This window comes from Helicoverpa armigera, chromosome 2 (assembly GCF_030705265.1).
Source record: "Helicoverpa armigera isolate CAAS_96S chromosome 2, ASM3070526v1, whole genome shotgun sequence".
Taxonomy (NCBI): domain Eukaryota; kingdom Metazoa; phylum Arthropoda; class Insecta; order Lepidoptera; family Noctuidae; genus Helicoverpa; species Helicoverpa armigera.
Window position 1 is genome coordinate 12,445,491 of NC_087121.1, and position 61,002 is coordinate 12,506,492.

General features: G+C 37.2%; 4 protein-coding genes and 1 long non-coding RNA gene across 8 annotated transcripts; 2 read left to right on the forward strand and 3 right to left on the reverse strand.

Moving 5' to 3' along the window:
- Nucleotides 1–3,479: 3,479 nt before the first annotated feature.
- On the forward strand, nt 3,480–24,479 carry LOC110378109 (suppressor of cytokine signaling 2). 2 transcript variants are annotated; one of them, XM_021337230.3, is made up of 4 exons: nt 3,480–4,130; nt 20,793–21,088; nt 21,755–21,900; nt 22,643–24,479. In XM_021337230.3, the coding sequence occupies exons 1-4, from the start codon at nt 4,112–4,114 to the stop codon at nt 22,968–22,970; spliced, it is 789 nt and encodes a 262-aa protein (XP_021192905.1). In that variant the 5' UTR covers nt 3,480–4,111; the 3' UTR covers nt 22,971–24,479. The 2 variants fall into 2 exon arrangements, with proteins under 2 accessions (XP_021192905.1, XP_021192896.1); XM_021337221.3 differs by lacking the exon at nt 3,480–4,130 and adding an exon at nt 19,031–19,637.
- A 700-nt stretch (nt 24,480–25,179) lies between these two features.
- On the forward strand, nt 25,180–26,849 carry LOC110378507 (uncharacterized). The gene has a single exon (XM_021337796.3). It carries the CDS (start codon nt 25,370–25,372, stop codon nt 26,699–26,701), a length of 1,332 nt encoding a protein of 443 aa, XP_021193471.2. The 5' UTR covers nt 25,180–25,369; the 3' UTR covers nt 26,702–26,849.
- Nucleotides 26,850–28,350: 1,501 nt separating this feature from the next.
- Nucleotides 28,351–52,363, reverse strand: LOC110379148 (uncharacterized). Of its 3 annotated transcripts, XM_049843548.2 has the most exons (17): nt 52,305–52,363; nt 52,138–52,227; nt 51,932–52,052; nt 51,226–51,355; nt 50,679–50,990; nt 40,190–40,331; nt 39,619–39,760; nt 36,786–36,917; nt 36,004–36,104; nt 35,387–35,475; nt 34,582–34,694; nt 33,569–33,680; nt 32,788–32,931; nt 31,792–31,898; nt 31,379–31,483; nt 30,211–30,419; nt 28,351–29,654 (listed from the first exon to the last, which is right to left on the reverse strand). In XM_049843548.2, coding segments are annotated over exons 2-17 (2,112 nt in total). In that variant the 5' UTR covers nt 52,140–52,227; nt 52,305–52,363; the 3' UTR covers nt 28,351–29,503. The 3 variants fall into 3 exon arrangements, with proteins under 3 accessions (XP_049699505.2, XP_049699507.2, XP_049699504.2); XM_049843550.2 differs by lacking the exon at nt 52,305–52,363 and having other exon boundaries at nt 34,582–34,691; nt 52,138–52,296; XM_049843547.2 differs by lacking the exon at nt 52,305–52,363 and having other exon boundaries at nt 52,138–52,296.
- Nucleotides 38,364–39,359, reverse strand: LOC135118408 (uncharacterized). Its single transcript, XR_010277571.1, has 2 exons — nt 38,811–39,359; nt 38,364–38,654 (listed from the first exon to the last, which is right to left on the reverse strand). It is a non-coding gene; the product is annotated as an uncharacterized LOC135118408 (long non-coding RNA).
- Nucleotides 42,143–44,699, reverse strand: LOC135118664 (uncharacterized). Its single transcript, XM_064041246.1, has one exon. It carries the CDS (start codon nt 43,685–43,687, stop codon nt 42,143–42,145), a length of 1,545 nt encoding a protein of 514 aa, XP_063897316.1. The 5' UTR covers nt 43,688–44,699.
- Nucleotides 52,364–61,002: the final 8,639 nt, after the last annotated feature.

The window sequence follows — 61,002 nt, forward strand, 5'->3', positions numbered from 1 at the left end:
TTGGATAAAATTATGGCAAACAGGACAATTATGTAACAATTAATAAATTCGAAGTTTTCCCTCTGGAATTAAATATCTTTCAGATTGAAATATTTTCAATTCTCATTCTAAAAGAGTCAGTAGTTTTACAGTGAAGAAGTAACTAGTAGAAAGAATAGAACAGAAAAGAAGTTTTCTTCCCACATTTTTTTAAGTTTTTTGCAGGTCCACAAATCAACAGGAAAACATTGGCACATATCACATCTTATTTTTTTAGAAATCGCCATTTATCCAGCTACGCAAAAGGTGTGCTAAATTGTTGTAATAAAGTAGTCAAGTTTTTCAGATGTAAATAAAATGAAGTCTAAAACCGGGTTATTATTGTAGCCGCCACAGAAATTCTAAGAACAATTACTGTCGACAGTCTAAAATGTAGATACTTTCGTCCTTCTTTCTCGCGATCACGAAGATAAAATTAGCGAATGGGCTGCCTCAAAGAAAACATGGTTTTCCCGCTATTTTTTTGCTATTAACGTGATGAAAGTGAACTGTGTTTAGACAGCCCAAATAGAAATATTCTTTGAATGGATTTTTTTAACAAAATGTTTTGGGGTTGCTACAAAAATGTATCCCAATATAAATGTCGCTAGGTAGGCAGTATGGCCTTACGATTTCCGCATCAAAATATTTTGTGTAGATGTTCGATTGATACATTATCCTTCTTTCCTGTTTGATGGGTCAGGACCTCTGAGAAAAAATAACCCTTATTACGTTGTTGGAAAACTATCCAACTACAATTGATATAAGCTAATAAGTTTTCTTACGGAAAGTTAAGTTTCTTCCTCAATACAGTTTATCTTCTTCAGAAAATAGTTTTCTACACTGAATATTTTTAGTTGATACCGATCCGAGCGCTATTTTTAAATTTATCTGATAAAACTTAAACGCCTACTCAAAACATTGGAAGAAAAATATTTTTTTTTTGAACTTACATCAAAGTAAATAGTAGGTAAGTAGGTACCTACTAAAGAGAGCTTACTATGCCAAACGGCGCTAAATAACATGACTCTTGACAGCAAATACTCAAACTCTTAACTTTATGATGCGAGCTATTTATTGACGAAATATGGACTCGTTCGGTACCCCGGTACAGTCACACACGTGCTCAACATCTGTCGCTGACGTACACTCAACGACAAAAGTCCAATTAGTGATGTGGGTCATTCAAATGCCGTATAAAACGATGAATGAGTTATGTAGCCCAATAAAAAGATAAGCTCAATTACATTCGTTCCCATTGTTACATGCTATCAATAGAATTGGAGTTGTTTTAATCCATTATCCATTTGCAATATTGGTAGCTTTTTCGATGTGAAATACAAATGATATACTTCTGTGAAAGTAATTGTTTTTATTACACCAATTGTATTGTAATATAGTAAAACTGATTCTTCCTTATAGTAAGGAGTAACTTCTGTAGGTTTATCGTAAAATAGATAACTTCATGAAAATTGGAAATACATTCGACCGCATCGCTGGCAGACAGTAATACTTTTATGGTCGCCCATTAAAACTAACAGTAAAAAAACAAGTTGCAGCAAAATATTTTTCTATAAAATACATGAACAGTTTTGTAACCGGCTGTACATACCGTGAAGAGCACTCATTCGTAGAAGTGTGGCGCATGTCACACGCATCGCCTTTCGAGGAATACTCGATTATCTCCAGCATTATTGATTACTTGCCCTACTCGGGGACCAAATCACCCATTGTTATTAAACGTCTCAATACGAACACAATATTTCATATTAATCATATTCCCAAAAGATGTCTATCGAAAATAGCAGATGTTACAGATGTTCTTTTTGACTTCGACTTACACATAAATCACATCACAGCCACAAAAAATGTTCACACAGTCACACACGCACTATAGATACGAGACTCGTAAAATATAGTAGCTTAATGATAGATGAGGTATAATTATTTGGCCGCATCATTATATAGAAAGCTTTCACGGTATTGAAACTATAATTTCCCGATAAAAGCAATGCATGTTATTTTGATATTCAATATTCTATATTTGGTGTATCATTACCTTACTTAGAATGAGGAACATGAGCTGAAGTTATGAGGTAGTTTCATAATTACAATACTTATTTTTTTCAAGTCTATAAACTAGTGTTTTCTATACAACGAATCGTCGCTAGTCCTTCGATCAAATCTCTTCTTGATTGAGAAAAACTACCACATGTTTACCACTTTTTGTTTGTAACAACTCCGCACATTACGCGATCCGCACGCAATGAAGTTTACATTTTAGATTCAAGTTTCAGGCAGTACCTAATGACTCTTTTCTGCAATTTTGTGTTGCACGTCGCTGTCATTAACCGTATTTAGAAATAAATTCGCATGGGACAACGGACGGTGTGGTACAGTTATTAATGTTACTATTCTAGGCCTTCAAAGACAGATATCAGTCTATCACTGCATGCTGCTAACTTAGGTATCAAACTTCATATTATTAAACACACTGTAGTAAGTATGATTGGCCCTTATTCTTAGAGGTATTTCAGCAATACTGGAACTTTCAAAGACAAAGTTTCATCTATAAGATTCTAATATCACTAGGAATAATAATTCCTGGGGCAGAATTTCTGTTGTAAACCCATTTATTGTATAGGACAAAAACCTGCGGTAAGCGTTTGAGCTATCAATGGACCGTTCGGGTCGGGTGCTTTAATAGTAAAGTTTGCTGTTACGGTTAATTACGTTATAATTATAGTGTCGACTAACAGCCAAATGATACAGCTTACAATAATGTAATTATAGTAATATATTATCGCCAGTAACATCAATTTCTATAGCTTCATATTGAGGAGTAGTCCTTTTCGTGGCAAAATTCGAGTCCTAGTAAAGTTAGTTTTAAAAATGCTTTAAAGTACTTACCCGAATAATGCATAATTAAAAGTTAGATAAGAATGACATTTTAAGTTTACCTGATACCAAGTTTGATAAAACGAAAGGTGAAACAGCTTTACTACCGACTTTTATTGTTTCCAATCAAACACTTTCACTTTATCTACTAGTCGAGTGACACCTTTCAGGACATGAGCCTGTCGTGTGAAAGTTGTCCTTTAATTCTCCATTCATTTTATAGTCGTTTTATTAACCTGTCGTAACAGTTCCCAAAGAGGTTGATAACACTTCAATTCATTCAAAATCTACCTGTATCTGTAACGTAGTAGGAGCATGGGTGTGTTTAACGACAAAAAATAGAACAAGAAGTGAATGAACTTTCCAACGTTTATTACCACTAGTCTGTTGGAGGCAGGGGCCGCGCTCGCACTTTGATTGATGGATAGATAGATACCACAAGTTACCTAATTTACCGTCGTGCCCCGGTCATCGGGGTCAACGTAAGGTGCATGAGCTAACGTTAGTCACAAGCTTGTGGAGCGGACCCAGCCGGTGCCGTGCTCGCAAGCCTTGGACGGAAGACCATAAGTTTTATAAATTAGTGACAATGCCTTGAGTTATTTCGTGGAAGTGCCAAGGTTGGTAGTTCTGGGAAGTGGCGGCTCGTCGGCAAGTATGTTCAGAGCGCGCGGCGAACGCGACGAGCGGGCTCGGTCTCGGTCGCACATTCACATGCCGCCGGTCCCCCCCGGAGCCGCGCGCACACCGCCACGCGTGTTTACCTCACTCGCTTCGCCCTTCGGTGCGCGCCGCGTGCCGGCTCCGCCGCTCGCTCGCTCAGTACGCTTTTGTACACGAAAGAGGATTGTCACGCCGAGGCGACCCACCTCGCCGAACTTTCACCTCCCGCCGCGATATCGTTATCTGTGATAAACACCGACCGTTGAGTGAAATTGAATGTGCGCGTACTTAGAAAGCGTTTCTGTTGAGGCACGCGGACGGATTGCCGTCGGCGACGTCGATTTCTGCAAATTAATTTCTCCAGTGCAGTCGGTTTCTACGAAACTGCTTATAAAGAGTTTTACCGAGAAACGAAACGGCAGTAAAGTGGATTTGAGGAAATATAAGTAATTATAAGTGGGCCTTTGTGTTTCCGTGTTTGTTGTTATCTAAGGCGTTTACATTGGATCCCAACCGACCACGCACACCTCCAATGGTGGTCAAACTACCAGGTGAGAAACTGAAAAGTTTGAAACTGTTCATCTGATAGATCATTCAAGCATGTTTTCATTTAGTTCTTCGTGTAATCTTCATGTAGCACACGTCACTGTAAAAGTAAACTTGTTTATGACTTGCGAAACACATGTACAGAATCACAGACCACACGAAAATATCAAAAGGCGCCAGCTGTTATCATTATCACATAGACTTCGGGGTCAATGCGTTCTAAATGATAAAGCGTAGATTATATTAATGAATGACGTAATCCTGTAACATTTAAAAACAAATGTGCGGTTATTAAGAACTTTTATGTCATAAATATATTTTTTTTGCAATTTGCAATGTCATCAACATACAACAATCTCTTAACTAAGGAAGTATTGCCCTATGAGAGGTTTTTTAAAAGAGTCCTATGGGACTCGGTTGCATCTTAAGGGATGCTTGTTTTAAGTAATTTCAATTGACTGGTTAATTAAACGAGTAATACTAAAACAAATATTTCTAATTCAACATCTATATCTGTTGGTATTCCTTTGTTAGGTCAAAAACTAAAATACCCACATAATTTGTTCGTATCCGTAACTAGGTTAGGAATTCAGTCTATCTTAATTGCAGCGATGTAATACCCACGTAACGTTATGCAGTAGGAAATGATATAAATAAAATGATGTTTATGCACAAGCGTGCTGACTGTGTTAATGACACCTCGCTTGGCGGCGAATCACTTCATTTGAAAACAATTATCGTGCTAGCACGCTACGATGTAACGTTTCCTTAGAATATTGAACGATCAACTCATAAATTGATCGAGAAAATTACAGATTTTGCATAGACAATAACAACGTTGGTACTATCCGGATATTTAAACCAAACGATATTTTTCATTTTTGTTTTTGCTATACCATTTTACGACTTAATCTGACAGCACCAAATTACTATCAATCAGCATTAACATGGAGTCAAATTAATTCTTAGAACGAATGTTTTTTCGTAACTACAGCCAAATTGACTTCTAAGAATCCCATTAGGAAACCAACATGAACGATAAGATTAGCAGTAGTTAACAGTTGAATTAGGCCAAACACTTTCTACGTTAGCCTATATCCTGACGCACGTAGCAACCACTTCACCATTCACCCACTCGGTAGCGGCCTCGTGAGTCGCAAGACTGTTGACAGCACTTAGTTCAAATCAATGTTATTGTTAACAATCCCATTGTCCACGTTTTACCGGGAACATCACGCTGTTAAATCGTTTACAGGGAATCGTCGTGGCCTTTGTTTATCCTCAAAGGGAGACAATGTATTTTTTGTTGCCATTCTAAAGCTAAAAGGAGCCGAGTCTATTGTTACCGGTTAATGTACTATGACGATGATATAATTCGTAGAAACCTTGTAGAAACACTTCAATTGGCATTGATAGACATGGATAAAAATAATTATTGATTACGACTGTTTTCGAAGTAGACCTTGGTATCGTTTCAATTGTACGGAGAGCCTGGCATCTAAATTATTCACAGACAAACTTCGGGTGCACTTACAAGTCCTCTGTAGCCCAGAGTTTGACGGCAGTCTGCTGTTTCTGGAAAATTACAAGAATTAGACTTCTACACGAAATTATGAGGAAAAGAGTAATGTATATCTATAGTTCAGAACGATAGTAAAGACTAATCACCAAAGTAGACCCGTGATAATAATCAAATCTACAAAATAGTAACCTCTACACCATCTTTATGATTTGAAGATGTTGAAATGAGTGAAAACTAAGAAAAAAAAAATCTCCAGAAAACCAAAGGACGTTAACGATGACATAACCTGGAAGACACCTTTTACTGGAAGCAGTGCAACATAAGCACCGTAATCATGACAAAAACCAACTTACTGGATCCGGAATAACCTACCTATAGAATTATATTAATATATCTTCGTAGTCTCATTATTTCCCTCAAATATTATTTACATTCCCTCTTTCCGTTTCTTCGTAAACGGATTTATATTAACACAATTAATCAAAAATTCCAGAAACTAAAACCAAAATATAACCTTGTTGAGAGATTTCACTTAGCAACTAACTACTTTAGTATTCGTATTAAACATTACTTCCGTGGATACGCTACGAATGCATTTTCTTGAACCAGCCGTCGAACTCGTACATTGTTAGTTTCCCAGAACTTATCAATATTAAATGCCGTACTTAAATCTGATTTCTGAAATATGATAAGTACGATCGTAATTCTAGCTTCATCAATGCTTGGAAATCGCATCGTATTTACATAATAATATGCAATTTAAAGCTAGGTATAAAAATAAAAAGTTATGCATCTAAACCGACACTATTGCTTACCGAGCACAAAGAGGTAACGGCCCACGTCAGCGCCTTCACTAGCTCGCTATTTGTCTTATTATATAAGCAAGTGTTCTTAAACAAATATGTAAACAGTCGTTTCCCGCTTACGTGTATTGGGAGTAGCTAGCTACAGTTTACATGATATGAAAAAGAGAAAATGTTGTTTTACTTGGGACAGTAACTACTAGGAAAATGTGAGTTCTCTCGAATCGGCGGGCGGACGGAACAAGGTGGGATGGCTGCGCGGGCGCAGGTATGCGTGTTCTCAGAACGCGCCGCGTCCGTTTTTGCTCCTTTTTCGATTCGAGTTTACCGAGAATCGAATGGCCCGGTGGCGGCCCTACTCGGAACTCGTAATTAATCCTTGGAAGCCTCCGACCCAAGGGTTGTTATGAGAAATCGCCAGCATTATGACTTCATTTTTTATTTATTTTTTGCATTGTCTCATTTTGAAAATTGTATACGGGTTGTTGTTCGCCGAAGGACCGACAATGCCATACACAGCATTATGCACGGCTATTAAATTTAATGCAGTGTTCGCCTCTGACCTCAGCCTCTTAGGAAACTTCAAAGTTATTGATGCGCTTCCAAGAAATATATTTATTCATAATGCATACATGACTATCAAGACTGCATAAAAATTAAGTATCCACTATTAAGAAATACTGTTGAGAAGTCGGCTAAAGAGAATCTGATGTAAGTACTGTTATCAAAAACCGTTTCAGAAATACGAACTGGCAATATCACTTCAACGCAGTATTTGTAACTATGTTATTAACCAACAGCTCAGAATAGTGGACAATAAACAAAACAAAAATATTTTTGGACCACCAGGATTCAAGAACGTTAAATCCATATCCAATTTGCTTCGCACTGTGGGCATCGCATGTTTTGTTGGGCTAGGACGAACTGACTAAAGCAAAACGAAGGAAAAATATATAGTCGCTTGCATCCCTTTCCCAGAAGAGCGGCTAGTTTAAATTTCAATGGCGGACTACTGCGAACCCGCTCGACAGTTTCGTCTAACGAACTGATTGAAATACTGCTTTGATCTGTACCTCGGCCACACAATATCAGCCTCTATATTGTGAATATTTAAAGTGCTATGTCGAATCCACGGTAGCGAGCGGTTTAATTTGCCGTTGCGCCTTTGAGATGAATTCGTTCGTCCTTGTGGACGCTTTTTAAAATGAGGTGAATTGAATATTGAAAAACCAAGCAACTCCTTTTTTGCATTAGTGAAAGAGTTTATTTTTATATCTGTATAAAGCAGATTTACTAATTGGCTTAGCTTTGGCCTGGTAGCAACTGATATGTCGATAAACTTCTGTAAATAAGGTGAAGGCAAACGATTAGGTCACCTCTGCGGCTACTACTGCTTATTATAGTTTATCGTTGTACATGCCGAAAATCGATCTCAGTGGCGTGCACTTGGAGAGGCCTATGTCCAGCAGTGGACTGCGATAGGCTGATGATGATGATGATGATGATGATGTTGTACATGCATCGTTGCGAATATGTATAACTTTTATCTACATTGATTATGTTTGGCTCATCAAGAATATCAGGCCAAAAAATCAACATTCAGTTCAAATGAAATGAAACGTCGAAGGAGGAAAGTTCGTAACTCCTAAACCTGTTTTACAAGTTCACCGTAGGAAATCCCTTTCACTCGGAAACGGGTCTGGTCTCGGGATAAAAATAGATACTCTCATTTACAGATTACACAACGTCTAATTGACTGCCCATAAATCGGAGCTCGTATAGGATCACGTATAACGGAACGCATCTATTTTAAAAATCGAAACTACCACGGGTCGACGTTCCGGGAACCGCGGCGCAACGTCGAACCGACCGGTCGGCGAAGTTCTCGGAACACGCGAAGGTTGCTCAGCTAAACTCTTACATTGAATCCGAATGGTTATTGCCAAAGTCTTTTATGTGATGTCGGGCGAGCGTCAGTGATGCATTAGAGCTTTATAGCACGCAATCAATTGCGCGATTGAGGTCAATATGCATAACCATCGAGGCTTACAAGCACTAAAAGCCAGGGAAAAAAAATCTTGATGCACGTTTTGAGTTTATCTCGAGTCGTGAGCAGACTTTCTTCATAGGGTCATTAAGGAATTCCTCGAGTGTTGGTCGACGGAGCCGTAAGTGCCGATGGAGATCAGCTGCTGGCCGTGCGCTCGTTGGCGCCGCGCCGCTCTCTTGCTTCAATGTCAAAGGCCAGAAGCACAAAAAATTGCCTTATTGTACCTACGTAGAATTTGACATTTTAAATTCTTAATTTAGGCATGGGTCGAAAAAGGAAACTACATTCGTAAATCACGCATACTTAAACCTTTTTCATACACATTTTGAATACTTTGGGCTGACGTCCCACTTTTCCTTTCACACGTCGATCTTTATAGCCAGTTTTGTTTATCTCAGTAAAATGTGAAAGATGAGCGTCCATATGTCTCTCGTCAGAGCGCACTTCAAACCGTACGTTTTCAATATCAGCTGTTACCAAAAATATGTATAATGTTTGAGCGTTATTTATAGCCGCCTGAAGTTTCTGAGAACTTTGTGTGTGAACACAGTTGATATAACGAGCTACTGGTAAACTATTATTTAATATAAATCATTCGAATACATGAGCCACGGGCATTCATGGAATAAAATCTCAATTACTAAAATACTTCATGAAGTACATTCCGTGTAATGGGTCTAGCCGTAACAGTCTCGTAACCGTAAAATTCGCCTGAATAATGGAAAATCGCCGGAACACTGCAAACAGCGAGCAAAATCCCATATTTCCGACCTAGCAATTCTTTGTGCCAAAAGTTCGAGCTTCGTATGTTTTGGAAACAGAAATTATTCAGCATGAAATTGGAAAAGTGCTGTTTTGAAATGGTCATAAAACAAGGTAAATTCACATTCCTCCGCTTAGTTACTTAAAAACTACTCATGAACAAGGTGAAGATAAGAAGAAATAAACAGTAGAATATTGTTTCTAATCTAAGACAAATTAAAGAGATACGAACACAATATCGAAAACACTTGTCAATTAAGGAGAACAAGTGGATTGATTAAATTCTGTTACGCTTAATTGTCTCGTTATAGAAATGAATTAAACATTTATTGGTACATTGATGGCAAAGGCGGTCTCCTTTCATCCACTTTAGTCACAGCAGTTTTCAAATTCAAATTACTTGGGACACCTGCATATTCTATAGCCAATTTTTATGTTGAATACCTCCCATCCTGACGTCGTAAAAACCAGGCAGGTCTAATTTTAATAATAATAGATGAATAGAGAAATATGAGGGTAATAAATAACAGACATAACAGTACTAGTTACCGTTACAGCTATTGAAATATAAACTAGAAGCGGTCATTTTACAGAGTCAATTAGCAGTAAATAATGTTTGTAAGCGTCTTACCTAGGCACCGGAGCCTCGAACAAGATCTTCAAGTTATTCTGTTACTGAAGATAAGAAAGTTTATGAACGTTGTTTGAAACTTGAAATGTGTCGCACGAAAGAACTCTATATTTATCAGCAACAAGTTCATGTCTCGGTATTTTCAAAATAATTTTGCTGGAGCTTGAAGTTATCTTAAAACCTGGTTTACGAAATGAGAAGATAATCGAATGAAGAATGACAATAATGAAGAAAAGAAAAAGTACCTAATGTAAGCAGAAAGGTACAGTACAGACACACGATTAAGTCAATTTCAAAACATTTTAATACTTCTCAAGAAGAATGCACTAATGGAGATGGAAATAAACATACCTCTCAAGTCTTTATACTAAGAAGTTGTTTTTCGATAATTGCATCTTGAAGTTCTACTTGAAGTGCTTACTTCAATGGAGAGGCCAGCACGAACACGGGTATTGGCTCATTATCTAAGTGGGCAAATTTATTAGGAAATACGAATGAAAACCCTCCTTGATAAATAAAGCATTTCAATCTGGAAAGTGTCATCCATTAAACTATAAAACAAAATAACTGCAACTGCTGTGCGAGTTTATCGGCCATTTTTGTCAGTTTCATACATATTACTTTGTGTGTCCACTTTACTACGTGGCTTTTAGTTGGAGAGCTTAATTACTGGCGCTATTCATATCACACTTAATTTGCAAACAAAATACTCATAAAATGCAGATTCGTTTATTTATAGTATCTTGTCAGCAGTTCTTGTCGCGTCGCGTCACAGTTTTCAGTCTGTTGGAATTATAATAATTACATATAAACATGCCCCTGCATGATTCCATCGTGTTCTGAGAAAGTATTTATACTTTATATTACAAGGTCGAAGTATAAATAAAATGAAGACCACTCGCGCGCCAACCTTACCCCCGCGATGACTCAGTTTTACCTGTGTATGGACGAGGGCTAGGTTATTTCTAGAGAACTGACGATAATTTTAACGTCATGACACACCCGTTCCTAGTATTGTTACCCGAAATGCCAACGATTTCGTTGTGGATTTTAAATAACATACTACAAGTGTTCTGTAAAGAGATTGCGATGATGATGTAAATCTCCCGGCGATATGAATGTGATTGTTGGCAAAATTAAGGAATTTAAAAAGAGAACGAGCTGCGAACACAATTAGCGCCTCCGATGCGACGTCGACAGGAAGTTACAGTTTCACACCAGTCTTTGTCACTTCATCGCGCTGTGACAATATTATATTTTTACACATTCCAACTTCGCCTCTTGATGCACAATGAATTTATCATGCTTCCTCTGCTATATTTATTCTATCTTTTATTTACAAAACAACTCGGGAAGCCTGACGCAGCGTCTATTATTAACTTATCTCTATATTTACTGTAAAACAGAACTTGGAACAGTTTTATTATCATTTGTAATTAATCATGTTTCTTCCTCTGTAGTATGATCATACACATAATACGGTAAACGAACTCATAAATTATCCACTAGTAAGTTATGAGGCTAAAGTAAAAGTGTGTCGGGCGGTATACATCTATTCATTGTCGTTTATTACGAACCGGCTATTTCCGGATTGCAGCAATATTCCAGAATCGAATACCGCGCAACGTTTTGCTCGCTATCTTTAGAAATACCCAGGCAGCAGAAACCATTTAATACAAAATGATTTTCCTTACAATCTGCAATTGAAAATAATATTGCAAGTACTAGTAACCTCTTTATCACGACTTCATTCATGACATGTACACTGTATAGTTTAATTAAATTAATTGTGTCAGTCTGATAGCGCTACGTAATTTCCTTCACTGACCAATCAGGATTTTTGTCGTCTGCGTACAACACGTGTGCCTATTAATGAAGTTTATGTTGACAGAACATAATACCTACATACCAACACATTCGTAATTGTGTTTGTTTCGAATACGTCATAGCTCGTTGAATCAAATACGTAGTAAGAAGAGGCCGGGAATGTGACTGATGAGCCGTTGAAAATTATGATGAATGATGATGAAACCATGCTCGCTGTTGTCTATCAAGAATGCGTCAAGAAACTGTTGCTATGTCCCTTTACTGACTGTGTCGAAAACGATTTGATGTTTCCTTTAGAACCTCCATAGAACTCTTAGGATTATTTTCACGAAATCATCTATATAAAAATGAAGCACTTTTGTCCTGTTCATCGAGGAGGTTCTTATGACATAAGAACATAAAGAGTATGCTTTCAGTATCCAAACATAATGCTGCCAGCTTTTCTCACTAAGAAATAATATTATTTAGAAATCCTATTAAAACAACAATTCTCAGAGAAGAGAATCAACATTGAACAGAATTTCAGTTATTGTCGATGCCATTTCGTTGAACGGAAAATCTAATTTTCTCAGAAGCCATATTTTGAACCTGACAATCAAATTAAGTCTTTGATTTCCTTTTTCAATTACAGACCTTTTGTTAAGTGGGAGCTCAAAGTGGGTATTCATTATTTTGTTGTTTTATCGTCTGTTGAATTTGTTTTAAGTAATTTGACTTGATATTTTACCGGGATTGTTTATGCCACTATTTTATTCCATTCTACTCGAGTTTTATGTGTAGGCAGTACTAAGAAAATGTGATTTAGTAATACTTTAAGTGAACAATTATCACCCCCTTTGTTTCGAATGTCTAAACCTCAATACTTAGAAGTGTTGTTAGTACCATAGTGTCTTACAAAGCATTTCTGACTAGCTGAAACTTTAGCATATTCTCAAGAAACTTAGGTACAATATCTTGGTACATTTGCATGTATACATAATAATAGCTTACAAGTTGCGCTTATGTTTCAATGCAATTAGGAATAACTAAAACTTTATTAGCTATAGCGTACATATTAGTATTAAAATCTCTTACTTTAATATTTCGTGGAAGTTTGGATGATAGCTACGCAAACCGGTGGGCTTACAATACAATTTGGCACATAGCTTACATTCTGAATTGATAAATTATTATGCTAGTCACAAATAGAAGCCGATATACAACAAATATCATTTAATTATTAATTAAATTTGTATCCACAGTCCGTTCTATTCTTTCCAAATGAACGTGGGCTACTTAATATTCTAGAGGATCTATAGGGTCACACGGGAAATAAGGATTACTGCGCAACGCGTTACCATCGACTAACATAATAAAACTGACGTATGTCATCATAACCCACGTCTATACCTCAACAATTGATTGTACTATATGTATAACTTTAAATATTATGATGCTTTATTTGAATGAAAATTAGTAACGTAAAATTATGGTTAAATCAAGCTATTCACAATAAACGCAATTAGGGGGCATCGTACAAATGAATCATCTAAGTTACGCTTATAAAATTAATCATAGCGTTTCAACGTAACAACAGATAAAGAAAATTATGATATTACTTTACACATACGTACTACACACCTACATTGCCTGCATATGTACATAGATACTGCAAACAGCGCTTCTTAGAAAGGCACCGTCACACAACTGAGAATTGCAAGAAATCCTCTTAGTAACAATACAAAGTAAAGAAAGGTTGCAAGAACTGGGTACCAAAGTACGGGACGGCCTTTATGCTTTGGATAACTAGAAATAAGTGAGTCTATAAGGAGCTATTCGAATGTGGGCGTAGTGCAAATGAAAGAAAGACAAAACATTTCTGGGAGGCCATGAAAAGAAAAAACATTCATAATGACTTCTAAAACTTTCTTATAAATTCCAATGAAAATTTTACAAGTTTTCGACGAAATAAGTACTTTTCCACTAAGGTTTTCATTACGATCGAGTTCTGAGAAGAAAAGTTAATACCAGTCGGTTTCGCTCGTTACGTAAAATTGAGAATTCTTTGAAACGACATGTAAATATTTAACTCAAAGAAATATGCTTTAGGTATAATATCGGCAAAACTAGATGCTACCAACATTTTTGGCGATACCTAGATATAGATATAATGATACATTCTTCATTACTTGAGGATTTGAAGCATACAATATCAATAACTCTATTTTTATATTTTTGCTTTAGAAGATTTACCTACTGCATTCTATATTATAAAATATAGCTCTACGTCGTAAAAGTAATCAATATATTCACTTTTACTTTCAACACGAGATGAGTACGCGTCATATGCATATGCATTACGCCTGTACTGTTAGTTCTAGTTAATTGCAAACATAACTGTATGGTTTAACAGTTAAACACACACATGTATCAAAAAATCGCATTGGAATTACTAACTTATAACCGCATATTTTTCTTGCCAATCCACTTTGAGCAAGCGTGATTAACGCTCATTTTTTCTCTATTTAAAAACAGGCCCTGTGTATAAAATGGCTGATGATGATGATGATGATATTATCCTCTACATTTAACACTAATGATTATGAATATACTGAAATACAAAATAGCTAATTTTCATTTACCGTGTCTACGTGATCAATGAGGGATGAATATTCCTGCATTACAAACAAATGCAGTTAATGGCTTGCTCGTTGAAATATTACATAATTAAGTGCCTACATTATAATATTTCCATGGAATCCTTCGTCTGTTTGTTTATTTACGGCGTTAATACAATAACTAGTGATGTTTACGGCTTGTTTTTCCTAGAACAACTTATTATGGCGCGAACCCATATGAACCCATACAATAGCGACACGTTCAATACAACACTAATACCAAGCTATTGTTTGCATTTACAAAGCGTGAATTTCGCGAATTGATAGAAACGCAGAAACATATTGCGATAAATCAATAACTTTATTACTCTTTCCAATTAAACAAAAAATATTTTTCATACTTTTAATAATGGCACGACCATTCATGCTTTTGACCGATCTTTTTCAGAACACGCGGGGCGTTAAAAATTGTTATTCAGCTACGTTTCGAAAAAAATCCATGTAGGTACTTTTTTCTTTTTTCCTTTCATTTTTTCGTGATGAGCCTCGGCTGAGTGGGCTCTGAATATATCGGCTTCAATATCACTAGAAGCCACACACAGAGCGTGAAGTGTCAGTTCCTAGAAATATAACAATTACATGGCTATACAACCATAAAATTAAGCGCACTGCGTGGGCAGAAGCGCCGCGTTTTATTTTAAATTTTCTCTCGTAACTAACATTTACATTTTTATTGCTGTATACAGTATTGTCGATGCTTTTAGTAATTGTCACTCGATAAGTAGGTGACCTATTTAATAGAAACTTGTTCAAGTTATCAGCGTGAGTGGACAGTGACGCAGAACATACCTTTAAATACTCTACAACACACTACTGAGTAATTAGCTCTTGGTGATCAACGTGCCGGCCGACAAACGGTCAGAAACTGTTTTTTAAACACATCTGTTCATACGGTATGACCGTGTAATTACAATTATTTCTTTATTAAATTACATGAGGTATTTTTGCTCGGCACTCGGTAGTGTAATATTTCTGCCCGGAATAGTATGACAAATATGTGTTCCAAATCAGCACAGTATTGAATATCCACTACCTATTTTTTTTATTTTGTTCAAAAGTATTCGTATATTTCAGATCAGATATTCAGTTGACACTATTTTGTAGTACCTACCTAATAATTTAAGCCGCTTTTGTCACCCGATATACCAGAAATATTGTTTGTATATTACATTCAAAGAAGGTTCCCAAACTTTCTACCGTAACTGTGAGACGGAAGTAATAACTTAATCAAATTCATACCCATCTGGATGTCTACTTCATTTAGCAATAACCCGTTATCTTCGCCGAGTACCACCGCAAAGTTAACCGGTACCGCACACGAGTGATAAAGCATTATCGATATAAATTCTGCGAATATGTTTATTCAGCCTAACTCTTCGCGTCTAATAAAGAAGTACCGAGAACAACGGTATTCTCTGTGAAATTGAAATCGGAGTGTGCCAGCAAACTTCTGCGAAACGGCATGACCTCCCTAAATAAATACTTGGTTCGGCATCGAGTTTTCGTTCGTGTGAGTATATGTCAGCTTAGTCGCTCTATGAGAAAACTTTATGGATGATGGACTTGTTTGTTAGACATCTTGATATTCGTATTTAAACTCATTCTATGAGGGATTTATGAGATATCATTTAGTCGCTTGAAAATTCATACAGACAATAATGTCAAGTAGGCGCATGTAATAACTAATCGCGACCAGCTGGATCCGCTGCATAAAGTCGTTAATCCCACGGGAACAACCTAAAGCCGTTTAATTGCACCAAAATGTATAAAATAAATCATCTATATAAATTGGGGAGCTTATGCTTATTCAATGGCGACAGCTGCGCTACGAGTGAGCGTTTGCGCCAATGACAGCCGGCAGATGGTTGTGAAAGCTGCGCAGTCGCAGGTAAGGGATTCCGAGAACGCCGAATATAATCGCACTACGAGGAACTCGCTCTCTATGGCACGCTCGGGCGCGAATCGAACACCTGCGCACGACCATGCTGCTCCTTTATACTCGAAACGCTTTTTATTACACCCTCTGTCGAAATTTGAAGTGGATAATTGTAACGAATATGTATTGTTGAAAAGAAAAGAGCACATATAGGGGCACATTCAACAATATATTTTGAATCAAATTTTGTCGTTGCTGCGATTACAACGAGCTCTTATTCAATTTCCAACCGAGCTAATGCGAAAGTGGCTTTCTCATAATGTATTATTATTATGACAAAGATTGATGGGTTTGCGTTCAGCAATACGCGAAAATTCTATAGAAGATAAAAATATATTTATTTAGTATAATAAAAATCAATAATCTTATGTAAGTACCTACTCTCAGTAGTATTATAAGCCCGCATTCGGAAATTAATGCGAAATCTTCCGCTTTTTTGAAGGCAGGGATATAATATTACTTCCTGGAGGCGATCCCCGAGTCTAGGAAGATCATTATAATACCAGGCTTGAGTTAACTTGAACTGAACTTGGTCTTACAGTTTCATGTAACGGGAATTTCAAATTCTGTACTAACCCATTGGGATAATCGGAAGAACGTTCTTGGTAAACTTAGGAATACATAAATAAACATGTAACTGACATAATTCAATATTTATACCTAAGGTACAGATACTTAGTCATTCAAACATTGAAAATTATCTTCCTAATAAGAACGGACTATGTTAGGTACCGAATGAATCATTGTTACGTTGAACGAAACATAAGACTAGCTAGACTTAGGCGACTGATGACTGTTCAGTTTATCTAATCATTTTTATCGAAACGGAAGCTGTTTTGAACATTTGTCATTGAAATAAGGATTTAAAAGTTTTCATTGTCCCTCAGGTAGACTCAGATAAAGCATTGTTCAGAAATGGGCCAACTTATGAGAAATTCGTCTAAAGACAGAAAAGGACCGCTTTGATTTAACAACTATTGTTCTTAAATAAGCGTGAATCTGAAATGTTATGTTCTTTCAAAAAAAAATCTTTTGAAAACGGGAGAGGTTCATACTTTTCCGAGATCCATAGAACATTCTAATACAAATTCTAAGTAGGAGTCTAGATTCATCATCCTAATCAGTCTTTTTATTGGTCCTACTGCCGGGCACAAGCCACGAGGACTAGGATTTACATTCCTAATACATGAACTTAACGCTATATATCGCAATATATGGGTAGCATTCGCAGAAACAAAGATCGTGAGTCGTGACGCGTTGTAAAAGGCAAAGCCAGCTCGCTAGCAGGACACAAAAGACTTTCCATAGTGACCAGCCGTCACATAACTATAGGCGATAGGGTTCGCTAATGGAAACTAGCCAAACACAAAACAATAACTACGTCAAATCGCGTTGTTATTAAGTTTCTCCGCATGAGGCCACGGAAATATTTGGCAGTTACGCCCAAAATACATCGGCATTCGAAAGTTTACAATGAAAAGTATCACGTAAACGATTCAATTCTGCAAATCGCTAAAATAAACCTGATTGTGTATGCGCTACACTAGAATAACAACTACAGCTCTTGAAACCATTTTAAAAATGTGTTTTCGCTACATCATTAGGTGGGTCGGTTAACTACCCACATATTCCGACGAATGTGATTCGATTTCGGGAATAGTTCACTCGCATACCTTTAGCTTTCATAGAACTGGGTATTGCCTACGCTTCGTAGTTATGTACCTAGTAGGTATAAATCGGCGGGCGGTGTTCGTTATTATTGAAATCACGTAGCTGCTCTAACAATTGGACGTTAAATTGACGTCAAGATAAATAATAAATGAGAATTTGATGTGATTAACACACCACGGTTTTACGTAAGTAAAACACTAACCTATCGAAATCATTTTGCATGAGTTACCTAGGTATGTTAACGCAACGAATGCCTTCAAGACGTTACAAAAGTTATCATGCATGTCAGCATGTCAGATGTTTTACTTATGAGAAATATGACCATGTGCTACATTGATCAATGATTTATTAAATGTAGGAACATTAGTTCACAAACAAAAGAAAACATAATAGAACTTACATTTCAATGTTCTTTATTCAAAACTCACTCACTATATTGATGACTTGAGATTAAAATAGAAAAAAAAAAACAAAATCATACCACAGAATACGGAACAAATGTCACTCCTTGAAAAAGCCGTTTTTTTTTTCGAAAATTGAATAGGTTACTAGAGATGCGCACAGCACATATTGCTTTAGTATGGTAATTCGTTCCGATAATGAGGTCATGTGTTACTAATTTAGTTTTTTTTTGTTAGTTTGGTTATTTTACTGTTAACATGTTTGTGCGTAATTTAATTAGAAACATATTAGTTTATTTCCTTTATTGTAAAAAAATTGATAGCTTTCTAAAAGTTTTAGGCAGTTAGTAGACTTATATTATTTTTTGCCTGCTTTGTTATGACTTGAGTAGGTACTTAAATTATTATTACCTCTCATTATAAATTCTATTGTTCGTAAGTCTTAACTTCATACTTTAATTATCTTTAAAGAGAAATAGTTTTACGTAGAATCGCCAAGCCACATACAACTGAATATAACTCAATGTATATAGCAAATAGCTAGATAACTAGTAATTATTATTGTTGGTGGGTGAATGAATTCTCAGAAGGCAGTGAACGTTCGAGTTTCGTATCACTCTCTGTTGCTTTACTCAGCCTCGCTCGTCCACGAATCCCCTCCATTTGTTACTATCGTCGTCTGCACTACTCGCAGGCAGAGTAGCGCTGGCGTCGCGTCGCGTCGGTTCAGTCAGTCGGTAAAACAATATATCAGTCGAGTTGTGTCGAAGAACGTGACGGTCGCGCCCCGCACTTTACCTCATCCATTCATCAGTCCGCTTTTAGCGTTTCGGAGTAGCAGTTGTTTTCAACATAAAATATTTTTGTTAAATTCACTGCCATCGTGAACCAATAGTGACTACTCTATTTTTAAAGTGTTTTGACTGTTTCTTGTGGATGGCAATAAATTGTGACAGTGACGTTTGGAATAATTGAAAACTTCCATGGATTTGTTTATTGTAAACACATAAAAGTTTATCATTGGGATTCATTCAACAAGGAAGTGATTAAAAGTTTTATATTGTGCTCACATTGTGAATGCGGACACAGTTTGTGTTCCTTATGTGTAAAATTGAGTGAATCGTGGCCTCCGCACGTTAGGTGGGAGGAACACGCTACACGCGTCTGTTTGAACAAATGTGCATTATTGAAAGGCGAGAGACAACAACTTGTCCTTTAAACATGACATTAGCAGCGAGGTTATCTCCTCAAAGTAAGTTGTCGACTTGTTTGGTTTTAGCGCTAAATTATTGCCATGGTGATACACCAGCAGTGTTTACAGATCTAAAAGTTATTTTCTTAGGGATGCGTTTAAATACCATGGAATATAAGGCTTTAAAGAATCATCAAACCCCAAAACAAAGATTTTACCAAAATTCTAAACGAAAACAGGTTTTCATTGAGTCAGTGAAATAACATCTGTACAAAAAACGTGTGGTATTATATTAGCTTGAAAGTAAAAACTAATTTTATGATAATTTTGTGATTCTGACAGTGTTTGATTAGCACAATTCACACACAGCCTCTTTATCAGCGTACTGTATCTAAAAATAGTGTGATAAGAGAGCAAATATGTATGTGTGACCAGAGATAATAACACAGATTCATAGGAAAAATCCATAGATACATTGTCAATATTATGAGTTTATTACATATTACAGGATAACAAAATGTTTCTATACACAAAAGTATGTATAACTACTAAAAAAGAATTAATTAAGGCCAACATGGTGCCAGTAATAGACTAAATTGCTTAAAAAGGTTTTATATCTTTGCACAATTAAGTTTCAGAATGATCAATGACCAGTCTTGACCCAAGTGGCCTTTCTTAATATATCAAGTTATTGCTAATTATTATGTAGATACCACTTCTGTGAAGCAATGATAAAAAACCACACTTAGAGGAAACACTTGATTTTTATCAAATACATATTGAATTCCATTGTCATATTATCATTTTAGTGGAGTTCTGTAGAAATTAATACTGTGTACTTGTTTAACCGTGTCACAGTTATCAGTTTCATTAAGCTTAACCTAATCAGTTTTGTGATCATTCAACTTTTATGAATGTATGTCTTTACGGGTACATAAAATAGCACTAAACATTACTTTATGTGATAACAATGTCTACCGTTGCTTAGTAAATGGAAATGTCTGAAGGAGACCCCAAATATAGAATTGCTTTATCATTTTTTAGCCTTCTATGCAGACAAAATATACCTACGAACACCCAAGAAACTTATTCCTTCAAGGGCCCATTCCATTCAATCCCATTTAAGGCTTTGGAAATGTGGATAAACCCTACCCATTGTAGCCTATGGAATATGCTGATGATGAGTATTCTAAAATGACTTCTCAATCTTTCCAGATGCCTGTGTGGAAGTGGCGGTGCCGCTGAGTAGCTGGTCGACGGGTGTAGCATGCTGCCCAAACTGCAGGCACGAGTTGCGCGTGTCACTAGCCCCGACTGCGGGAAAGTGCCACGCGTCGCCCCACACACCACCTCCCTTCACGGTCCAGCCGACGTACTTGCCTCACTCCCCCATCACAACACCGCTGTCACCTCTTATACCCTCACCGTACAACGATGAGCTGAGGAGGCTGGCGGACACCCTGAGAGCGTTAAGGCTATCAGGCTGGTACTACGGCAGTTTGGATTGGCTGGTGTGTATTTTTTTCTGTATGCTAGCGCCATCTCTTATCGTTTTTGGTAACTATAATTTATTATTTCATTTCCATTGCAAAATGCGAAAATGTGCTCAAATAACCTAAATTCATTATTTACTATTACTTTCTCCTCGTCCTCTTTGTGGTCAGATTAATAATAGCCGATTTCAAATCGCAAACAGTTAAATTCTTTGGTTCACATTATTATTTCAGTTTTCCTCATAAATAATGTATGATTGATAATGGCTCAGACATTTACGGTATTCTATAATCGCCAGTTGATTGGCAGCCGGACTTAATACAATGTACCCAATAATAAATTAGCATAGCTATTTCAGACATTTATTTTTTACTCCTAGAAATAAATTGATAGTTTTATGAAGTCATCTTGGCTTTGCATTAATCAAATGGTTCATTGTTATATTTCTGAGTATTAACGATATGAAATAGCACAAAAGGTTGGAGTTCACTGACTTTTAATTATATTCAATGTAAAATGTTTGCTGTATTTGACGTAGCCGTTAATTATAAGTGGGAGTTTATCCATTTGCTATTTAAAAGCACATTCGCACATAGCTAGTTTTTATACAATGAGAGTTCGTTTTGTTATAATATTTTTGTACATAGACAGCATATTTTATATGATCATTTTCGTCTTTCCAGGGTGCCCGGACGGTTCTGAAAGACGCGAGCGTTGGTGCTTTCGTCATCCGGGATTCCGGCGATAGGAACTTTATATTCTCATTGTCAGTACAGACTGAGAGAGGCCCCACGTCTGTGAGGCTACATTACGAACAAGGCTTCTTTAGGTAAGTCTACCAATCAATTAAATTCGTATAAGATATGTACATATAAAGCCAGGTACAGGAAAACTTACCTTGCAACCCACGTAATTGCTATTTAAGTCACAGCAACCTCTACAAATTGAACTGAACATAAAAGGTCGGAAAATTACTAAAAATAACAAAGTTTTAGTCCACATTCCCAGAATACATCAACTAGGTACTTAACGCGCAACTAATGAATTCTGGCAATTGGAAAGTTGTATAAAAGCCGCTATTAGCATAAACAACAATATTTCATGAACTATTAATCATCGAAACGCGTCATTATTGACCGGTTATAGTTCAGCGTAAATGAATAATGTCTTGTGAAATATTTATTGAGTTGTTGAGACCTCAAGAATTCCATGATTCTGCCTAACTACAGTACTGTTACGTCATAATTACGTGTAAAGACGTTACGTCAGGTGTTCACAGTAATTCAGTTGCGATCCCACTACTGCTACTGTGTACTGTTGAATCAGAGCCTCGCGGTTTTCCTTAATTTTATTGTAATGTTTTTTATCGGAAGTTTTTTGTCAATTCAATTCGCTCTGGTCACCATGACGATTAGAATTAATGTTCACTTTTTCCGTCTTGGTTTTTCGTACAAGGTGACAACGAGGTCTTGATCTTTATTCAAATTTTGCGATTAATCGATATTGTCTATGCAAATTATATTTAAGTATAAATTGAGAAGTTGCTAATGTGTTTATCTCTATTGCTGCAGGTTAGACTGCGACCGGCACCTGGCGCGGTACATGCCGCGGTTCCGCTGCGTGGTGGAGCTGGTGCAGCACTACGCGCGGGTGGGCGAGCGTGGCGCGGCGGGCACGGTGTGGGTGGACCGCGAGGGCTGCCCGCACTCGCCCGTCATGCTGAAGGCGCCGCTCCGCAAGAGCCCGCCGTCGCTGCTGCACGCGGCCCGCCTGGCCGTCCACAAGGCGCTGGACTCCAACCCCCTCACGCCCAAGCTCTGGTGCGCCCCCAAGCACAGGCTTCTTCCTCTACCTTCCACTCTAATAGACTATCTCGGAGAATATCCCTACTCAATCTAACGCTCGGAATTATTTCATAGTTATTTATTTAGTCCAATCTGAGCGATGCCTAGTGAAGATATTAGTTATTATGGGAATGATTGTGAACGATCATTGCTCCAACTGATTGTAGTTTGATTCCTATGATTGGGTGGCGGACGGGTCGACTGAGCTGCTAGTTTCCTAAGGTGGACTTCGTGTTTGCATTATCATAATATTATAATCTTATTTGTACAAATTAATATGCATTGTCTAGTACAGGTTGCTAGAAAGGGCCGGATCCTTTAAATACCGACTAACAAAATAATTTATAAATAGTTAAATTAATAATGTTAACTGTATTATTTGTAAGTATTGAATATGGGACTCAACTATGGTATTTAGTGAAATGTTTACGCAGATTATTTTTTATTAAGCCAATTCTGTGTCTGTATATAAAGATGTTTTGAGAAAATAACGCAAGACTGATTCCTTGAACTTCAAATACTGTTTGTGTAATAATTGCCTGTATACTTTTCTGTTGAATGTACGTACTAGCTCCATCATATGACACAAAGAACTCGCCTGCAATGCGCACGCGTCGACTGCGAGTCGGCCTGCTGATATTATTATTGTAGAAAATTGTTCACTAATGCCTAATCTTGTCCATGGTCTTAAGAAGTCATCACATTATATAATAGAGCTATATTTTTATTTATTTATTCTTGGTTAAGTTAGGATTACTCGTGAACCTTACGTTATGTTAGTTCTTTCTTGTTCCTATCCATGGTTGGTTTAGCCACGTATCACTACACGCCGCGGTCTCTGCACCACACATAGAGCCTAGTTTTAAAACGAAGTGCCATCAAAACATTAAAAAACCATATTGAGAATTTACTTTGTCATATTTGATTCAAATGGAAGTATTTTTGAGGCTGAACATGTACATAATTCTTGTTTTGTTTTTCTATTTATTTCCCTATTTAATAAGTAACGAGAAAATATGGATATATTATCGCCAGGTTGTAAACCATGTAATGGTTTGATGTATCATATATGTGGCTTGATTGCGTGAAACTTAGTAATGTGCAGTTAAATAATTTCTAGAAGAAATACGACATCTCTTACAGAAGTGTAGATTACTGAGTTTGACGCACTGAAGCGTTTAGCGTGCGGTGGGAAGTTCGGCTAGTGATGTTCACTAATATAGGATAGATCATGTATGTACCTTGAATAATCTCAATTAGAGTAAACTTAGGCTTCACACTACGAATATGTTTTATTAGAAAAAATACGCATTATTAAAATAATCGAAAGTAATGAGCCTCAAAATTATTTTAAATAACTTATAATTACTTGTCCGTTGTCTTCGTGTTAAATATAACCAATTGTCTACTTGCGGAGTTATTTTTGTACCATTTTGTAAGGGGAAAGCACCAATTAAATAAGTGTGACATAATAGAGAATACTTGTGTTTAAATGTTTGTAGACTAATGTATTGAAAGAACTGCAAATAATTTATATACAAAAAAATATACATTCTGCCTATAACTTCGAATTTTATTTATACAACAACCCTGCTGCCACGATCGGCTTCCAGAAATATACCAATGACTACTATAGGTGCCTGAAACTGTCTTACCTATGATATATAATTAAAGCTACATTACTACAGTTACTGTTGGAGAGCTATGTACACTTTTCTAATACTAACATGTCCTGAAGCTAGTGAGTAGTGCTGCATTATAATATCCTCAAAGAATAAAATCATGGATTTGTGATTTGTTGAGTTTGAGGTTTTAAGCTAGATTGTTTTTTTTTTATCAATCTTGATTGAGGGCAATTCAAAAGGCTAAGGGACAATTAAAAATATTACGTGGTATGTACAGTACAATGAAGCACCTATTCTCTACCTACAGGAACATAATTCTACAAAATATATAAAGACATCTCTGATTCTCCCTTCGGTAAAATAAGCTTGTTATAAGTGTCTGTGAATTTGAATAATACCGGCTGGTAATAAAAAAGGTAAGGGGAAACCGAAACACAGGCAGACAGAAATGGATTAAGTATTGGAAAGGATCCTCGAAATGAGCCAGTAGTTGCAGTGCCTTCTTTATTAAATAGAGAACCACTCTAGGATAGGTAATTTCATCTCTTAAAAATATTATAATAAATCCCAGCAGCAATTAATAACAAGGATAAATGGGAGTTGGGAACGCACCCGAAGCAAACGAACGAGACGCAGAAAATGACAATGACAAATAAAACGCAGCTCACTGAAGCACCCTCCCTTTTTGGTTTGGTAATGAACATGTAACGAAACGCAAAAGTGCTTTTGGGTTATTGTTATTGATTGAACTTGTGTATTCAAAATATTCGTAAAAAGCTATATTTTTAAAGAAATAAAATGTGAAGTGAAGTGATTGTATCCCTACGCCATGTCAGCTAATGGGAATGGTGGCTTTTATGCACCGCTGAAACAAATTCTGTCCGACTCGGAATCCGAGGACGATAAGCTCGAAAATGCAATGCATATCAAAGCTACGGATAGTTGCAACAACCTGGACTTCAATAGTGGCCTACAATCATCCAAAAACTACAGCATAAGTGACATGGACGAGTTCAATACCAACGTTAATACCGTGGAAAGCACAATGGACAACGTAAGCTTCCTACAGTCTGATATATCGATGAAGATGTCTTTCCCGCGCCGGTGCGCGTTCATCGCTTCTATACTCATGTGTATATTCACCGTTGTGATATTCCTGTGGGGCATTCCTTGCTCAGAGGTCGGCAGCTGTGCCGCTAATGAATGGCAAGATAGAACAACGAGCTGGGAACTGCCTTATAACGAAATGGAACTGTCAGGTGCCGTGCAAGTTGTCGACGGCGCGATACCTAACACCAAGAACTTGATATTCATATATCGCGGCAATCACATGAGACTGGAACCCAAAACAAGCAGTGATAATGTGAATGGTGTAGTCCTTATTGTGGGGAACTCTGGGAAGGTTGGCTGGTTCACCAGGGAGAGCAGAATACCAACTGATATCAACTGCCATCTACTTGATGTGAATAAGGATAAACAGAAGGACTGCATAGTGTCAGGGACAGAGGGACTGCTGGCCGCCCTAGACTCTGTGTCTGGTACCTACTACTGGCACATCCACAAGCAAGGCAAAGACTTGAGTAAGATCATGGCTATTGACTTTCCTGTCATGGTGAAGGATATGAATGATGATAAAGTGAATGACTTGCTGACTGTTGCCACTGTATATCCTAGCACAAATCATAACTCTTTGCTCATGATATCTGGTGCAACAGGTATTATTATGGCTGAACCAATCCCAATAGATGATTGCTTCTCAGTTAAACTTCTAGCAGAGATGGACACAGTCACATATATTTGCAAGAATGGTACAACTGAGGCTGTCAGACTCATCTCATTCACAGTTTTAAAGAAAATGCTGAAGAAAGATCTACCAATTAACCATACACAGCCTCCACCTACTGTCCTGAAGAGAGTAAACTTGAGCATGAAAAAGAATATTGGAAACACCATTGAAACCTTTACAAATGGTCCAGGAAAGTTGAAAGTGGAAAATTCAGGAGAATGTCCTAATTCTTGCCGAGTATATCTAAAGCTGATGTTGGAGAGGAATGGCACAACTAATGTCAGTTGGGAGTATACAGCAAACAATGTTTATGCTATGAGGCCCAGCTCATTTGCCTTTGCCAACTCTATCCGAGGGTTTGTATTAAAATTATGACAGTGGAACAGTGCACACCTGGCAAAGGGTGCACTGAAGATTGATGAAGTCAGATACAATGTTCAGAATCAAAGTCCAAAGAACATTAATGACATGTTCTACCGGTCCACTATAGATGTTGCATCAATATCGGCTTTCATTAAATACACTAACTTTACTGTTCATGATATATCTGAGAGGATTGTCCTGGTGTTATTTGACAAGTTGCAGACCCACAATGTGAATATCAGCCAGACGGATATAGTGCAGATATGTGTCCGAGGGCCAATCGAAAGCAAAACACCACTTCCACTGTGCCAGCCTGACTTAGAATACCAGGAAAAATCATTGATGATAGCTGACCTAGATGGGGATCAGTCGCATGAACTGATCTCCTACTACAGTACCTTTGTGGCTCCAGAGTATACACCAAAGAACTCTAATCCCTATGATAACTGGAGCCTGACTTCCCTTGTAAGGGTTATTCGTTTAGAGTCAGAACTACCCAAACTGTTTATTACTGATGTTTAATGTTACAATATTATCCATATATTCATCATGCTTTACAATATATTCTGCTGAAATATACAGTTTCGATTTGCCAAATGTAATGCTGGCTTGCTGTATATGTAGCTTGAGCAGCTAGCAATAAGGTGTCTAGTCATTCATCATGTATTTATACCATTATATTCCACGAGTAAATTGTCTAAGGAATGTTTCCAGGTTCATTCTGATTATTTCGAAACCAATTTATGAATCACTTGACCTTGATATGACTAATATTTTCTGTATACATATTAAATCAAGTGTGAATTTAGCAGATTTTGGTATTCAGTATACATATAGACCTTTAGACAACATTGGTTACTCAGCTGATCTTGGTTTTCCTTGACAAAGAATTATTCATATAAAATTAAGAATATTTATTAATGCATGTAGTTTTACAATCGTTTTCGCCTGGAGTGTTCAATGTTTATTATAATCATACTATATTAAATGTAACGTTAAGTAAATATACCATACAATATTAATTTCTAGTCTTGTAAGTAGGTAGTATTATCATTATGACTGTATACCAAATAGTAACATATTTCATATAACAATCTGTTTCCAATTTAGGTTGAATTGGAACCCCCTGAGGTATAGTGCGATTCAAAACTTATATTTTAAAAAAAGTGCAGTTTTGTAAGGCTTGTTTTGAGCCAACTGACCTTATAATTTTTTTATACATAACTTCTCAATATTTTTGTGTGTTTACCAATCATGCAGGTATAACTTAGAATCTCACCCTGAATCTGTTTGCGTCTGATTATGACGTAACAACTATTTCATTGTGATTAATGTTTGCTTCATTAGACGTGTGTATTATTTAATTTGTATTAGAAATTATGCGGAGTGAAGTGCCTTAAAGCGGGGGTTATGGAGTGGTTCTTTTGCGTCGATTCGTTATAATAAAACTCTTATTAAAAGCACTTTGTGTTTTTCTTATGGTGATTCATCATTTGGGTTCCATTTAAATATAACGATAAGACAGAACCGTTTCAGTTGTTAAATCGCCGATTTGGTCAACAGGCGGCAAGTATACGGTTGTTTATTCCTTGGTAATCGTAGTGCAATCTTAAATGGTGCAACTGGGTCTTAATGAATGCTCTGGGATAAAAAAAATAACATAATTTTGTATAAAGCTTTATTTGTAATCATACAACAGTCATTTGAGCTTCTTACAGGCTAAAAAAATGATTGATTAAACTTAAACAATTAATATCACTAAATAGGAATTTGCTCAAACTTAATATCTTCAGTTTGTTCATTGCTGTCAGGAGGCATCCATAAATTGCGTGATTTAAAGGAAGTTAATCTGGACGACCCCTTAACAAGTTATCCCGTTCTAGATCCCCAAACAGGCCACTTTGTGTATTGCACACAGTTATAATCATCGGAAATAAATAAACAAAAATCGCAACATATTCCTTAATTCTAACATTCGAGTAATCTTACTGAAAGAAAAATATATTCATATACATATGTATGTACGTAATGTAGTTTAGGTACGCTGTGGCCGACACAAGCTCATACTATCTTTTATTATATTATCTATCACATTTCTCAGCACCTTAGCTCTTAAAAAATCTCCTATAACTTATGAATTAACAATCATAAAATCAAGACAAGAATTACTTGAAAATATATTTTTTAATACAATATCGAAAGCTGACACAATTTTATATGTCTAAAATGCTGATTCAATCTTTTCAGTATAATCCAGCGAGCCAGCTTATATTAAAAGAAATCTGTAACATAATATAAATACTTGTTTAAAAAAACTACACTTTACAGCAAGGCACTTTTGAGTGTTGTCTATACTTGTACATATTGCTCCAATTAGCAGAACCCTTAAACTAATCAACTGAAATTAATTCAAGATCCGTCAAAAAAAACCCAAATAAAGAAAAGGCAGTTTGGTACAACTTATGTACAAATGCTGACTTGAAATCAGTTAGTCAACTGTAAACTTTTTTTAAAATATTGGCAAGAAAAGTTAGGACTAACTTTTTTCTGCAATCGCCCGGTGCAGTAAAACTGTGTTTCAACCAAAATGGCTGTCAGCCGCCAATAGCGAGCGGACGGTACGCAGTTATTGCATTTATATTATGTTCTTTTTCGTTTACATCTCGACGATACGTTAACGCTGACACTGAGAGAGTGAGCCTGACACATTCAGCAGCTGACAGCCTATTTGGTTTGAATACAGCGTCAAACTTCTACTAGTGAAACTATATAACGCCCTTCTCTAAGGTCGAAGGGTAACACGTAAATGCTTGTTTAAGGCACTATAACCTTTGTGGTGACGTGGCTATCGTCAACCACGCTGTATTCAGTGAGTTTCACCATGTCAATCGTCGCCAGTTGCTCTGCTATGCTGTAGCCTTCTTTGTCAAACAATTCCACTGTTATTTCGTCGTATCCGCGCGAGCTGAAACATAAGGGTAAAATAGGCTATTAAAATATGTTAAGAAAACCCCGTCCGACCCGTAAAGGTATTGTTAGGTATCGTTATCTGAGTATATGGTTACATAAGAAGAAGTACATAATTCTCGCCATAGTTAATGGCGACTCGTAACTTCACGTACGGTTTTCAGACTAACTTGTTCGGTGATCGAGTCGCCGTTAAGTTTCGCGAGTCTACAAGTAATTATAGCCATTTATAGTTCACCCCAAACTTTTTGTCGTCCTGGAAGATTGCGCGAATTGTTGCCTAGAAATCTAAACTATCAGCGGTAGATAGGTAGGTAGGACTAGCGCTATAAATAAGACTTTTGTATGTGTATGATACTGTAATATTTATTTTTTATGCAAGGCAATGTAGTATGTACCAGAGTCTATTTGAAATTTGCATACCGATTGAGCGGTGAGGTATGCACGTACGTTATGTAATTTACCAAAACACCTGTACCTAATACCGTGTCTCTGCAAATAAAGATTCTTATTCTTAGGAATTGAGTTCCGGGTTGTACGAGAGCCATACTCACATGATATGCGCATCAAGAGTACAGTCCATGACCATATCGCTGAGGGTCTGCTTGGCGCTGGCCCACTGCGTGGAGCTGGGGGACCGCTCCTTCACCCCGGCCAGCTTGCAGCACACCGCCTGCATCGGCAGCAACATGTGACGAGCCTCCAAGCAGCGGAGCTGGTCTTCTCTGACGCAGAGCCGGGTGCCGTAGTCTATGTACATCACCTGCGAAGAGCGAAGTTAGCAGATAAATTTAGCTGTTTACCCCATCGCAAATGGTTGTGGGCATCATCCGATGTGGTTGAAAATTGACATGACATTAAATTTAGATTGATGATAGTCTATTAGGGTTAATACATAAGAGAGTAAATAAGGGGGAGTACATAAGAAAGTAAATAAAGATGGAAGTACATAAAAAGGATGAGTATGAACAGTATAATAATACGGATAGAACATAAGGGTGTTAATAAGAGAAGAGTACAAAAGTATATACTACTAGCTTCCGCCCGCGTAGAGTTCGGTTATATCGCGTTTCCAAGAGAACTCCGCTTCCAAGAGTATCCTATGTTCTTTCTCAAGGTCAACTCTATCTCTGACTAAATTTTATTAAAATCAGTTCAGTGGTTTAGACGTGAAAGCGTTACAGACAGACAGACAGTTACTTTCGCATTTATAATATTACTAGCTTCCGCCCGCGACATCGCCCGCGTGGAGTTCGATTATATAGCGTTTCCAAAAGAACTCTTCAAAAGTCCGGGATAAAAACTATCCTACGTTCTTCCTCAAGGTCAACTCTATCTCTGTACCAAATTTTATTAAAATCAGTTCAGTGGTTTAGACGTGAAAGCGTTACAAACAGACAGACAGTTACTTTCGCATTTATAATATTACTAGCTTCCGCCCGCGGCTTCACCCGCGTGGAGTTCGATTATATCGCGTTTCCAAAAGCACTCTTCAAAAGTCCGGGATAAAAACTACCCTATGCTCTTTCTCAAGTTTCAAACTATGTCTGTACCAAATTTCACACAAATCGGTTCAGTGGTTTAGACGTGAAAGCGTTGCAGACAGATAGACAGTTACTTTCGCATTTATAATATTAGTAGGGACTAGTAGGGATAAGGGGAACAATACTGTATGTAGATGTCGTTAATATGCAGTATTATGTATTTAATTTAGGTACGTACCTCTACGTTCTGGTCGGAGCGGGTGACGGACAGCACCTGGGCGCGGTACCACAGGTTGTCGGCCGGGTACAACGCCGCCACGAACTCGCCCGGCGCCGGAGCGATCTGATAACACCAATTGTATCAAACTTTATGTATTTATGTACAAACTTTTAATATAAAAACAAATATGTTTTTTATATTTAAACACTCATTACCGTTCAAGTGGTCGGATTGTCATAGTTTTTAACACAATATCCAACAAAGGTCACTAAAATATTTCTTTTGTAGCTAAAAAAACATTTCGGTAGTTATTTAATTGATATATCATTGTGAAAAAAATCAGGTCCAATATTTTTAAAGAGTTTGTTATAATGATAATAACGTCAATGTTTTCAGCTAGTTTTCCAATAAACAGGGTTACAATAATTTACCGTGAATGGTTTGTACGCAATGCGCGTGGCTGGGCTGTTCATGTCACGCGACAAGGTCTCCAGTGTCACCGGCGGCAGTACTACGCCGAAGCCGGGGATGTCATCGTCTGAAACATATTACATACACATATTAATTATACTATTGATTTATTATGTATAAGGTAGCCTTTTTATCGTCCCACTGCTGGGCTCAGGACTCCTCTCACACGGAGAAGGATGGAGCATTAATCACCACGCTTGTTCAATGCGGGTTGGTTATTGTCAATATCTTGATTAATAATAATTTTTATAGAATTTTCTAAGAGGTAATTTGTCTATCTAAGAAACCGATCGTTACAGACATACATTAATGTTGCCCACTTATCTATCTGAATATTTATCTTAGATAAGAAAAAATAAATTAGCTCCAGAAGAAGGATGATGGGTTTTGATCGATAAAGGCGTGCACTCCTTCCCATTGCTCCCATTGCATCATCTGGTCAGACTGGAAGCCGACCCCAACATAGTTTGGAAAAAGCTAGGCAGATGATGATGATGGTGGGAGACTGGACGCCATAGATTCCCCCTCCACTCAGGCGAGGTAGGAGTGCCGCTGGGCCTTTTTAGTGGGTATACCGGGAACGTCTTTACCGGGGAGTCCCACATACCCCTCTCCCGTCCCCCGTAATGCGTAATAGCATTTTCAGCCCAGCGTCAACAAAAAAAAAAAAAACGGTTGTCTGTAAAGTCGGTTTACTGACGATAGTCGAACGTGACAACGTCGTAAGAAATTGATCGTCAGATGTCGAACGCTGCCGAAAGCGGAGGCCAATCGTGCCTCTTTGTCTCTCGTTGCGTGGTCTCGCTTGCACTTCAAGCCTTAAACGGAACGCCTCAGAGCGAGGTAACGCCGCATGAGTCATGTTTTTTCGTGCGTGCAGCCGGCTCCATCGATTTATAAGACGTTGTCACGTCAAAAAAGGCAAATAATGATGTGGATAAACAGGTATGACTAACCTGGTTTCTCCGTACAAAACTGTACGTAAAGCAAGTCGAAGTGAGCGACGCATGTGACGAGCACCTTGTGCCACGAGCCCGGCGCCGGCAGCGGCATCGTGTTGCACTTGCCGAACACTGGCACTTGGTCTAGGGTCCAGCCGTCTGGGAAGCAAACATTATTTTTTATAGGTATCGGCACGAATCTTGAGCTCTGACCTTCACCTGCGCAGAAGTAATTTATTGGGTCCCTTTTATGGTATGAAGTGAGGCGCAGGGGCTAAAGCGATGATTGGCCCGCAGTGCATCGCGTCATAGCCGTCACTCGGGATTGGTTCTTTGCTAATAAATCACTTCTGCGCAGATGTAGGTCAGAGCTCAAGATTCGTGCCGATAACTATATTTATGTATGGAAGACTTTTTTTTTAACGACGTCACAAATCATCTAATGACCCCTCCCGCTGTGGGTTAGCAGCGGTGAGGGAGTGTCAGACTCTTACTGACTAAAAACCGTCGTGTTCCGTCGTAGACCTTTTATGTACCAGGGCCGCGGTAACTCTTTCGAAAAATCCCGCAGCCTCGGCAGGATGTATGGAAGACTTACAGCTAAATCCAATATAATAGACTGTGATTAATTGACAGCCAATTACAAGTCTTCACTTTGAAAACTAGTAGGTAAATTAAAAAAAAACAATAGAACAAACTCTACACACTGCTTACAAGGAAAATTTTTTCGTTAGGTAATGGGTTGTATAAAAGGTCTTGTTGACTATAATTTAAATAAACTTCGTTAGTAACTAACCTGGATGCTTGAGTATATGCTTCTTGGTGCACCGTTTTCCTTTGAAGCAAGTTTTCTCTGGACCGCCCTTATAGTGTTTGCAGATATCTGCCTCGTCTCGATTACTATAACCCTGTAGATAAATGTTTGATGATGATGATGATGTCCTCCTAGCCGATTATCGGCTACGGCGGCTGTTCTCATTTTAAGGAGATCAGCCAATTGCGCAGGACATATTATAGTGCACAAGCATTTGCGCAGACGCAGGTGCACTCCCTATTCCTTCACTCTCATAATCCGATGGGACGGCAATCCGACACGACCGGAGAGAGATCAGGCGCAGGACCGACATTTACGTGCTCTCCGATGCACGGGTGTATCAATCACCAACTTCCAGGCTCCGGGCTGCTTTGTGAAAGTCTTCTAAAACCCACAAAGCGATTTCGGCCCGACTCGGGAATCGAACCCGAGACCTCGTGCTCAGCAGCCGCACTTGCGACAGCTAGACCAACGAGGCAGGAATGTTTAAAGTATATTTTAAAAGGACGAATTATAATTGAAGTAGGTATATTTTTATTTTTACATATTAGCAAACTTTATGTTATATAGGTCGTATATTTTATAACTGCATCATTGGTCTAGCTGTCGCAAGTGTAGCTGTGCACGAGGTCTGGGGTTTGATTCCCGGTCGGGCCGAAATCACTTTGTAGGTTTTAGAAACATCACAAAATCCACATTCATGCTCATCACCTTCCTCACAAGTATACGGCAACTGCACCAACGTGACAGTTTATAATAATACACAGAACCGGGGATTGTCCTTGGGTACATTTCTATAGTGTATACAGGGATAATCGTCGGTTTTGTGTCACCATTTCATTAAAGTTGTCTCAAAAGGGCTTTAGCGTGTTGGCTTCGGCCCCACGTTCGCCTTCCAAAAATCCGGGACTCTGTAGTCCCGTGGTCGGAAACAGACATACAAATATAATAACAAATTAGATATTACACAAATAAAAAATATTTTTTCTAGTTACCGTAACTGCTTCCACGGGGTCTTCGTACTCGGGACAGCTAGTTATATCCAAGTCAGTCTCGAGTGGTGGGGGGATATGTTCTTCAGTTGTCTGTTCTTCTTGCGGCTTATCTACTGAGGAAAAGCATATTATTATGTGGAAAACAATGTATTTTCTTAGCCTACGCCAGTTTTATTTATAGGCGGGTTTGAAGTAAATACAGCATGTATGTATGTACGTATTGTGCATGTGTGTACGGAATCCTTTAACATCTATTAGTTTGAGGCTATGATTCAGGTGATAAGGTGGTGGAGACGACTATTAGTACTATGTATATATTATTATAATATAGTACTGTACTATATTATTATGTAACACCTTTTAAACATATGGAGTGCAATAAACGTATTGAGTATTGAGTATACTTTTCAATCTGTGATCTTGACTACTTTAGACTTATTACTGAATGGTGGTATGGGCATGTAATGAGGAGGGATGATACGCATGCAACAAAGTGTGTGCTAAGTATGAATGTAGATGGATGGAGAGGAAGAGGAAGACCTAAGAAAAGATGGATGGATTGCCTGAAAGATGATATGAATAGGAAGGGAGTGAGTGTCAGTATGACGAGTGACAGGGGAAAATGGAAGAAAATGACATATTGCGCCGACCCCAAGTAAAATTTGGGAACAGGGCAGGAGAAAGAACTGAAAGAAGACTGAATGATGGAGCAAACACAAGAAATTCCATGTACATATTTATATACTTTATAATTCAAAATTCTGTAAGTGATTCAAGGTAATCTCTGGTTAAGGAATTGCCTTACTTGGTAAAGCCAGTCCCTGTTGAACTATGATGTCGTTGAGGACCTCCCCTGAAGGTAACATCACGTAAACGCCGAGAGATTCCGAAGTGCTGCCAACAAAAACAAACGAATTTGTTACAAACAGTTTAGGCAATCCAAATACGCACAGTCGGCTATGTTATGACTGTTATGAGCAATTATATTTGCCTTAGGCTGTTTAAATTTTAGGGTCAGACTCCATCAAAGCGGAGCGGAGTGGATTTTTTTTTATTCCTGAGCGGAGGAATCCTATTGGTTGTTTAAAAACTACTCTATTTTGCTCTGTTTTAAAAAAGGAAATTTTTAAGATGGAATACTGCGTTTGTCTGTCATGCTTATACACTATAATGGGCAAAAGGAAATGAAAGATGAACAATGAACCGATTCTCTCTCTTTCCAGCTATCTATACCATATGGTGGTGGGATCAGCTTTTATAATTTGTATATTCGCTCTATCTACGACATCGTTCTCGGAACAATGACAATGAACCGGTTGCTATGAAAAATAATGTACCTCCTTTCGCGAAGTTTATTACTGTCATAACAAAGGTAAAGAGAGTAAAACTCGTCTAAAAATGAGTTGGACACAAAGTACTAACTTGTCGTCTACTTCAATGGTGCACTGTTTGCCGACGTACTCCTTCATGAAGTCCTCCTGCTTCTCCATCAAGGTCTTGTTCTGGTAACTCAGTAGATCTACCTGCAGACAAAATCACAAATATCATATTAAGTGCAAATTATATTTATACATATAAAGTCGAGCAGATCGATCTAAATATAAAGCAACGATATTTTTTTTTTGGGTTACACGTAACATTACATTTAGAATTGACATATAAATATTTATAAGTGTAACAATCACTTAGAGGCTAACACCGTGTTTCGGAAAGTTCGATAAACTGTAATATAAATCCCAGCTATCATTCGAACATCTTTGGTAGTCGTTACGGGCAGTCAGTAGCCAGAAAGTCTGACAACCGGTCTCACCAAACGGTATTCAAGACATCTAGACACCCGTGGCCAGCTGGGTTGAGGAGATCAGATAGGTAATCGCTAATTGTAAAGCACTGGTACCTACTCAGCTGCATCCGGGTAGAGTGGAAGCCGACCACAACATAGTTGAGAAAGACTAGGCAGACGATGATTATAGTAATACTAGCTTCCGCTCGCGGCTTCGCCCGCGTCAAGTTCGGTTATATCGCGTTTTCAAGAGAATTCTTCAAAAGTCTGGGATAAAAACTATCCTATGTCTTTTTCAAGGTCAAGACTATCTCTGTACCAAATTTTATTAAAATCGGTTCAGTGGTTTAGACCTGAAAGCGTAACAGACAGACAGAGTTACTTTCGCATTTATAATATTAGTAGGAATTGTACAAGTTACCCCCGCTAGATAGCAGCAGCGAGCACAGGGCGGCTTGGCACAGAAGCGCGTGTACAGCGGCTGCACGCACTCCGCAGGCACCACCCGAAGCTCGCCCGTGTCCACCACGAATATCTCCGCTAGTTCCGTTTCCTGAAATATTATCAAAATTCAGAATTTTTTGTTTCAAAAGGACCTATTACAGGAACTAATGACAACTCAGAAACTAGGCGCAGACGCCAGCAAATTAACCTACCCGAATGTGTAAAATGTTGTCAATCGAACATTCATCTTTCACTTTTTGTGATTAGGTTGAATATTTATTGAAGAAATATGACAGATTGGGTAGGAAAAAAACTCCAACAATACTCTGTTAAATTAAGTAGTTTGTAGGTCCTGATTACAGGACATTCAAAATATTGGTCTCTAAGATTGGTTGTGCTTAGAACCATACCTATCACACTTAAAGGACATTGTTCCGGCTCCATACATGTTCTGCCTAAGAACCGTTCGAATGGAAAGTGACTTCTATAAACTCTTAAAATTATATGGAATCCTATGAAATAAGTTTTCACGAACGGACACTTCAGGAAACTAAAATAATTACGAAAAAAGTTAATATTTTGAGGTTATAAATAAAGAATAACCAAGCTTGCGTGAAATATCAGAGTAGTATTATCAAACTACACTATACAAAATATCAACAATACTATGTACAGCTCTATATGTTCTCTTCTAGATCTAGGAAAGACTACTCTACTAGATACTAGGAAAAGAGATAGTACTACCTAGTGAAGTTTAACCTTTTGAACGCCAATGTCGGCTATAGCCGACATGAGCAAGCGTGCCCTGTGCGCCAACGACGGCTATACTCGACAAAAAACAGGTCGCAGAAAAATACAAAATAAACCTATTAAATCATTACTTTTATGTATTTTTTAGTAGATATTTAATTAAGATTTTTCGGGCTTGGCGTACAGGGCATAGGAATACCGATATGGCGTGGCGGTGAAAAGGTTAAGATAATTCTTTGACAATGATCATTTTATAAAGTTGCATTTTCTGTCTGTCCCTATGAATGCTTTAGATCTTTAAAACTGGACAAATGGATTTGGGTGCGATTTTTTTTAATAAATAGAGTAGGTCAAGAGGGAGGTTTACACCAAGGTTTTACATTGCCACCGTGCGAAGACGGGGCGTGTGACTAGTTTTCATAAATGCTTAGAATTTTTATGAACAACAACTACCTAAACGCTTTTGATTTCAACGTTATTTTCTTAATATATAGTGAATCCACTTTGGATTTGTGATAAAACGCATAAGTATCCAAAATGGAAGAGTTCCATTCACCACAATTCATAAAATATCGATATTATTACGATGGAGAATTATTTATTTAAATGATTGTTACTACTTTTATATTAGACAGTTACCTAGCTATCTACATGCCATAAGGCGGGAATCGAACCCGCGATCTATTACCAAGAAGGCACAGACAATACTAAAAATGTCATTACCACACAAAATAATTTAACAGTTAAAGTAAGGTTTACCAATGACAATGAAAGAGGTTTTCGAGGATGTGCAATAAAAACAATATTTATATTCAATTAAAGGTTTTTAATCATCAATATTTCTCAATAATATATTATCTAAGAACTGAGCAGGGGGTTCAATTGAATTTTGGTATCTCGCCCAGCTTAAATACCAGATAATAGTCATTATGTGGGCACAACAGCCCACTGTTCTACGCCCAACGATACAATTGCAACAGTGATGCCTGATGGTAGGAGCTTCTTACAAAGTACACAATTGCGTCCAACAGTGCATTGCATCTTATTATGCTCGACTGCTTCAGACCAACACGTCGTACAAGTCATGAGCTTTAACCTGTAATAAATAAATACAATAAAACATTAGTAAATGTCAAGTAACTTGCAATTGTGGCAATTGATTTGAAAACCGAGAAATTGTGTGCTTATGAAAACATAAGTAGGTAGTAATATTCTTATCAAAATTAGAAAAACACTTTCGTAGACCACTTACCATACGGGGAACAGTCCATTGTTGTATGCAACGAAGTATATCTTCGTTTTCTAATACCAAAGAACCTCCAGCAGATCCACAATTTATACAATATACTATATTCTCCATCCATTGTTGTAATTATAATACAACTAAATTCGATCACAGACAGAGCAATATCCGAAAATGCCAGGAAAATCCAGTCTTTTACACACAGCCGAGTCTACCAAGTACGCAATCTAATCGGAGTCCGTAATCAAGCCAAAGTTGTTAGAATAAAACCATGAAACGCATAGAAAATCACAAAAGAAACGATAGTCGCAAAGCAATCAAACTGACTTCTGGCAAACTGACTGAAGTACACCAGTGTTGCCAATTACGAAAACTATAATCTTACTCGAATGCCAAGCTAGAAATTCGCGATTTCGCTTAAAACATATAGAATACTAGTTTTTTTTCTAGCTAGTCAGTTTAGGTATTTAAATGAATAAAGTGTTACCAACTAATTTTAATAACCGACTTCGGGAAGGAGGTCCTCAGTTCGATCCGTATTTACCGAAATCGCGAAAACTTCCGAAATTGGCAGCACTGGCTAACGGAAACATTTTATAAGGCATCAATAATTGTGACCCAACTTTTTATTTGGAATTTATTTATTTGAAGTGTCCGTGGAATACTAAAATATGTTTCAAACAATATAAAAATAAATGAAAATTATAGTATAATTTATATTCACATCGGTTCTTAGGCCAAAATTGAACAATGTCCTTTACCACATTCTTTTAGTAATGAAACGAATTTAAAAATTGTCTACAAAAGATTTACATACCACAATGAGCTTAAGGAACAGTCCCCGGTAGTAACAGTCGCTCTCGTCGTCATAGTAGGCGCAGCAGCTGAGCGCTTTCACCTCATCCAGCGTCATGTCTTTGTGGTTCGCTCTGTAGAACGCTGTCATGTCCTCTATGAAGCTGAAAGGAGATAAATAGATTAGACAAGAGTATGTATATCATAAAACTCGCGGTGGCCCTGGGTAAGAAACCAATCTCTCAAATATGAGGGTGTGGGTTCGATTCTCTCCGTGTGAGAGGAGGCCTATGCCCACAGCAGTGGGAGGGTAAAAAGGCTGTAAGGATGACGAAATGATGTATGTCACAAAATGTCTCTCCATCTGTGGGGGAAATTTCAGCCCTCTAACTATCACGGTTCATGAGATACAGCCTAGAGACAGACGGACGGACGGACAGACGGACGGACGGACGGACAGACAGACGGACGGACGGACAGAGCGAAAACAATGGGATCCCGTTTTACCCTTTGGGTATGGAACCCTAAAAACACACATGACTGTTCTGTCTCGTTGTACAAAGTTAACTGAACCCTATCTTTCTATTACTTACCTTTCAAGCTCACCAGGGTTTTCAGTGATAAGCCAGAAGAAGGCGCCGTCGATATGCATGATGGTGGCCTCGTAAACATGGTCGGTCTCCAGAACTTCTTGGGCAGGCAAATTGCTGGTCTCTAGAGGTTCGACCGGCGATTCTATGACAAATAAGTATTTTTTTAGGTTTAAGAACAACTTTATTTCTCGCTAGCTGTTTTCTCGTGGTGTCACCCGCGTCCCGTGGGAGCTGCCGCCCGCACCGCGATAAAATATGTTACTCGTGGATGTCACCGTAAGATTACAAACATCGTTAGATTACAATCTATCTCGAGAGATTGTAAACTGTCGAATTATTGTGAACCGTAACATCTGATTGCAATTTAACGCATTATTTTTCGCTATATTATAATCTATCGATGAGAAATTGTTAAATTGTCAACTGTCCGAAAGCTCTCCCTGATTGGTCAGTCTTTTTGTAAGATCGACCAATCACGACCAGCCGTTCTGTTGCCATGGAGTTCCCGTAGAGTTAAGAATGAATTTGTGTTTGAAGACAAACTACCTAATTATTTTGTTTCTTATAATTTTCCAATTTCATTTAAATAAAACTACTTTTACGGATTTTATCGCGGTCGGTTTTAAACGTCGGGATTAAATAATATAATATAACCGCGATAAAATCCGTAAAAGTAGTTTTATTTAAATGTCTAATATTCGCGAAAGTGTCAGAAATCAATATGTTTCCAATTTCAATTTGTGTTTGAAGAATAAATATTTCGTTACAATTTGTTCTCTCCATATGTCAGGAATATTAATTACATACTCGTACTAAATAATAAATACTTGAAGAATTTTTGAAGAGCATTTATTTTATTTAACTGACACCTCTATTTCATTCCTAACTCTACGGGAACTCCATGGGAACAGAACGGATTATTGGTCGATCTTACAAAAAGACTGACCAATCAGGGAGAGCTTTTGGACAGTTGACAATTTGACAATTTCTCATCGATAGATTATAATATAGCGAAAAATAATGCGTTAAATTGCAATCAGATGTTACGGTTCACAATAATTCGACAGTTTACAATCTCTCGAGATAGATTGTAATCTAACGATGTTTGTAATCTTACGGTGACATGGATAATGTAGCTTTCAAATGGTAAAAGAATATTTAAAATCAGTAAAGTAGTTTTTGAGCTTATCCATTACAACCAAACAAACAAAGTTTTCTTCTTTATAATATTAGTATAGATAAAGAATTTTACATAATTCACTTACTGAGAAACAATTTTTAAAACTAACATAAATGATTCGAGCTGTTATACGGGATCCTCGAACACAGTTTTTAAAAAAAAACTAATTTTACACACAAAAATGATTATATTGGTTTTTCACCACAATTGACAGTATTTAAGGATATTAGGACACTTAGAAATAGTAGAACTAGAAATAGAAATAGTAACGAATTGGTAATTGGAAATAGTACCGATATGTGTCGAGAATGACAACAGACTGCTCGCGCGGACGAATCCGACGTATATTTATGTTATTATAATTTGCTGACATAGCACCCTCTACATGGGGTTGCAGTATTAAAATAGGGTATAACAACCCCCCGCATAAGACCGAAATTCGGGGTTAATTACCGAAATTCGGAAAGGTTATACTACTTCCCTAAGTCGCGGTAATGGGATAGAGGCGATAGAATGCAGCGAAGCGTTGTCGTTCTCGACGTGAGTATCGTTATCAATGTTTACATTGTTTCTATTGATAACAAATGCATTCTTATATTTTAATATAATTTTAATTAAGATGTATATTATAAAAGAAATTACAATTAACAAAATTATAAAGGTAAGTATTGAATAATGCGTCCCGTATTTAATAATAAATGGTTTGTCATCTATGATCTTATCTAATTCCGCGAATATTTCTTTATGTTTGTTTACATTAGATGTTAAATCGTCTAAATCGATATTTTGGAAAAGAATAGGGACGTATTATTATTAATCGAATTATAATTTATTTGACAACATGAGTCATTGATAATATTAAAATCTAGTATAGGGCTAGGTATACTTATATTATAAGAGTCATCTGAAGTTATCAGTCTTACACTTTTTGTATAGATTGTGCACTGTTTTGGGGTATCTAAAATACCCGTACCGGACACTATAATCTCACGCATTTCTGAAACACCACACTCGATAGACACTTTATTCGGACGAGACTGCACGAAAATCCACCGATTGTTTATTAGTGGTTGCCAAATGTCTAGCTCGCCGAATATGGTTTTGGTAACACACCGTTTGGGAATAGCATTAACAGTTTTCGTTAATAGTTCACTTTCGCATATCGGGTTATCACTTGTCGTCGAGATTACCGGTACTTCGCATAAAAAGAACTCAGAGTATATGGTCTTACACTTACGTAAACTATCTAAATTACAATATAATTGTTTACTATTAGAAATAGCAATATACGAACTAGTAGGAGAGATTAAACTATAACTATTTGGGTTATCCACTCTATGAGGAGTGGGCAGAGCCAAAGTATGATATAAATTGAATTCCTCATTGGTAACGAGGGGCACTTGCAAAACAAATACAAGTTTATTCTTAAAATAATAACATGCAACATTAGATATACTTAAAATTAAATGAATATTATCTAGGCTTAATGATATAGGAATCCCAGTGTCCCGTGGTAGGTGCCTATCGTTATCGGCGAGTTCACGGTATAGTTGGGCAGGCGTTACAATGTTAGGATGTAGGATGTTTTGACTACTGAGTATAATTGCGTTTATCAAGTCTTCGAGTTGAAACGATAATGTAAGCAAAGAGCTTTCAAGGTTGGTAAGTATGGAATGGACTTTTGTTTCTATGATTAAATTGTTTGTAATTTCTGTGATATTTGTTATTTGTTTAAGGAATGATATTAACGATTCATTAATGATTTCTTGATTGGTTTTTAATTTGTTTATAATATTTTTATAGGACTCTAAGGTAGAAGTAGTAACTAAGATATTTTCTTTTATTAATGTTGCCATTTTCTTTTGATTATTTTGTATAGATTCTATAGCAGAATCGTATTTAAGAGCGTCGTCTTCATCAAGCGTGCCGAAAACGTGCTTAAATACTGTACCTATACCGCCAAACCATGCATTACGTTTGTATCGCTTTGAAATAAGATGATAAATAGAATCATATTCTCGTTGAACGTCTGTAAAACGAGCTGTTAAAGGAGATAGCGTGTTTTCACAAGAAGTTAAGTTAAATTTTTGACAGTTAAACCTTAATGTACCTATGATTTCATTCAAATTAGTAAGATGAGGTTTTATGAAAGATATATCTACATAACTAATTACGTTTAAATTACTCTTAATTATTTTAAGTTTTCCCAGGCTATCGAAGTAGATACCAGCGTTTGAAGGATAAGGCTCGACAAAGTCCGATCGTGCATCGATTGGAATGCTGAAAGATAGAATGAAATATGAATTAGTGTTGCTCATCGGATGAAATTTCAGCAGGTTTTATTTCATCGAAATGGTGTGTCACATGACGCCGATTTATAAGAAGAGTGACAGTGTTATTATTATGAACCGATATGATTTTATATGGTCCTTTCCAAATGGGAGATAAGGCTTTCCTTAGTCGTAAATGATTCTTAAGATAAACTAGGTCGCCAACCTTGTAATTGGGCGGCGGTTTAGTGTGATTGTCGTAGTAAGCTTTTGAATGTTCCTTAGATTTTAGAATATTTTCTACTGCCTTTTCTCTAGTAAATTTGAATTTGTGTTGTAACATTCTTATGTAATCCGAATATGTTGTATTAGGTGTAGTTTCGTATATCGAGTTTGGAATGAATGGTTTATGGCCAAAAACTAGTTCGTAAGGTGTAAATTTCGTAGTGGAATGAATTGTCGTATTATAGGTAAGCATAGCGGTATATACGTAGGTAGGCCAATTGTCTTGATTATTATTAATGAATGATTTTAAGTACTCTTTAAGTGTAGAGTGGCTACGTTCGAGAGCTCCTTGCTTTTGTGGATGATAGGGTGATGCCCAGAGTAGTTTTATCTTTAAGAATTGGCAAGTGGTTTTAAAAAGGTCAGAGGTAAAATTAGTACCTTGATCGGTAAGTATTGATTTAGGAATACCGAAGAGAGAGACGAAATGGATTAAACAATCAGCTGATTCTTCAGCTGTTGTGCTGCGTAGCGGATAAGCGACAGAGTATTTTGATAAATCATCCTGTATGGTGAGTATATATTTCAGCTTTGCTGTACCAGATTCAGGTAGGGGTCCTACTATGTCTAATGCTATTCTTTGAAATGGTGCAGTGGAAGTAGTGGTTATTTCCATAGGGGCGCGATTAAGTTTCCTAAGGGCTTTATTTTCTTGACAGGATTTGCATTTCTTGATATAGTTTTCTATGTCACTTCTCATTCCCTTCCAATAAAATTGTTCTTTAATCCTAGAATACATTCGTGATGAGCCTAAGTGCCCGGCGATTGGAATATCGTGGTTTTCCTTAGTATTTTGGGTATTTCACTCAATGTAGGATAAATTATTTTATTTACGTAAACGTGTATGCGGATTGGAGTGTCGTGAAACAGGTAAGTCAAAATATTGTAGATTTTAGTGTAGGAATGTCGGTCGAAAGGGTTTTTGAAGTCAGAGGTAGCTATATCTGTGATCGATGAGTCTAGTATGATGTCATTTCTCGCTCGTTTCAGGGTGTTGTATATATCAGGATAAGATGATTCGTCGAAATGGTGAACTTTAGTAAAAATTAGGTAAATATCTTTATTTTCTAAGTTTATTTTCAGGAAGGAATGGAGCTCTTTTTCAGCGTTAAGAATTTCGTCTTTGTCTTTATCACTAGAGAGTATTTCAGAGATGTACGGGTTTGATTCGTCTAAGTCGATTGAAGTGGGTATTAATATAGTTTTATAAGGGCATTTGAGTAAGTTTTCGTTATGTTCAGTTATAATGGTATTTGTTTTAAATTCTTTACGCGATATTGATTTCAAAATTTGGAATAGTCTTCGTCGTTTGCTTCTGATTTAGTGTTAGATTCTGTTGGCGAAGGTATTTCGATGTTATCAAAATTGGGGTTTATATCAATACTCTGTGGGCTAAGGTCAAGTGGTCCTAGGTCTATAAGTTCTGGTAAACTGTCTTCAGTATGAGTAGGGATAGCGTCATGAGCAGTATCAGACTCGGGAATAGTATCCTGTTTACGATTAGTGTCGTTGTTTAATAATTCATTATCATCGAATGTGAACGGTATATAAGAGGGTAGATCTAAGAGGGGGTCTTCCAAAGGGTTATCGATTAAATCATTAGGGCTTGTAGGTAAAGAGTCGGGAGATGGTACATCTATTGGATTAATTGGGAATCGGGACAGAGCGTCAGCATTGGTATTAATTTTTCCTTTCTTATGGATTATATTGTAATCGAATTCCTCTAGTTTTAGGCGCCAACGAACTAGTCTAGATCCCGGGTCTTTACAGTTAAAAAGCCATTGAAGTGGTTTGTGGTCTGTTACGATAGTGAATTTACGGCCATAGAGATATGGTCGAAAGGCTTTCGTGCCGAAAATAATAGCGAGACATTCTTTTTCTGTGACGCTATAATTGCATTCAGCTTTGTTAAGAGTGCGGGAAGCAAAAGCGATAGGCCGATCCTTACCGATCTGACCCTGAGAAAGGATTGCGGATATGGCGAAGTTAGAGGCGTCACATGTTAATAGAAAGGGCTGTGAAAAATCGGGATATGCTAATATCGGTGAAGTGGTTAATTTGTTTTGTAATGTTTCAAAAGCGAGTTGTTGTTCGTTATGCCATTTGAAAGATGCGTCCTTTTTTAGAAGGGATGTTAAGGGTTTCGCGAGTTTAGAAAAATCTGGAATAAATCGTCTATAATAAGATACAAGACCCAGAAATGATTTTACGGCTCTGGGGGACTTCGGTATTGGGAATTCAGTGATAGCTTTTATTTTTTCGGGGTTCGGTTGCACTCCATCGTTATTTATTAAGTGACCTAGGTATGCAACCTCCTTGCATAAAAATTCACATTTGTCTGGTTGAAGCTTAAGATTATAAGTTCTAAGTTTTTCGAATACAGCGGATAAGTTCTGAATGTGACTAGCTAAATCAGGGGAATAAACGACAATATCGTCGAGATACACGAAGCAGCGAGAGCCTTGAAGTCCAGACAGGCAAGTGTTCATAAGTTTTTGGAATGTCGAAGGAGCATTTTTAAGGCCAAATGGCATTCTCGTAAATTCAAAATGTCCTTGGGGTACAGAAAATGCGGTTTTGGGTGCGTCTTCAGCAGCAATAGGAATTTGATGAAATCCTGAAGCCAGGTCTAATGTTGTAAAGTACTGACTCTTGCCTAATTGATCTAGTATTTCAGTTATTTGTGGAATGGGGTAAGTTTCCCCTATTGTTATGTCATTTAATTTTCTGTAATCGATAACGACTCTCCATTTGCGTTGTCCCGAAGCATCTAGTTTTTTGGGGACTACCCAAATAGGCGAAGACCAGGGTGAGTTCGACGGTATAATTATTTTCTGATCTAGCATTTTATTTATTTGGTTTTCTACTTCCTTTTTATGACATTCGGGAAAACGATATGATTTAGTTTGGATAGGTATATCGGAGTTTGTTCTAATTTTATGTTCAGTGGATGTAGTATATGTTAATTGTTCGTTTGGGAGATGGAAAATGTCAGAGTATTGTGAGCATACTTTTAGTAGAGCATCCCTTTCTTCGTCATTAAGATGGGAGGTCCTTAATTGATTTAGGACTTCTTTAGTTCTAGTATAAGTGTTAGAGGGAATTGCTGATGTGAGAACTGGTATAGATTGTTCGTCTAGAGCTTGCAAGGTAATATTTAGATTGGGATGGAGTACAACTGTTTCTTCGGATGTATTAACAACTGTGATATTGATTCGTCTATTTGGTTTTACTTTGACTATACAATTTGCAATGAGTAGTGAATCAGATAAGTGTTGGTCTAATATAACGCCTTCTTTAATAAGAGGGTTGCTAACTGTACATTCAATGACTGCTTCTGTACGAGGTGGTATTTTATATATAGGTTCAGAGAAATGCAGTGTGATGGAGTTTTCATCGAAACGTAGTATGTTCTTGTAATAATCGATTTGGCATTTAAATTTTTGCATTAGGTCATTTCCTATTATACCATCATGGCTAAGACTTATGTCCTTTACTACATGAAATTCGTGCGTGCAAGGTTTTGGAGAATTTGGAAATAGTTGCATTTGAAGGCTTCCCATAGTAGGCGTTACCGCGTCGTTGGGGTCAATACCTTTAAGTGTGATAACCTCATTACTTAGTTTTGGGATTCTGGACATAGAATCGAGTTTTAGGAGACTTACACACGAACCAGAGTCGACTAGAAATGATAGTGGATGATCTGCGAATGGAGTTTGGACAGTGACGTGAGGTAGGTATCTTTTCTCAGTATTATTATTTACTTCATATATTTTAATATTTTTTTTATTTTCCAGGTGCTGCGATGTAGGAGAGGTGGTTTGCCCAATCGTGGGTCGTGAACTAGTAGAATTTGAATGGCTTAGGACTTTTGATACTGAAGAATTAGTAATTTTCTTTGAACCTAATAACGATTTATTTTGAGTGGTTTTGACGGATTCAGCGTAAGTTTTTATTTTTAATATATTGGATTCAGTGGGTTGAGTTTTATTTTTAATAATTGATTTTGTTTGATTCGAAGGACTCGGAGGAGACAGTGAATTTGTTTTTATAAGATTCGATGGATTCGGAGGATTCAGAGGATTCAGGGGATTCAGGGGATTCAGAGGATTCAGAGGATTCAGAGGATTCAGAGGATTCAGAGGATTCAGAGGATTCAGAGGATACAGAGAATTCGATTTAGTAGATGAGCCAGAAGGTATGGCATCGATTTTGATTCGGTGAGGGTAATTTCCCGAACGATACCTCTCGGGAAATCTTATTCGTTTAAATCGGTCGAGTCTACTGTATCGTAACCGCCGTCGTTATCTTGGACTAAATGCACGGATCGGGGCTGTCCTTCATTATTGAAATTTGTCTGGCGACCGGATGTTGACGGTTGGAAATTATTAGCAAATCTATTGTTATTATATTGTCGTTTGCGACAATTTTCTAAAGTATGACCTACGTTTTTGCAGTAACGACACACGAGGTCACTTGTGTGAACTTTCTTTGAAGTATCCGATACGCGGTATTGATTTGGCATCTGAGGACGATAGTATTGGGGTTGTTCTCGTTTTGGAACAAATTTAGATTTGTCTGTATTAGGAAAATATGTTGGCTTTTTCATAAACGCATTCGACAGTATCTTTTCTTCCGCGACTGCGAAGTTTACTGCAGCATTGAGCGAGTCGGGATCACGACATCTAACTATTTGTGATAGTCGTGGGTGAAGGCCGATAATAAATGTATGGAGAGCTAGATCTTCCATGGCTGCTACGCGTCCAGCTATTTCCGACTTTTTCTTAGTAGGTATAGATACTTGTATTTCGGTAAGTAGTTTTGCTAAGCAGGTTTCAATTTTAAGGGCGAACTGATTAACCGATTCATTTTGACCTTGTTTACAATCTTGGAGTTCGGAGAGTAAGTGTGCATAGTGTTTTCGTTCTCCGAACTGTTGTTTTAAGAACTCTACAAGCTGTTCAAAAGATTCAAATTCTTTAATACTACATATTGTCTCAGCCCTATCTATGAGTTGACTTAATATATATCTGAATAGGATTGGTTTTTGAATTTTATTGGCTATATTATAAGCACTTTGGCAATTGGATATAAAAGGGTTTAATTTGTCTCGGGACCCATCGAATGGTTTGATAAACTTTAGTAAGACATTTAGTTCGACCTTTTCTTCAACCTTGTCAGAACGGAGTTGTGCACCTCCTCTAGAGCCACTGGGAACCTCTTCTTTTAAATCGTCTTTAGACATTTTGAAGTAATTGAATATAGAAATATAACGCTAAAATATTAAAATTAAGCCTAGAAAGTACACAAAAGATTATAAAATACAAGTACAAGTATAATAGTACAAGAAGCTGTTTCCACACCGTGTTCGCCGGCTCGAGATTCAGAGCTTATCAGTGATGTCTGGTATGCATTACAATAACAATCACTCGTTGTTGCAAGGATTACAATTATGTGTAGCGACTTAATATTATGTAAAACAGATAGTAAGTTAAGAATTTATTAATTATCAAGATGTCAATTAGGGAATTGGAAGACTCTGAGTTCTATGCGAGACAAGTGTATATAGTATATCGTCACTCACTGTAGTATTGTCACGACAATGAGGATCTGCCACAGCATGATGATGAGGCCTGATTATAATCAAGGCTCAGGAACAACTCCACACAGCACTTATTTTATATTCCACAGGATTCACTAGCACACAATACACACGCGCACTAGGATGTTGAAGGCATATTTGGGTGAACGTTGTTTATTATTGCCTTTGATTATTGAAGAAAACGTAGCACTGGCACTTTTATTCGTAAGGTTTGTCCTTTGGAGACGTATTCGGGATATATCTGTGTATATATTGAACTTTCGGTATCCCACCGCTGCCACCAAATGTTATACGGGATCCTCGAACACAGTTTAAAAAAAAAAACTAATTTTACACACAAAAATGATTATATTGGTTTTTCACCACAATTGACAGTATTTAAGGATATTAGGACACTTAGAAATAGTAGAACTAGAAATAGAAATAGTAACGAATTGGTAATTGGAAATAGTACCGATATGTGTCGAGAATGACAACAGACTGCTCGCGCGGACGAATCCGACGTATATTTATGTTATTATAATTTGCTGACATAGCACCCTCTACATGGGGTTGCAGTATTAAAATAGGGTATAACAGAGCGCACAAAATTAGGTACTTCGATAAAAAATAACACAAACAAAAAATAAAAACAAAATTGTGGGTAGACCAATTTATAGTAAACTCAACACATAAGTTTTAGAACCAAATCATAACATGGATGCATGAAGTTGGTTTGTACTGGATGTGGCATTGAAATAAGTTTTTTTTTTGTCATTTTAATAAATGGTCAATTGTTGTACTGCAGAATCAAATCAGTACTGTTTCTTGTACTGTTCGCAACTTGGCGAGAATATCTGCTTAACCAAATAAAGAAGCAAGAAGTAGAATAAAAAATAGATATTTTGGTTATTTTTTAATTCTTTTACTAGATTCTGTTGGTGACATTCACAAACTACACCCAAGTAAAATGTCCATCTCCACTCCTAGTACTGCAAACTCAATTATGTACAGTACTACACATCAGTGGTAACTGTCATGCACCTTAACTCAATAGTAATAAGTTCGATTTTCCTATAAAACTGTTACCACTGACCTCAAGTTGACTGTACCTAGTTGAAAAAGGAATTCCACTTCATAAATACTAATCACAGCTAGAACGAGAAAGCTTACCTTCAATTTTAAAATTGCTCATTTCAATTCCCAATTCACACTGAACTTCCTTAGCAGCGACTGCGATTTTTGCTTGAGACACCGTTTCCTCAGATGACGAAGTGCTCGAGAACACGATCAATGTCTGGTCAGCTTTCGGTGTCTTCACCCTTTTAGGTTTCTCTGGCGGGCAGTTGTTTGAGCAGGCCGTTGATGTGGAGGGGGCTGGCTCGCTCAGAGCGTCCATGAGATTATAGGGGACTAAGGGTGCTAATGGCTGCAACGGTTTAGCGAACGTGTCCTGGACTGGAGTGTAGTCTACTGTTGCTTCATCTGAAATTATAAATTACAACTATATTTTACAAACTACTTTACTAAAAATAAAATAGGTACTTTATAGATTTATAATTTGTATATATGATGGTTCATGATAGATATTCTTGGACTTGTTTTGATGAAAAAAATGTGCTAACTTTATTCCTAGAGCATTCAAGTTTACTTTTAAGTTGCTTACTCGTCTAAACAATAATTTCTTTAAAAATAAATCAGGTAATATTTAAAGACGTACCAAGTTTTGACACAGCAAGATTGAAGTCCGTAATAAGATACATGTACTCGTCTAGCTGTTTCATGGAGCTTAGGAACCGCTCCTTGAGCTCCGCCGGGTCACAGTTCAACTGAAGGACAAAGCCTTGTGTCTGTAACAATGGTGGAAAAAGTTTTTAATGTCTATTGTTAACTCCTTTGTGAACAGAATTATATTCTTTGATGTTTTTTATTGCTAGTTGCTGTGTTTTGAATAAGGAATTCATGTGCCAACCAAGGTTTGTTTTTCAAATACCTTTTACCTCCAAGTTAAATAAACTCATGATTTTTTCACAATGTTCATGTTTGTGGAAAGTACACAGGCAGATTTAAAAGATTTTTTTAAGCTTGTAGGTTCTTAAAAAGTTATACCTAAATGTATTTTGTAAATAAGACTACCTACTTAGTTGCATAGGATTGCAAATTGACAATCATGCTAGGCTATATGTTAGAAAATAATGAATTTATATAGGTTTACAAAGAAAATCATACAAAATAAAAACTTTAAGACCAAAATGTTCACATTATTTGTTTGAAATTTTACAGAAGTTCTAGAATGTAGATTATAATAAACTGAAAATACATAATTTAGGTTAATAGCACATTGTTTCTTCACAAATAAGTAACTCAACTTCCGTGTTTATTTTACAGTTACCCACAAAAACAGTAACAAATAACGATTTAGGTACCTTAGTTTTCAACTTTTTTATGTCTTCAACCGCTCGATCACATTTCTCGTGAAATATGTTCAGCCTAGCTTCCAATTCATTTCGCCGATGCATAGTCAGCGTTGCAAGATCTACGAAACTCCTACAAAACGACGCATTTAAATAAAAACAATTAAGTTTAATGAAAAGCGAAATATGTTTTAGAAAGGCGTTTTGAAAGTACTTACATTTTTGTTTTCTGCGTTTTTCTCCTTCCGAACTGAAGCTATTTAAATTCTTGCAGTATGGTTTTACGTTGCAATCAGTAAATTCTAAGTCTGAAAATGGTTAGATAAGCATTTTAACAATGAAAACAATCTTTTGCAAAGTTTTTAACAAAATGCAAAACACTTACCCGTGTGTGTGACAGACATACAAATCGAGCGAGACAGGCAACTGAGGCAACAAATAAAACGAGGCTACAGATTGAATATGTGGGGATGATACAGATAATAAATAGAAATGTTCTCATTCATTCATTGTTCTCATATTCCCATTATTTTATAGATTGCTGTCTGAATACATGCAAAAAATGTTATGTAATTTTCGTTATCAGATATAAGCTTAAAAACAGATTTTTAAATCAATTTTAAAATAATCCGTAACTAGTGGCATCTAGTGATGAAATAATGAATGTTTAGTTAACCGCTACTCGATGACAGATGACGCTACTGATTAGTGGTTCGCTTTGTTCTATTTATCTCTAGATGGCGTTAGCTGACCCTTTTAACAAACGTTAGGCACTGAATAATATAAATTAATTGAGAATTTAAATGTTAAGTTTTAGGAAATAAACTTAGATTTTTTAAAGTTGTATTTTTTAGAGATCTACTTCATGGTTGAGGTTTTTAACGTCTTTATTAAAACGGAAAAATAACTTTTGGTTTGATTTTATTCCCGAACTTCTATTACATTGACATTCCTTTTTCTGTATAACGCTGTTAGTTGCAAAAGAAAACTCTTTATGTAGTTGTATTCATTAACGGGGCAGCGGGCGGGTTACGCACTACGTTTCAATTAAAAAGGCGAACAAACTAAACAAGATCCACATAATAAATTCAGTGCACCCCGGTCCGCTCACCACTAATTGGATTCCGAGGCTCAAGCAACCAATTAGAGTGAAAGGGACCGCGCTACTGGGGTGTTTCATTCCGGGGAGAAGAGGGAGGGGGGATGAAGATGTCTGCGTTAAATTTCAAAACAGCCATAGAGAATGCACTTGATTGCTAAAAGTTTCTGGTTTTGATAGTTAACCAAAAAAGCTTTAGCTAACACATTGAAAATCATCATCCTCTCATAATTTTTTATGTAAAAGATGTATGTATTTTTAAGTTGGTATGTACTTTTAAAAGACATTTGTTTAGGTGAGTACATGTTTATGAAAGTTTTCAGTTGGAAAAAGTTCCCTTTGGCCTATCGCCATATAAATGGCTCCCGACTATCCGTTTCGCCGTAGGCTTTTCACCATAATCCCTACTAATATTATAAATGCGAAAGTACCTAACTCTGTCTCTGTAACGTAAGCGTAACATACAGATTCATCACTAAACTAATTTTAATAAAATTTGGTATAGAGATAGAGTTGACCTTGAGAAAGAACATAGGATAGTTTTATCCCGGACTTTTGAAGAATTCTCTTGGAGACGCGATATAACCGAACTCTACGCGGGCGAAGTCGCGGGCGGAAGCTAGTATACCTATATCTCACACTCTTTCCCGATGTTAATATATTCATATTCAATATTTGAATAAGATTTTATTTGAATTAAAGCTGCAATGATGGAGTGAGCCATCAGGCAAGATGTCGTGCGTTCAATTTGCTGGCCCGAGTCGTAATTAGTCGAGCGATTGCTTAGATTGCTAATCGATTTTACATTATGACATCTTAATTCCGAGAGGGCCGGTAATCTCATGCTTTGCTATCTTAAATGCAGATCTTTGAGATTTTAAAGGAAATGGAAACTGGTGTTACTTAGCTACAATATTAATAATCTTTTCTGGGAGAAATATTTTGTTACTGGATGCAATTTTGGTAAGTAGGTACGATATTAATATCTGATGGTGTACTAAGGTTTTGCTATTATAATATGGCGTATGGGTATCTAATTACCCAGACTAAGACTGACTGCCAAACTGCTGACAAATCTTCCTTACCGACTCTATAATGAAGCTGCTAATATCTCTTACTTACTTATGCCGCTGTGACTGCAGCGGAAGGGAGTGTCAGACTTTTACTGACTTAAATCCACTTTTGTCCCTTCTGAACCCAATGTTTGTATTTATATGAAACCACTATTACGGATTTTATCGCGGTTATATTAGTATTCGAACTAATATAAACTAAAAAATAGCACATCGCCAATGGCAAACACCGCCGTTCCAGAAAATTCGCAGTTTCTGAACACACACTCGACAAACTTAACAACATTACATCAAAACCAAATCTTTCCTTAAAAAACATCCAAATTTCAAAAGAGAAGATGTCTGGAGCTTACCTACCACTTGCTTGAAACCATCATAGAAACTATTCAATCCAATTCAAAGCCGAAAACTGCTAGACCTAAGGATACAGTGAGCTCGTTCAGCGTCAATCGGATTGTCAAATCAACAAAATGTAGGGTAGCTGTTTGTAAATATATCAAGATGACCAACACCTTAGTCTGCCTGCGACCATGGATGCTGCAAAGGATCCGAAACGTCGGGATTATATAATATTAATACCTCTGTAACCGCGATAAAATCCGTAAAAGTAGGTTTATTTAAAAGTCTATTCGTGTAAGTGTCAGAAGCCAAACTTTGTGTTGTGTTCACTGGGATTGCCTATATTCTTGACAAAAACGAGTATAACATGCTGATAACTCGGACCTTCTGAAATAGATCTTCGGCAATGATTTAATATTGATTTGGTCAGGGGTCTGTTGGCAGTCAGTCTTAGTAGGTAATTAGGTACACACAAATCGATATTTCCATCCAAAACTGTAACGTGTAACGTGGTTATGAAAACGTCAAACAAAATTTCCCTATCGTTGTTGTTTTCGGAGTTTCCGAAAGCCATATCTTGTAGGCTCCAGAATAATATCATCAGAAGCTTTAAACGTTTAACGGTAATGTGTCCAAAATTAAATAAAACCGAACTGCATCGAAGCTATCAACTGGAAAACAGAACGCAGCACATTAAAGTGAAAACTTTCCGAGTTGGACAGCGAGGGTCGGACATATCGCATTTGGTCGTCATTATCGCGTTATGGAGCGCGTATCTGCCGGCCATGGCCGTCGCTCCCGGTGCGGCGTCGGGCGTCGTGCGGCACCACGGCACCTATTATTACGAACGGGGCGTTTAACTCAATTTAAGGTAATGCACTGGGACAGATACTTACCCTGATCGATGCTAATAGCTTTTATTGATATAGCCTAGCTGTTATTAGCTCACTAGTGGGGCGCAATCCGGTATAGTTAGCCGTCGTAAATTACGTTAATATCACAGTTTGACGCGGTCGTGAGACCCTCAAATTGCCGCCTGTTCTGCATTTTGAGTTATTTGATAATTCATAGGCGTTCGCAGTGGTTTATTATGTGCCGTTTACCGCTAACTGTATTTTCGCTCGTTGTGCTGGGTGTGGTTAGAAATGTCGAAGGCAATGAGATAATTTACACGTCTTCGCTCGGCGTGTGCGTCGCTCCGAGGATTGACGCCTCGTATTATTCTCTTACTTTGTAAAGAAAGACTTCCTCCAACAATGTTGACAGCAGTTTTGAATGGATATTGAGTAACTAAATGTGGTCTCCTGGTGAAATTAAAAAAGCTATTGTTTATACTCCTCCTATACGCACAATACATTTTTGAAAAACTACGTTCATGTGCTCAGGACTAAATAATGGAACTTTAAATTCTGTGCTTTCATAATAATTACAGACTAGCTTTTATACTAAGTATCTATGAATATATTGGCCGGGCGTGTATGTCCTGGTATCTCCTCCGTTTGGCCAGATTGTAGTCCACTTTACCCTTTTCTATACTGAAGTAAGTACCTATCTACTAGGTATACTGTCCAAATACATTCTAATAACAGATTTTTTTTTTTCAAAGATAAATAGGTAAGTAGGTACAAAGGTACAAGTGTTACTTATTATTCAGAATATAACTCATTTAATATTTGAAAAATAACACCTTTGTATAAGAGTGTCGTTAGGTAGTCAAGCCGTAGGTGTTAAAACCATAATTCAAATAAATAACACATTGGTTATATATCGGTGCGCCCACGCAGATCACGTTAGTGTCGGTTGTTAACTTCACAATTTACAATACTGAAGGAATTACTTATAAATTGATTTATAAACTGATCATATCGAGTGGAAATTTCAAAAGTTAAAGAAATTACAACTAGTAATGGATTATGGACGTATCAAGAAATTTGTAAAATAATTCACTTTACCTATATAAAGTCAAGTCTGTAAGATAAATTCATATATTCTTTCATAAGTGATAAAAGTTATGAATTTCCAACACGTAGGTAGGCTATATTTAATTTTACTGCTACATAGGTAAGGTTCTAGAAGTCCTGGGTAATACGGTATAAAGTTCTACAGCTTAGGCCTCTAATTGAGATTTCTAAGTTGTTACGTGTAAGTACTAGATTCACCATCATCCTCCGAGCCTTTTTCCCAAATTATGTTGGGGTCGGCTTCCAGTCTAACCGGATTTAGCTAAGTACCAGTGCATTACAAGAAGCGACTGCCTATCTGACCTCCTCAACCCAGTTACCCGGGCAACCCGATACCCCTTAGTTAGACTGGTGTCAGACTTACTGGTTTCTGACTAACCGCAACGACTGCCAAGGATGTTTTTTTACTAGATTCACCATGGTTCAATTTCTATTAAAAGAATAGAGGATTATCTGTTAAAACTACTTACCTACATACTTATTCACCCGCTCAGAAGCCGTAAATTCCTGAATATAAAAGTACAGCAATCTTTTACAAATCAAAGATTCTTCTTTGCATTTACGTACCCATTTAGGAAGGAACATGCCCATTTAAATTAGATATCTACAATACCTAGTTAACTTTGAGAAGAGCTCTGCAATCATTCGTAAACATCGAATGGTAAACGTTAATTAGTTTATAATGTAACGTGTTGCGTCTCACGTTTAATGAGTAATTAAAGAGGAACATCACTTCGGGGCTAATTTCCTCACTAATTACGATTACAACTCAACCAGGAATCGTACGTTCGCTCGGGCGTCAATACGCCCCTGGCGTGCTGCGTTTGAACGTGCCTAGTGGGAAAGGAGAGTAGATTTTACGATTTATATGTGTGTAAAGTGGAATTATTTATTTGTTGAATAGTGTTATCTATAAAGTCAACAAGTGATAGTTTAAAATACGAATAAAAGTAAGATTTAACCCTTGTTTCATTGGATTTATGTAAACCAGTTATTAATTGTTCGATTTTCGGAATTTCAGGAGTAGGTATCAAAATAATAAGCCAATGTGTATTTAGAAAATTAAAAAATATGTATGATCAAATTCTGCGCCACTGATGTAAAACATACATAACATGTTAAACCTAATATTTCCTTTAAATTAAGCAACACTGTAAATAATTGACTATTATAAAGTAATGGCCAATACTGTGCAAAACAACACTCGAACAAGTTCCCAACAAACCCAACTAGCTAGACCACTAGCTCACACATCCACACCATCTAAACGAGGCACAGTCGGCGCGATCCCTGTAATTATTATTAACATTGAGCCGTTTCGCCCGTAGTCCGTAATTAAAACATAGTTAGGCCCAACGAGCAGACGCCTTGCCAGATTAATGTCTAATAGAAATGTACCACATGATTACATTAATAAACTACATCGTATTATCGCGTTTTTACATACTATCCGGGTGATTGATGGGGAATAGATTATAGAGTTGTATCACTGGAACGCGTTAGGAAGGTGTTTGTGTACCTACTACCTACCTACTGGTGCAAGTAAATGGGTCGTGTAAACGAAGCTCGAAACTCTTCCATATTTTTTTTGAATAATTAAAAGGACTTTCTTTCAGCTTATTCGTCTTATTTCACAATTTCCCAGGTCCCGCTATATTAACACCAAGGATAATTTCCACGCCTTTGATTTCGAACAGCAAGACCATAAATATTAGAAACTCTTGAAGCCTAACGTATCGAAATAAACTTGCAAGCAACGCGAAATTGCTTACCATAATAGGTCTTCTTTGAGTCGCACATTAAACGCACCTTGTGGGCGGGGCGTTACCACAGACTATATTAACATGTCATTGTGAGGAAGACAGCGCCATAGACACGTCGTGAGTTAGAAGGGGACAAACGAGTCTGGGCTTCTGCGCTGGCGCACCACAAAGGCTCTATTGTTTTCAGTTGTTAACGCCCGTTGTATGCTGTTATTGATGTGAAAGGATTTGTTTATGGACGTATTGTCTATGACGGGCTACTGTACTGAGCGGGTTGTTAGTGGGTCGAATGAAAAAATCTTGTTTTGTTAAAGTTTTGGGAAGCAGTGTTTCGTATTTTTTATTGAAACAAAATAGTTTGCAACAATACAATAATAAAGATGTTCCTGCAGTTTACCTTCATCAAGAATCGTCTGAAATATGATATTTTGATGTTGTATTGTTGATAACTTTTAATAAATAAAAAATTATAATGAATAAATAATAAAATAAACATACAGGCATACAATTTCAGAAGAAAAACGTTTTTTTTTTTTACATAATTTAATGCTAAAGTTTAATTTCAGCCATAATTATTTTCTCTTGCCATCTTAAAAGTTTCAGGCCCCAATACCATACTACTACTGATACAAAAATTAAGAGCTATCCAAGACAATGCGACAAAAAAGTCGTCGATATCACTTGTCGCGTCACAATGGGTCTGTCATGAAGTGTGTAGCGACAAATTGTCGGACATTACCAACTGTCAGACGACTGTAAATTAATATGGGAACTGGAGTGACAGTTCAAGAATATTCGGGTGTCTATGACAAGAGCATTTGTTGAGATTAGTCCTGATTTTTAGAACGCCTTTTTTAAGGTGTCCGATGTCCATTTTCGATGTTTTTATTGCCCTTTCAGACGTTTCCTTTATTGAAAATTGATTTCCTAAACGTTTAAGTGCTGAAGGATCTTCTGATCTATCTACATTGAGAAATGTTTAATGTTTAGTGAAAAGAAAAGGTTAACAATTTAAGATTAAAACACTATGCCTGAAGGGGACTGTCACAGTACAATCCACTCATCTTCTTAACCTTTTATAATTATGTATGAGAGCATTACTATTAACTAGTCTTCCATAAAAAAATCGATTACCTAAAGTCTTAAACAGCTGGATATAAACCAGATTGTACCAACTGCTAAGATTAATTCCACTATCAAACAAAATGTTTTCGCAGATGATCTCCACTTCTCGCTAGCAATTTAAAGCTTTTAGCAGAATAAATACCTTCATCAAGAATAAACGGTCACTTATCCGAGATATTATGATGATTTCTTGCACACCCTATTAGCAGATCGTGAACGAACGAATGAGTGAGCGAAGAGCGGTTCTCACGGTGAACGAGTTACACAAATAGCTTTAATTCAACTTTAATGATCTGTTCGCGTGAACTAAATTGATTTGCCTGTTGTGATTGAAGTTTTGGTCTTTTGACTGTCAAATGCTATTGACAGTGATGTGTCAATTACATATTGGGTACTTGGAATTGTGTTAAAGCTTTCTCTTGGGTTTATTAAGATATCTTTTAGCGCTTGGAGAGTGTTAATGAAGGTGTAGGTACAATCATATGCTATTAAGGTTCGGTCGTACTTATTCAACAGTCAGAAAGTACCTCGCTATGTAGCTTTCTGTAATGATAATAGGTGCCAAAGCGAAATCGACTTAAATAACTAGGACATTCAAACTTATAAATTATACCTAATTCTTGGAGCTTTATATAGGTAACTTAAAAGTCCAGTCTAAACAGCAGCTTTAAGACTGCCGTAGCAAATTGGAATTAAGCTCTCCCTTTAAAGGTGATAAAAGTGTTAAAAGTTCCGCCCGTGTTTGGCACCATATGGCACTGTAACGCACAGTTTTTATTCCGGTCTACTAGTACGTGCGAACATTCCCAAAATGTCCGCGAAACTGCAACCTTTTGCGCAAACATCCTATCAGCGGACTCGCTTGATCGCAGCTCTACACATTCTTGCTGAATCTCGTCATTAGATCTTCACCAAGAGCTTAGCTTTGCTTAACTTTTAGCTAATACACTATGCATAGCTAATACTATGGTTAATCACTTTAAGTTTTATGCTTTCAGTTTTATTTTCTAATAGCAATGATACTGTTTCACACCTTCATCCCAAACATTTCGCTACTCCGTCATTTTACGCACCTAACTTCCCCGCAAGGCTCAATTATTTCTCAATTAACACCTCTTTCCTCACATTAGCATCACTCAAGCTACAAAGACGTATGCGACAAACATCTCAATCTAGCAACCTGCAGGTGTCGGCGCAATTACCGACGCGCGCCCAGTTATTATAAACGCATTTGTACCGACAATGAAAGTGTGGGTGACGGCGCTCGGGCTCTTAGAGCAGAATATAGGGTAGCTGTGATGAGATTAATGTGGTAGTTTTAATATGGAGTATATTAAGGATAGGCTGAAGCTTGAGTCCTGGCGCAGTAGCATACCTAGGATTATAAACGCATTTGTACCGACAATGAAAGTGTGCTTGACGGCGCTCGGGCTCATAGAGCAGAATATAGGCTAGCTGTGATGAGATTAATGTGGTAGTTTTAATATGGAGTATTTTAAGGATAGGCTGAAGCTTGAGAATAGTCCAATAGAGTAGTGGTGTAGTATAAACGCATTTGTACCGACAATGAAAGTGTGTGTGACGGCGCTCGGGCTCTTAGAGCAGAATATAGGGTAGCTGTGATGAGATTAATGTGGTAGTTTTAATATGGAGTATATTAAGGATAGGCTGTAGCTTGAGAATAGTCCTGTAAGGTGTTGGTGTAGTATAAACGTATTTGTAC

Bases quoted from the DNA above. Each gene is read 5' to 3' on its own strand.
- LOC110378109 (XM_021337221.3), top strand. From the start codon at position 19,562: ATGTGCATTATTGAAAGGCGAGAGACAACAACTTGTCCTTTAAACATG. The intron at 21,089-21,754 runs GTGTGTATTTTT...TCGTCTTTCCAG, and splicing joins ACGGCAGTTTGGATTGGCTG to GGTGCCCGGACGGTTCTGAA. The intron at 21,901-22,642 runs GTAAGTCTACCA...CTATTGCTGCAG, and splicing joins TACGAACAAGGCTTCTTTAG to GTTAGACTGCGACCGGCACC.
- LOC110378507 (XM_021337796.3), top strand. From the start codon at position 25,370: ATGTCAGCTAATGGGAATGGTGGCTTTTATGCACCGCTGAAACAAATT.
- LOC135118664 (XM_064041246.1), bottom strand. From the start codon at position 43,687: ATGAGCAACACTAATTCATATTTCATTCTATCTTTCAGCATTCCAATC.
- LOC110379148 (XM_049843548.2), bottom strand. The intron at 36,105-36,785 runs GTAACTTGTACA...TTTTGTCTGCAG, and splicing joins GCTGCTGCTATCTAGCGGGG to GTAGATCTACTGAGTTACCA. The intron at 30,420-31,378 runs GTACGTACCTAA...CGCTCTTCGCAG, and splicing joins GCTCCGACCAGAACGTAGAG to GTGATGTACATAGACTACGG.